Source organism: Sus scrofa, chromosome 1, assembly GCF_054392235.1.
Source record: "Sus scrofa isolate SSC_HxYL_T2T_F1_AM1 chromosome 1, Sscrofa_HxYL_maternal_Yorkshire_Landrace_v2.0, whole genome shotgun sequence".
Lineage (NCBI taxonomy): Eukaryota > Metazoa > Chordata > Mammalia > Artiodactyla > Suidae > Sus > Sus scrofa.
Window position 1 is genome coordinate 15754074 of NC_139383.1, and position 71701 is coordinate 15825774.

At 45.5% G+C, this 71701-nt stretch overlaps 1 protein-coding gene and 1 long non-coding RNA gene across 6 annotated transcripts; one reads left to right on the forward strand and one right to left on the reverse strand.

Annotated features, from left to right (window-relative positions):
* Positions 1-14755: 14755 nt before the first annotated feature.
* Positions 14756-36264, reverse strand: IYD (iodotyrosine deiodinase). 4 transcript variants are annotated; one of them, XM_085010905.1, is made up of 6 exons: positions 34659-34773; positions 33086-33490; positions 24710-24901; positions 23088-23247; positions 19007-19163; positions 14756-16090 (listed from the first exon to the last, which is right to left on the reverse strand). In XM_085010905.1, the coding sequence occupies exons 2-6, from the start codon at positions 33108-33110 to the stop codon at positions 15908-15910; spliced, it is 717 nt and encodes a 238-aa protein (XP_084867031.1). In that variant the 5' UTR covers positions 33111-33490; positions 34659-34773; the 3' UTR covers positions 14756-15907.
* On the forward strand, positions 33375-37721 carry LOC106508815 (uncharacterized). Of its 2 annotated transcripts, none has more exons than XR_002342452.2 (4): positions 33375-33514; positions 35993-36349; positions 36608-36741; positions 37011-37721. It is a non-coding gene; the product is annotated as an uncharacterized LOC106508815 (long non-coding RNA). The 2 variants fall into 2 exon arrangements; XR_014839458.1 differs by lacking the exon at positions 33375-33514 and adding an exon at positions 35000-35392.
* Positions 37722-71701: the final 33980 nt, after the last annotated feature.

A 71701-nucleotide genomic window follows, 5' to 3' on the forward strand; every position in this document is an offset into this window, starting at 1 on the left:
TCTCCCGCTCCCCAAGAAGCCAATGATTGGACCTACTGTGTTTTAAGGCTGCAGATCATTGGAAAGGGCTGCATCTTGATTTTCAGAGATGATTATGGAATGATTTTGACTCCACTTTAGAGTGGCTACTGATGTGACCTGCTGTCCTTCATAATAGAGACCAATGAGAAGCTGATCCATTTCATAGGGACATGTTTTGGGTTATTCTTTAGGAGTAGAAATAGTTTGCAATGAATCTCCAATATTTCTGTCCTCACTGTGACTGTCACATCTAATGTAAAAATGATGCTTTATAACTTCAAGCTATAAATGATCTTTATCAATTCCTGCACTGAACAGTAGGAGTAGCCATGGCTGGTGTTACCACCCAAAGAGGAAGCACCCACAAGACATCTTCTGACTTTGCTATAGGAGGCTCCCACCTACTCCGAGTAGCTGATGGCATCTGCCTTTGAGATGACTGGTTTTTTGCAATCCAAGGATCCTGGCTGGCCTGTGTTGGCTCAATAGTCTCATCTGTATTTGCTTCTTAATTGTCAGCTATGATCAAGAATCCTCATACAAGGCTTCGCTTTATAAATTAATAAGTCCAAATCAGAAACAGTGAACCCACACATAATTTACTGTGCAGAAGAATGTCAGAATCTGTCCTTTCTAACCTTGGCTTTGAGAAAGATGGGTCTTCTGGTGATTGACTGGCCTATATTTGAGTTTGCTTTTTATGATCCATCACAGAAATATGGCTTATAAAAGCGAAAGTGGCACTTTAAATCCTCTCTATTTGTATGTAAGGCTTGGAGTTGTTTTAATACTTCTCTATAATTTATCATTTTGAAGTGAGCCATTTATCTCAATGGCTGTGATCTATAGCTTCTTCTATGACTGATATGCCACATGTCATAATAAAATTGACAAAGACTGCAGTTTTCTGTGACAAAGAACAAACACCAAGGTATTCCTTAGAAAAGCCTTTTCATACTCAGACTATTTTCAAGAGATCTTATGTTTAGATAACAATGTAATGTGATCATTTGCACCCAAGAATGGTGGGAAAGGGAAAACATCTCAGAAGGTGACTTCTTTATTGTCTTCCTTGCTCACATTTTTTCCTGTTTGTTTGTTTGTTTGTTTTTAATGAAGTTGCAATAATGGCAGATGCCTTAAGTCTTTACTGAAAGTAGACATATTAAAAAAAATAAGTAAGAGAGATTCAAGCATTTAACAAATACTCACACTGCCTCCAATATGGATGTGGCCATGAAAAGCAGTGTTTGGATATGAAGTCTTAAAGAATTAAAGCTACCTTCTATTATCTTTGATTTTCCTGTTCTGTATTAGTTTTAATTAGTGGGCATCTGCCTCTTTTAAGCTTTATTTTCTCTCCAGCTTCTCCCCCACAAGTTTCTCTTTATAGGTCACTGCCAGAGGTCATGCTGGCACTAGTTTGGTTTCTGCCTCTAAGCTAGGAAACTCTGAGTTTTACTTTCAACATTAAAAAAAAATTCATGCATGGATGAAAACTGGCATAAGTTAAATCACTTCACTCCCTTAGACATTAATTAAGGGAATTTCAGAAGTGTTAGTTTAATTACATTTAAATGCCTAATTGAAAAAAAGTACACTAGCTTCTAGGTACACAAAAAGTTTGTCATAAAAGTTTCATAAGGCTCCATTTCAATGTTATAAACTAAATCATGGATACTCATATGTTTGATATGTTCCTTTTATCTTTCAAAATGTTAACATGTTGAATCCAAGGCCATAGAGTCATCTGGGATCATGAGCCAAATTTTTATTCTTTCAGAAATTAATACTGTAACTTTAAAAGGTAAAGAAGGAAAACCATATAGAAATCAGTGGGGCAGCTGATTTGAGAAACCAGTCCCAGAGGCACAGGCCTTGGATGAACAGGCCCAACCTGCCAAAGCAAACAGCCAGGGGGATGCACTTACGGCTGCTCTGTTGCTGCTCGCTGTCCCTCTGCCCACACTGGGGGGCCAAGCCCAGCCCCTCACTCCGCAGGTGCAGCACATGAACCCTGCTTTGTGCCAGGGCGGCCGCTGGGCTTGGCAGGCTTTGAAATGCCATTGTGAGTGCAAAGAGGGGCTTATTTTGTCTTTCCTCCTTCCTGCTGCTGGTTTAATTGGGTCCTCACCAGATGACATCGGGCAGGATGCCAAGGCAGCACTCGACTCCCCTCGTGGAAATAGAGTGTGTTTGATTAAAGGCTGAAAATTGATGATCTCAGATCTCCAAGTCCAAATATTTCCACGGGGGAAAGATGACTGGAGCAGTTTTCCATTTTCTGGAGCTGGGTCAGAAGATGGCTGAGGCCCACAGGGATGCTTAGGAATCTTCTCGGGATAAGAGCCCTTGTGCTGTTCGCCAGGCTCAGTTCCAAGGTCCTTAAGTGTGTTAACTCCCGAATCCCTAGAGAATCCTCTGCAGAAAGGATGCTAGGATTCCTCCCTCTCTTCCACCAATGAGAACAGTCGGTAGTCAACCTGGAGCCCGGGGTGAGGAAGTGAGCCGGGAACCTGGATCCAGGCTGCCAGCCTCCAGGGCCCCCACCTCTGCCTATCAGGCCCCACCACTTCCGAGTAAGACAGGGAAGTCCATCTGCAGTTTCCGTGGGAACTGTGAGGTCAGGAAATAAAAGTATCGGTTCCTCATTGCTCTCAGCGCTACCAAGGCATTATAGTTTTTACTTAAAAATTTTAAATGTGCTTCCCCCCACCCCTAGATAGACTAGTAAGGGCCAGAAAAAAAAAATCTCCCTGTTCTAAAACTTTTAAAAATTTTTCTTAAAGCAAAAATAAGAAGAAAGGAAGGAAGGGAGAAAGCCAACAAGGCGGTCTCAGCCAACGAGAAGCATTGGGCAGAGCTGGGGCGGGGGGTGTTGGAGGAAGGGCGAAGTCAGAGCACTTCTCTCTGTGCATCTCAGGCTTTGTCCTGGCTGTGGCTGCAAAGCCCTGTGACACCCCCAGGCCCTTCCTGGCAGGACATCCATGTCCCCAGCTTCCTCCAGGTGTCTCTACCCCAGCCTTGGGGAAGGCTCATCAACCACGGTCTCCACGTCTCTTTTGGTTTGTCAGGGCTTTTACCAACTTTACAACCAATTTTTTTAAAATGCCTTTATGGAAATAAGTGGTCTCTGCTTTCCTGGCCGGACCTCTCCAGTATTAACTCCCTGTAATACCTTTCTTGGAAGGTGGCAGCATGGGTGGCATCCATGCTTTCCAAGAGCACAGAATGGGCTTAGAAGTAGCTTTTCAAATCCTTTTTCAGTCTAAAAAGTTATATAAACATCATGTTTATGCAGGTCCGTGCTCCTGGTTTGTGACCAGAAATTAAATGATAAACGCAGAGTGCAAAGAGTGAAGAGGTTTCCTGCACTCAGCTTTATCCCATCTGGCCACTCCACCCTTCAAATATAAACCCCTACACTTGCCCATAATTATGTGGGTTTTGTTGTAACTGGTTTATCATGCCAGCAAATCTGAGAGACCCAGGCTCTTCTTCCTCCCACCACAACCCGAAAAAAAAAGTCCTGTGCATCCTACCGGCCAATAATTACCAAGCACCTACCATGGGCCAGGCCATGTATGAGGTGCTCAGAGGACACGGAGCTGAACCAGGCTTGTTTCCTGCTCTCTGAGAGCTGAGAGTCTAATGGAGTGCTTGACCCAGGAGGAAAACGGTCAGTGCCGTAGGAAGGGACACTAGAGTTTCTGTTGTAGCTCAGCAAGTTAAGAACTCCACATAGTTTCCCTGAGGTTGTGGGTTCAATCCCTGGCCTTGCTCTGTAGGTTACGGATCCAGCGTAGCCATGAGATGTGGTGTAGGTCAAAGATGCAGCTCGGATCTGGCATTGCTGTGGCTGGGGTGTAGGCCGGCAGGTGCAACTCCGATTCGACCCCTAGCCTGGGAACTTCCATATGCCACAGATGTGGCCCTAAAAAGAAAAAAGAAATAATAAAATAAAGGACGGGACACCACAGATGCTCCTAGGAGAGGGATGAGCCCAGTCACGGTCTTTCCCTGTGGAGTCTGATTGGAGAATCTGGGGAGACTTTTTCAGCAAAGTGAGAGAAGGATGGGCCTTAAAGATGGGAGGATAAAGCAGGGAGAAGTGTGTGGAAAGGCTGTCAGGATCTGAGCGGGGAGGGCAGCCCTGGGGGACTGAGGGGACAGAAAATGGCCCAATTAGATTAAGGGGTCCCCCGGGGGGGGGGCAGGCAATCTGAGTGATGGTCGGACACTGATGCTGGATTCTTGGCTAGTTCTCTTTCATATACTCCCTGTACACATGGTCAGTCCACTGCGCTCCACCCGCCTCTCTCTCCCCTCCAGGTATCCAAAGCTGGTGGAGCTGGTGGTCCTTGGCGACTAGGAGACACTGGTACTGTCCCTGTGACTCACATCCCAGCCCCTCTCTGCCCCCAGCACGTTCTTCCCACTCCCTCTCTCCAACTGTCCTTCTTCAACCCCACCTTGGCTTTTCCATCCCTTCGGTGGCCCTGCTGCCGGCTGGCTTCCTAAGTGATGTATACATTCTGGGCTGGATCCAAGGCAGTGTGGGAGGAAAACGCAATGCAAATCGACTGGAAAGAGAGGCCAGAATAAACGCCAACTTTGAGACCTCAAAGTAACAGTTTCCAAAGCTGAGCCAGTGTCCAAGCTGTCTTCCAGGGCTCCGCGGCTCAGCCCTCGCTGTCTCCAGGGCTGCTGCCGGAGGACATGGGGACAGCAGAGGGAAGGTCTCCTGGCACTTCTTCTTAGCTTTTTAAAGATCAGTGTGACCCAGGGCTTGCACAGTGGCCTCCCCTTAACCCCCTACCCTGCTCCCTGTCCCCTCTGCTGCGATGCCCCAGTCACCACAGCCCCATCACTCCCAGCAGCTTTGTTCCTGTGCTCTCAGGTCAGATGCTCGCCTTCTGAAGAATCTTCAGGAACCATGCCTCCCATCTCCGCTGGGCATGTGTGTCTGGCCCGCACTAGCTCAGGCACCACGGGAGAGCCTGCTGGCTGTCAGTGTGAACTCACCCCAGACTTTCTTTCTGGAGGCCAAACATTGGACCCATAACTCAAAGGATCGTATTTACAATAACTGCTTCCTCTTAGGATTCAGGGAGTCAGCAGCCTGTGCTCAAATCCCAGCTTTGTCACTAAAACAATTTGTAACCCCAGACATGACATTGCACCCCTTTGGGCCACCATATCCTCAGCCATTGAACAAATATTCACATAAGAGCTGCTGTTCTGGGCACCGAGGGTACAGAGGTGAACGTGGAGGGTACGACATCTTAGAATTTAAGTCTGGTCATGAGAAATGCTCAATAAATCAGTTTTAAAAATCTGGTGAGTGGGGGAACTTTAGAACTATTTAGTTGAAATATCTAGTTGAAATAGGAATGCCCTTTGACCCTGCAGTTCTCTCTGCCCAGATATACATGTACCCTAGAGAAATTCTTAAGACATTTACACAAGGAGCAAGAATGAACATGAAAAAATTTGAATGCCAGCTCGCAAGAGAATGAAGACTGTGGGATCTAGTCCTACAGTGGATGGCGCAGAGCAGTGGCAGTGGATGAACCAGAGTTGACATATCAACTCCAACTGTCTCACAGACATACCGTTGGCTTATAGGAGGATGCCACAGAAAAAAACAACCTGCAATGCTAGCGATATGACGTTAACATATGCAAAATAATATCACATATCATTAAAGGACCAAAGTATTTTTCTAATGGCTGGCCCACGGCATATGGAAGTTCCCTGGCCAGGGATTGACTCCAAGCCCCAGCGGCGACCTACCACAGCTGTGGGGATGTCACGTCCTTTCATGCACTGTGCTGGGCTGTTGATCGAACCTGTGCCTCCAGAGCAACCTGAGCCACAGCAGTCAGATGCTTAACCCACTGTGCCACAGTGAGAACTCCAAAAGCATTTTTTTTAATGCATGGGAATGAATAACACCCAACTCATAACACAGGGAGGTTAGTGCTTTCCTCTATGGAAGGAGAGAAGAGGCTGGAATTGGGGAGCGGGGCAGGGATGATGGCCTGTACCTTAACCCCTGTCATGGTTACCTAGCTTTGGAGGATAATAGTCTTTAGAGCTTGTGTGTATGTTTTAAGTGTCACCTTAATTTAAAAAACTTATTAGATAATGACAGGAGCTACAAAGAGAATAAAGAGTGACGGGCATGGGGGATGCTTGGACTGGAGGGTCAAAGAAAGTTGCTCAGAGATGCAACAGCTGAGCTGCAAAGGCGAAGGGCCCAGCAAAGCCGGCCATGAGGATCCCAGGGGAGGAGCTTTTTAGGGAGCGAGAATATTCACTGCAAAGTGTTGGAACCGGGAAGGGCCTGAGCGTGCACCCTACTTGCATGCAAATAAGGTCACCTGCCAGGGTTGTGGTGGATGCTGGCAGAAAACCAGAGGCATCTGGGTCAGACCAAAAGATTTTACTATTCTGGGCAGCAGGCACTTTGACCTTTGTGTGCACCCAGGCTCTCCCTGCTCCCTGCCCCCTGCCGTGCAAGAGGCAGAGGTAGAGTCAGTAAGACTTGCTGATGGGTTCAGATACTTTCTGGATGATAGGAAGTTAGGATGGTTTCTCGATTTGGGGCTCCACCCAAAGGAGAATGAATTGAGGATCCTAGCAAGGGCTGAGAAGGCCTCAGAATAATTACTTTGAGCATGGAAGTATCTAAGATGTTCAACAGATGTCTAATAAGAGATGCCTAATAGACATCTTTTTCCCCCCATTTTTCTTTTTCTTTTCTTTTTTTTTTTTTTTTTAGGGCTGTACCTGCAGCATATAGAAGTTCCCAGGCTAGGGGTCAAATCGGAGCTGCAGATGCCGGCCTGCAGCACAGCCACAGCCAGCAATGCCAGATCTGAGCCGAATCTGTGACCTTGTGTCAATGCTAGATCTTGAACCCACTGAGCAAAAGGCCAGGGATCAAACCTGCATCCTCACAGATACTAGTTGGGTTCTTAACTCGCTGAGCCACAATGGGAGCTCCACTAATAGACATTTTAATAGATGCTTAATAGGCATCAAAGAGCAGGTGCATAGGAAGCTGTCGAATGTAAGTGTCTGGAGTTTAGGGAAGAGGTCAAAGCTGGAGCTTTAGACCCAGGAGGCACCAACAGAGGGCAGGTCCTTAAAGGTCCTGGGATGCGAGGAGCTCATAAGAAAAGGCTGCCTATGTTTACCAGACTCACCCGGTCAGCAGAGCCACCTGGAATACTTGTTAAAAATGTAGGCTTCCAAGTCCCACTTGGATCTTGCATTTAAAATTTTTTATCATATAGATATATACCTTTGTATAAATTCAATCTTTTCCCAGTATTTACTGTGTGTCTATTATGTCTCAAGTACTATGCTGGGTTGGGATGAGAAAAGTGATATCAGCATCCTATGATCTTGAAGAAAAGCCAGGAGAACCACTGAGATTTCGGTTCTGATCTCGTTGAACCCTGGACCTGCCTCTAAACTTGTCGTTATGAGGGAAAAATAATTCCTATTTATTTAAGCCACTATGGTTGGGTTTTTTGTTGTTCTTCCAAAAGCATTCTAACCTGATATATGTTTTATAATTATAAGTCTAGCACATTTAAATAAAATAAAATGAATCACTGTGGGGAAAGAGAGCTTTGATTAATGCTTGATTAACTCCAATAAGTGAAACTTCTCTAAACCATCAATCTCACGGACAAGCATCATTTATTAAAATCTCTTGTACATTTTAAACTCCTTGTATGGACTTAGAGTTGACTTTCTGTTTTAGCTTTTCATAAAATTGACCTGGCAAGTTTACAACCAATTAAGCCCAAATGTTCTCCTAGACTCAAACATGTCTTCTAAGCCTAATAAATTAAATTTATAAATATGTGAGTCTATTTTAATACTATTAAAGAGTCAGATTTTCTTACATCTTTCAATGTAAAATAACAAGCCTAAATCAATTTCACATTTTCAATTGGAATCAGAGGTTTAAAAAAATTAAAATTATTTCAATGGGAAACATATGCCAGATTATCCTTAAACTTAACATGAGTGTATCAATATGAAGGATTTGATTTAGTTCATCATCTCCAGAGTTACTTCTGAACGTTCTTGGATGTGGGAAGTTGCTTACTCAACAAAGGAACAGATTTTCTACCTCAGGGGAGTCCACGACCAAAATAGGGTGGAATCGCAGATAAGCCAAGGGTGCTTAAGCATCAAAATCAGGCGGGAAGTGAGCACCCTGGCCCCTTCTGTGGTTACAATGACAACAGGGGCCCCTTCCGAGGGGTTTGATTTCAGACGCTTCATTCCAGTTACCTGTAAGTTATTATTCTTTATTTTTCATGCTTGGAGTAGCGAGAAGTTAGCAACTCCACCTCCACCCAAGTTGGCTCACTTCCTCCATTACCTCACTGGCTTCTCTGTTCACTTGGCCTCTGTGGACATTGCTAACATATTTCCACGTTGCTCTAAGGACATTCAAATGCTATTGAATTAAATCCTGAATATTTGGCTTCACACCATGACTCTAAAGTCATGAGAATAATAGAAACCATTCCTCTTCCTTGTGACTTTTTAGGAATTCCCCAAATGGGATGATAGCATCTCACGTTTCCTCAGAACTACTGTAGTTAACCGGCAGGATCTCGGCTCCAGGTACTGGTTTCCCTGGAACCTGGACACTTTGGATGTTATAGCTGAGGCCACCCAAAGGGGGCGCTGCTCTGGTTCCAATCTGAGAGGCATCAGCCTATTCAGTCCAGCGCAGGGGGTCTCCTGAACATTTCCACCTCTTGTCCTCTTTATTCGCTTCTCTCTAAAGGGTAGAGACGTTCCTCCTTTTTTCAATGCCTGACTTTTTTTGTGTGAGAGCACGAGGCCATCACAGCAGAGCTGGAACAGCATTTGTTTTAGACTTTTCATTATTTATAGATAGGAGTGGGCTGAAACATTACGACTGTTCCCATTTCATCCAATTCTAAAGGAGCACTCTGGCAAAATAACAGCTAGAGTCCTCAGAACTCCCAAGCAAAATATTTATTGAAAACTAGGTTTTTCTTAGGTTATAAATATACCTTAAAAAATTTACATTTTTTTTCAGTATCATATCAGTTCAAACACTCGTTGAAAACTCCAATATTTAGAAGTAATTCATGGGTGGATCATTGTTCTAAGCTGAATAATCCCCTGTAATTTGTCCTTTAGGCTCAAAATGGAGTGCACTTTGTTGGGGTTAAAAACGTATGATAACTTTTCCTCCCCCACCCCAACTCCCCGCCACCTTCACCAACCAGAGAAGTCCCTCTTCCTTTCATAGCGACAAGCAAGTAAGACATGGAAATAGGAAGTGTGCCTCAGTACTTCTGGGATAGAAGTTTCCATTTTGTGGGCAGAGGAAGAAATGTTTGGGAAGAAGGGAATTTTAGTTCCCGTCTCTATATATTCATTTTCCTGGCCCAAATAGAGGATTTTAATGCTGTATCAAATATCGGCCAATCTTAATGTTTACTTTTCAGAAGAGAATCTATGCCTTTCACTATCCTAAGTCTAATTGCATCCATTTCTTCAGCCTTCCTTCTTCTCTCCACTTTTTTTTTTTTTTTTTTTGGTTGTTATATACAGCTTTATATCCTAAGTTCAAAGTTAGTTGTTTGGAGGAGGAGGGAGAGGCTTCTGAAGCTTTCCTACCTGTTATTTCCTCTCCTTCAGGCACAGGATGACATTTCCTGACCTTCTGAGGCCATGTGATTAGTTCTAGCCAGTGGTGGTTGTCGCGAGGGAGTCACCCCTGGACCAAGGTGTGTTATCGTTGGGTGAGCATCTCCAACTTTCTCTTCCCCCAAGGAAGGAGGCAGCCACAGGATAGCCGAGTCACCCTATGGAGAACAGTGGTTTGGGAGGGTTTGGGGTCCTGCAGGGTGCTTTGTCTGCCTGCCCAAGAAATAAACTTTGAAGGCCTTGACATGTTGGAGTTGCTGATTGTCACAGAACCACGGTTCTCAAAGTGTGGTACCCAAGCAGCAGCATCCATATCACCTGGGAACCTGTTAGAAATGCAGAGGCTTGGCAAAACATGAAAACAACCTAAATGTCCATCGACAGAGGAGTGGATAAAGAAAATGTGGTACATAGACACAATGGAACATTACTCAGCCATTAAAAGGAAAGAAAGAACGGCATTGTAGCAACATGGATGGACCTAGAAATTATCCTGCTAAGTGAAGTCAGTGAGACCATGAGACACCAACATCAAACGCTATCACAGACATGTGGAATCTAAAAAAAGGGTACAATGAACTTCTTTGCAGAACAGATACCGACTCATGGACTTTGCAAAACTTAAGGTTTCCAAATGAGACAGGTTGAGGGGTGGGGGGATGCACTGAGGATTTGGGATGGAAATGCTGTAAAATTTGGTTGTGATGACTGTTGTACACCTGTAAATGTAAAAAAAATTCTTTAAGTATTAAAAAAAATAAAGTAGTTGGTGAAAAAAAAAAGAAAGAAATGCCGAGGCTTAGACACCTCCCAGGCCCATTAAATCAGATGCCCTGGAGGTGGGAACCCGCAATCAGAGCCCCAACAAGCCCTCCTTACGCAGGCTGACATTTGCAGGCCACTGCTCTGGCCATCCTGCGTGACACAGCTCTCAATCCAAGTTCCCGCTTGGCAAAGCAGGTGTCTTCAAGCAGGTCCCAGCAGTGAGACAGAAATCATTTTCAAGGTCTTATCTTTATGTATGTGTGCATGTATTTATTCATTGTCTTTTTAGGGCCCACCCTTGGTATATGGACGTTCCCAGGCTAGGGGACGAACTGGAGCTACAGCTGAGGGCCTACACCACAGCCACAGCAACGCCTGATCCCTAATCCACTGAGCAAGGCCAGGAATCAAACCCGCATCCTTAGGGATACTAGTCAGTTTCATTACCACTGAGCCATGACGGGAACTCCTCATCTTCAAGTTTTTAAATGAATTATTCTTCCTCACAGTGATGAAATCATTCAATGGCTTCTCCTGTTTTGGGGTCTCAAAATGGCGAGAGGATCTCGAAAAGCTGTCAGACAATTATTTCTACTTTGTGTTTGTTTGTTACGGCCACACCTGCGGCATATGGAAGTTCCCTGGCCACAACTGCTACCTACACCAAAGCTGGTGGCCATGCTGGATCCTTAACCCACTGGGCGAGGCCAGGGATCGAACCTGCACCCTCAAAGATACTAATCGGGTTGGTTTTTTACCATGGAGCCACAAGGGGAACCCATTCTTTCTACTTTGAATGAAGCCATTGCAGGACTTTTATGAACACATACAGGAAGTTAAGAGCTTGAAGCTGCAGCCAGAAGAAAGCTGCTGGCTGCGGAGCTGCCCAGATGATATGCAGCAGCAGAATTGAGTGCGGGGCGTGATGGGGCAGCAGGATGGCCAGATGTTCCTGGTTTCCCTGGAAGCTCTCCCATCCGAGGACCAGGCTGCCTGAAATGTTTTTCTTCATTGTCTGTCTCAGGCCACCCCCCTTCCCTTAGGGCAATCTGCTTTACATATAGTGGTGTGTGTCTCTTAATCCCAAACTCCTAATTAGCTATCGCTCCCTCACTATTTTTCCCCTTTGATAACCACACATTTGTTTTCTATGTCTGTGAGTCTGTTTCTGTTTCGTAAATAAGTTCATTTGTACTATTTTTTATATTCCACATATAAACCATATCACATAATATTTGTCTTCTCTGTCTAACTTACTTCACTTAGGATGATAATCTAGGCCATCCATATTGCTACAAATGGCATTATTCCATTCTTTTTTATGGCTGAGTAGTTTCTACGCTGTGTATCTATCACGTCTTCATTATCCATTCTTCTGTTGATAAACACTTAGGTGGCTTCCATGTCCTGGCTATTGTAAATATTTCTCCAATGAACATTAGGGCTCATGAGTCTCTTCAAATTAGAGTTTTCATCTTTTCCAGATAGATACCCAGCAGTGGGATTGCTGGATCATATGGTAAGTATTTTTAGCTTTTTTGTTTGTTTGTTTGTTTTTAAGGCTGCACCTACAGCACGTGGAAGTTTCCAGGCTAGGGGTCAAATTGGAGCTGTAGCTGCCGGCCTAAACCACAGCTCACGGCAACACCGGATCCTTAAGTCACCGAGTGATGCCAGGGATCGAGCCTGCGTCCTCGTGGGTACTAGTCAGATTCGTTTCCACTGAGCCACGACAGGAACCCCTATTTTTAGATTTTTAAGGAGCCTCCATACTGTTTCCACAGTAGCTGCACCAACTTACATTCCCATCAGTAGCAGAGAGAGTTCCTTTTTCTCCACACCCTCACCAGCATTTCTTATTTGTAGACTTTTTGATGATGGCCACTGTGATTGGTGTGAGGTGACACCTCATTCTAGTTTTTATTTGCTTTTCTCTAATAATGAGCCATGTTGAGCGTATTTTCATGTGCCTGTTGACCATCTGAGTGTCTTCTTTGGAGAAATGTCTGTTTAGACTTTATGCCCATTTTTGATTAGGTCGTTTATCTTTTGTTATTGAGTTGTAGGAGCTGTTTTCTATTTGGGGGATTCCTTCTTTGCCAGTCACATTGTTGGCAAATATTTTCTGCTAGTCCGAAGGTTGTCTTTCTGCTTGCTTTATGGTTCCCTTTTCTAAAATGCAGGTTTTGATTCTGTACATCTGAGGGGGCTTGAGGGTTGGATTCCAACCAGTATCAGGTGATGCTGATACCATTGCTGGTCCAGGACCGCAACATGAGTAGCAAGAATAGGACAATCCTGGGAGTTCCCGTGTGGCTTAGCAGGTTACAACCCAACTAGTATCCACGAGGTTGCAGGTTCGATCCCTGGCCTCGCGCAGTGGGTTAAGGATCCAGCATTGCTGTGAGATTTAGTATATGTTGCAGACATGGCTTAGATCCCGCATTGCTATAGCTGTGGTGTAGGCTGGCAGCTGTAGCTTTGATTTGATCCCTAGCCAGGGAACTTCCATATGCAGCAGGTATGGCCCTAAAAAGCCAAAAGAAAAAAAAAAAAAAAAAAAAAAAAAAAAAAAAAAAAAGAACGCTCTGGGCTCAAACAGTTTCAAAATATAGAAATCTAAGAGACGATCTTATATAACTTCGATATCTTTGCATTGTGATGCCTACGTGTTTACTGTTCTGCGATTGAAACTCAGAGTGTCTTTTTTCCTGTTAAAAACAACTTGAAGGACAATGATTCAGTTGGCAGGCCAGCCCATGTAAGTCTAATAAAGCCACAGTGTAGTTAAAACAATGCTCATTCACGATAGAGTGTTCAGGACAAATACTTATCACAATACTAGTGATTTTCCTCTTTTTTTTTTTTTTTTTTTTTTTTTTTTGTCTTTTTCTTGGGCCACATCCAAGGCATATGGAGGTTCCCAGGCTAGGGGTCCATTCGGAGCTGAAGCTGCCAGCCTACACCACAGCCACAGCAACGTGGGATCTGAGCCACATCTGCAACCTACACCACAGCTCACGGCAACACTGGATCCTTAACCTACTGAGCGAGGCCAGAGATCGAACCTGCAACCTCATGGTTCCTAGTCGGATTCGTTTCCGCTTTGACACAATGGGAAATTCACAAGTGATTTTTTTTTTTTTGAAAGAAAAAGTTTGTATTTGTATTTAGTAAAAATACATGGACTTAGGGGAAAAAAGCAGATTTAGAAGGAAGGTCTTGGAGATTCTAACAGACTTCTGGGTACTTCAAAGGACTACAGAGGTCAACAGCACAGGTTCTTGTGACAGCTAATTATATTTTAAAGGGGAAAAAACTCTTCCTTTCCTCTGATACTCATCTGTCAGCAGCTCTGACTCTTATCAGTGGTGCTATCAACGGTCTTATCCATGCACCGTGTGACTCACAAACAAAGGGAAAGAGGCAGGAGAGATTTTTCTGGAGGGACCGGAGTTTAAAAAAAAAAAAGAGAGAGAGAGAAGAAAAAGGATGGTGGAAGGGGATGGAGAAGCGAGTAGGGTTGTTTGATGAGCCATTATCTGCGCTCTGTGTGTGGCTGTGTGAGCAGCCCCACCTGCTCCCAAGGGAAGAGAGGGGGTGATGGATAAAAGGCCAGCGGGGCATCCTCCAGCCCATACCATGGGACCTCATCCGTTCCAAACAGTGTGACTGCCATCTGGAGAAAAAGGATAAATGGGTTTCGTGGGGGAGAGTAGAAAAGAGAGAGGACACCGTTACGCTCCCCAGGCGATGCAAAACAGTTCTTTTAAGAAAAAGAAAACAAGCCCAGATTTGTGTGTCGGCCGATGGTGGTGGTTTAAATATTCCCATCACGGGCAATTTCAAGCTAGAAATGTTTTAACAACTGGCTCGCAAAATTCCTGAATATTTAACCAGCAGCTTCCACAAGCCCGGGGCCAGCCAGCTCCAGCACACTCTGGACAGAGCAGCTAACCCTTTATACGTGCAGATGGTTGCCAGTCCGATCCACCTACACAAGCACACGCTGTTCCGTTCTGTGCTTGTGATGTTTGAACTATTTTGAAGGTTACTTATTAAAAACTGGCAGAATAACCATGAAGCTCCAGAAAGAGTGTATCTCAAAAGCACATCCTTGCCTAGAAGCCACCAGGAAGCAGAGAGCAGAAGGCTATCCGATCAGCCTTAAATTTAAATTCAACAATCATCACATAGGTGAATTCTTGGGACTGCATTAAATCTTCTGATGACTCTTTCCTCTATGAGGTTTTTTTTTTAATTTATTTTTTTTATTTCCCCAATACATTATTTTTTCCCTACTGTACAGCACGGTGACCCAGTTACACATACATGTATACATTCCTTTTTCTCACATGATCATGCTCCATCATAAGTGACTGGACATAGTTCCCAGTGCTGCACAGCAGGATCTCATTGCTAATCCATTCCAAAGGCAATAGCCTGCATCCATTAACCCCAAGCTCCCCATCCACCCCACTCCCTCCCCGTCCCCCTTGGCAACCATAAGTCTGTTCTCCAAGTCCATGATTTTCTTTTCTGTGGAAAGGTTCTTCTGTGCCGTATATTAGATTCCAGATATAAGTGACATCGTATGGTATTTGTCTTTCTTTTTCTGACTTACTTCACTCACTATGAGACTCTCTAGTTCCATCCACTCTATGAGTTTTTAAAGAATAAAAGAAAAAAATCACCAGTGATTTTTCTGGAACAATTTAAAAACTTAAGGAGTTCCTGCTATGGCACAGCTGGTTAAGGATCTGGCTTTGCCACAGTTGTGGCATAGGTCATAGCTGCGGCTCTCCATCCCTGGCCCGGAACTTCCATGTGCTACAGGCGGAGCCAAAAAATCCCCACAAACTTAAAAACCAGGGCTTGGAAGTTCATGTTGTGGCTCAGTGGGTTAAGAACCTGACTAGTATCCAGGAGGATGCAAATTCAATTCCTCAGTGGGTTAAGGATTCTGGAGTTGTCGAAAGATACAGCGTAGGTCAGAGATATAGCTCAGATCTCGCTTTGCTGTGGCTATGGCTTAGGCCAGCAACTGCAGCCCCAATGGAACCCCTAGCCTGGGAACTTACAGATGCCTCAGGTGTGGCCCTAAAAAAGAAAAAAAAAGAAAAAAAACTAAGGGCATGTGCTTAGCAAAATTTTAATGCATTTCCAAAGTGGATAAGAAATGGAAGAGAACCTGCTGGTTCACCTCTCCTGTGTGTCCAGCTATTCCCACTGTGGGAATCAGGGCTTCTCAGCGGCAAAGTTCTTGAGTTCTCCCCCCACCTCCGCCCAGTAGAGCACTGGGGAGACCAAACACCCAGGGAAAGAGCAGCCTGTATACCCAGGGGAGCAGGATCCGGGGGAGGGGGCACCTCCTTCCAGCATCTCCCTGCCCACATCCTGCCTACACGGTCACCATGATCTGGTCCAGGGGTTTCCGGGGGAGGTCGGGTACCGTGGCCTCTTTGCTGGGGTACCCCACCGGGAGAAGCATCAGCAGCTTTTCATTGGCAGGGCGGTTCAGAAGCACCCTCAGTCGGGGGCCACAGTTGAGGGGAGTGGTGGTAACAGTCACCAGCCCTGCGTTCTGCAGAGGAGAAAGGAAAAGAAAACATTTTAAAGTCAGCAGGCAAAGTCCCAGCTCTGCTCCCAGCCTGGTCACATCATTGCCCCTATGAGATCTGCTTGTCCCTGCATTTCCCTGAAGTTGGGTGGCAAAGAAGCTACTACCAGCTCAGGCAATGTGTCTCTTGAATTGTACTGCTCTCCTTGAACTGCCCAGACCCCACCTTTTTTTGCTCTTTTTAGGGCTGCACTCAGAGTACGTGGAAGTTCCTAGGCCGGGGGTCAAATTGGAGCCATAACCGCTGACCTATGCCAGAGCCACAGCTGCAACCTACACCACAGCGCACAGAAACATTGGATCCTTACCCCACTGAGAGAGGCCAGGGATCGAACTCGCATCCTCATGGATACTAGTTGGGTTCATTACCACTGAGCCACAATGGGAACTCCCACACTCACCTTCTTTTAACCAAACAGTGGGAAACTTCTCAAAAAAGAAAATACCAGTCTTATTTTCACTGACACTTCAGAAATAGGAATGGTTGGCATTCCTGTCATGGCTCAGCAGAAGCAAATCAGACTATTATCCACGAGGACACAGGTTCGATCCCTGACTCTCGTTCAGTGGCTTAAGGATCTGGCCTTGCCGTGAGCTGTGGTATAGACCGCAGACTCGGCTCAGATCTGGCATTGCTGTGGCTGTGGTGGAGGCCAGCAGCTACAGCTCTGACTTGACCCCTAGCCTGGGAACCTCCACATGCCGCAGGTGGGGCTCTAAAAAGACAAAAGACAAGACAAGAAACAGGAATGATTTTTTCATGGAAGTTGGGGGAATCCGACTACGCAGAGGAACGGAAAATCAAAAGGAAGTTCCTGTGATTCTGTACCCCCAGCGGGAGTGGAGTACATCCCCAGCTGAAAACACCTGTGTCCAGGGCTGGGGGACCCAGTGGCCAAGGGATACGTGGGAGGTAGAGGAAATATTCCATCAATATCCCTTTGAATAAAAAACATCTAACAAAATCACATGTAGCTTCAAGACACTTTCCCAGGGGACTCTTCCTATCCCCTCTGCTTTTCCAATCAGATGGTCACCGCTAAGCTTAGGCCAGGAGGAGGTTCTGGAACCGCTCTTGAGAGTCCTGCACACATCCAGTCTGTGAGCAATCTGTCCAGGGCCGGGGAGGGACCTTCAGGATGATTCTTTCCTCCCTTGCAAATGGAAATTTACACTTAGAATTATGCCTTAATGGAGCTCCCATGGAACCATGAGGTTGCAGGTTCGATCCCTGGCCTCGCTCAGTGGGTTAAGGATCCAATGTTGCCGTGAGCTGTGGTGTAGGTAGCAGATGTGGCTCAGATCTGATGCTGCTGTGGCTGAGTCATAGGCCATCAGCTGCAGCTCCAACTTGACCCTTAGCCTGGGAACCTCCATATGCCGTAAGTTCAGCTCTAAAAGGCAAAAATAAATAAATAAATAAAAATAAAAAATATAAATAAATAAAAAAGAATTATGCCTTCCTGGCCACTAGAGGGCAGCAAACTCAACAGTAAAGTAGAAAATGTTGCGGATTCCAAGGCACAGAAACCATAGGTGAAGGGAGCCCTCTCCAAGCCGCAACTGCTTCTTTGGGGAGTCAGATGCAGAGCAGTGCCCTGTGATATGACACTGCACAGCGACTCCTTTATTCCTCTGTTACAGAGTTAGGAGGAAAATTGATGCCAGCTCCTTTGGAGCAATGTTTCAAGTAATCCAGAAACACGTTTTTCTTTTATGTCACAATGACTATTTTGCAAGGGGGGTTTCAGCCAAGACATTTTTCTTTGAGATAGTGAAGGAGCACATCGGGTTTTTTTGGAACTGATTGTCCCTTGAAAGTAAGATCCTTCACTCTTATAATCCTGTTGCTGTATTTATTTCACGTCTCTCTCTGGTACCGTCTCTCTCCACCCCGTCCCAGGTCCCCACTAGAATGTACAGTTCACGAGGCGACTATTCCTGGTGACTCCTGGAATCTGCCTCAAAGAAGGAGCCCAGAGAATATTCGTTGAGTGAATGACTTGAATCATGGGAAAGGTGGACCTCAGTCCTGCTCTGTTTCATGCTTGGCGTGGCTGTCGCTGCTATGTCGACGGAATTTTTTTAAGCAATTAGACATCTTTCTAACGCAATACCATGGAAGCTCAACTTCTCAGGATAGGAGTTTTTCTGTTTTTTTTGGAGGGGTAGTTGGGGGGGGTTGGGGGGGTCAATTTAGGGCTGCATCCACAGCATATGGAAGTTCCCAGGCTAGGGGTCGAATCAGAGCTGCAGCTGCCAGCCTACAATACAAAAACCACAGGATCCGAGCCACCTCTGTGACCTACACCACAACCCACAGCAATGCTGGGTTCACAACCCACTGATCAAGGCCAGGGATCGAACTCGCATCCTCATGGATACTAGCTGGGTTCGTTACCACTGAGCCACAACAGGAACTCTATGTATAGGAGCCTTTTTAAAAGGCCTTTTCAAAAATGAAAGTATAATTGATTTACAGGATAGGAGCTTTATGATAATCATCCCACTGGCTCAGGCAACAGCAAACACAGCTGAGAAGCCAGTCACTGGAACTTTCAGGTCCGAAGCTCTCCGTATGTGTTTACCAAAGCCGTTAAGACTTCATGTTGTTACAGACAAAGACAAAGACAATGACCCCTTTTTTGACCCTTATATGATGTTACGTGTCAATTTCCAGGAAGGCTTCCAGCTTGTTTGAACCAACATCCTCATCGATCCAGGTTTGCAGGGTCAGTTTTTAGGTCAGAGTTACCTTACTTAGGAATTCAACTTTGGATAATGTTCTGCTGCCCCTGAATTAGAAACTCAGCTGAAATTTGTCCGTTTGGTCCCGAAGTCTCACTTCGCTTTCTTGGGCTAAGTTGGGTATTGACATACCTGCAGGGCAGCTAAGAGGATGCCGCAAGCGATGGAAACGCTGATCTCATTGTAGTAGTGGATCTTCTTCTTGCCATTTGCAGCAAAACCATGTACTTGTTTGAAGATGAGAATCAAAACAGGGGCCGTGTCCAAGTACTCTTTAATCCAGTTGGTCCTAAAAGAAGGAAAAAATAAGAGATTCAGAAGAATATTACCTTTTAATGTTTTTTATTCCCTTTTCATCTTAACTTATTTCCATTAAAGATAAAAACATTTACTTGTCTCTTACACTTAAATTGAAGCAGAGCAGGGTTTTGTTCAGGTTGTGTTCATCTTTTTCTACCCAAAGTCAATAAAGAGGATGAATAAGGGCCTAATATGGCAAGACAGATGATATGCTAAAAGATACAAAAATGCATCCTGTAACCCAGAGGGCAGGGAGACACATTTAGCAAAATGAAACCTGCTAATTGTTATTAAAGAAATCTAAGCCCGTTGTGGCTCAGCAGTAGTAGTGAACCTGACTAGTATCCAGGAGGATGTAGGTTCAATCCCTGGCCTCACTCAGTGGGTTAAGGATCCAGTGTTGCCGTGAGTTGTGGGGTAGGTGGCAGAGGCGGCTCGGATCCTGCATTGCTGTGGCTGTGGTGTAGGCCCACAGCTATAGCTCTGATTCGAACCCCTAGCCTGGGAACTTCCATATGCCACAGGCGAGGCCCTAAAAGGAAAAGAAAAAAATCTAAGCCACGTGCATTAGGAGCCCCCAAATGAAATGCTAGTTTTGAATAAGAAATTGTTAGAATGTTTCCAAGCCTTTTCTGGAGGCTGGGTGCTGAAGCCCAGGCAGATAAGGGGTGCTGTAGAAGGCATCCCGTGAAGAGATGGGTAAAGGGCAGGGTCAGAAGGAGAGCGTGTGGCCAGCCAGGGGATTCAGAAGCCTGGCGGGCTGGAGGGTGTAGTGTGCGGTGGGGCAGGAGAGGGCTGGTAGTTGTCATACAGATTTCGCAGGGTCTTGGACTTGGTTCAGTGGGAAGCGGCAGGTTATCAGAAGCTTCTGAGCAGAAGCATCATGTGATCAGATCTGTTTTAGAAAGAGGCGGATTAATGTGGGCCAAGGACTGGCTCAGAGAGAACCAGACAGGAGACAACAGCAATGGCCCATTAGGACACACGGAGCCGCAGCGGCTGGGGCTGACGGGTGTGGCACAGGAGTGGGCGAGAGAGAAGCAACAGGTGATGGTGAAGTTGAAGGGAAATTCTAGGTGGGCAGATGGCAATGCTCTTGGCTTAGGTGTGGAGAAGAGGAAGGAAACTGGGGGGAGTGGGAGATGACTCATCATTAAGCAAGAGATGGTCATCATTCATTCCTGTTAGCCTAGTTATGCTTCCTTGTTTTAAAACGCACTAAGCCCACTTGTGTATGGTTTCTCTTTTGACACTTTTTTTTTTTTTTTTTGTCCTTTTAGGGCTGCACTTGCGGCATATGAATGTTCCCAGGCTAGGGGTCAAATCAGAGCTGTAGCCACCAGCCTACCCCGAAGCCGTGGCAACATTAGCTCTGAGCCATGTCTGTGACCAACACCACGGCTCATGGCAGTGCCAGATCCTTGCATCCCCATGATGCTGGTCAGATTTGTTTCCACTGAGCCACCCCGGGAACTCCAAGAATGCTTATTTTAAATGCATGGAAAGTGTATCTTAGGTTCTTTGAGTGTGTAGACAAGAGAGCAACAATTCTGTCTTAGTCGGGGAAGGATGAGGCTGGCAGCACTTTATAGGCACTGCATAGCCAAGCACAACATCTGTCTAAGGAGAGAAATTTGACTTCACCCATCTGCTTTTTCTTAGGAATATACAATAAGATTTATATATTCATTATTAATATCCTGCACTTATTCCAGAGCACAGCAATAAGTTACAATATCAATAGACATCAACTTCCATAGGGTTTAAATATTTCAGCGAAAAACTGTCCTCTGGGGCCAAATAAAGGAAACAGGAGCCAGACTGAAGATGCCCTCTTTCTCATCACCCAGCTCTAACTACTGGAAGAGAAGTTCCTCTTTGCTCCACCAGGTGGCGATCTCATTGCTCTTTCCTATGCCTGTATCTCAGTGGAGTGTTGGACGGCTGGTGCCGGAACAGATGCTAAAGGCCCACAGCTGACCACCAGAGACATGAGTACCTTGCCATTGGAGGGGTCAAGGACTCCAGCTGGCTTCTTTTCAGGGCCTTTTGAGAGATCTGGCCCAATATACATATCCCATCCCACCTCACACTCAGCCTGAGAAGAGATTAGAGGGGAAGGAAATGCCTTTGTGGGGAATGCACTGTTTCCAAAGAGTGCACCCTCTGTGACCTGCGTGCAAAATGGCAATGCTGAGTCGGAAAAACAGAAAGCGACTGTTTTAATTACAAAAACAGCTGAGAAATTACGGAATCCATCCTAGATATTGTGAAGGGTGATTGGTCCTTGATGGGGAAAGAGGGCTCCACAAGGCATAGTTATAGCTACTAGAAGAAAAATGAAAAGCCGCACATGTCTACACTAATACACTAGGCTCCACGGTAAAACCAGTTACACCGAATCCTGATCCACTTCTTCCCTGGAGACAAGGAAGCCCACAAATGACTAACGCCTAATGGATATGATGCTTGTACTAACCTGGTACTTTCACTAAACAGGTATTAAAAATTAAAGGCTCCTGTAGAGCCCTGGGAACTCTAACTAGTCACTTAGGATGGCACATGATAATGTGAGAAAAAAGAATGTATACATGCATGTGTAACTGGGTCGCTTTGCTGTATAGTAGAAAATTGACAGAACACTGTAAACCAGCTATATGGAAAAAATAAAAATCATTATAAAAAATAAAGCCCATCCAGCCTTCAAAAAAATTTTTTAAAAATAAAATTAAAGCCTCTGAGTAAGATCATTTGGAAAATGTGGTCACTGTAGTAAAATATAGTGTACTTCACTCAAGATCCTGAGAAGTATTTCAGAATCTTGAGTTGCAGCCCTCAAAGTTTTATTTTCTAATCATCATCTGGGTCAGAAGCTACTTACCTGCCAGACTCACACAGCCCCCACCACGCTCCACCACTGTCCTATGTGCTTACAAAGTCACCCAACTTTCCTAATGAAGTAGATGCTAGACTTACCCCATTTCACAGATGAGGACACTGAGGCACAGTGAGGTGAATAAGTGGTAGACCCCGTACTTGAACCCAAGCACTCTAGCTTCTAAGTCCCTACTCTTAGCCCCTAGTTTATTCAGTCCAGACACCACAGTTTTAACATTATTATTTTGGATGACAAAATAGAAGCGTAGTGTGATGGTTGATCTTTTATGTGATTGTCCACGTGATTGAGCCACAAGGAACCCAGATTTTGGCTAGATGTTATTCTGGATGTGCCTGTGAGAAGATTAACATGTGAGTTGGCAGACTGGGCAGAGCAGACTGCCCTCCCCAAGGCAGGCAGACCTCATCCAATTCACTGAAGCCCTGAACAGAGCAAAAAAAAAAAAAAAAAAAAAAAAAAGGTGGAAGAAGGAGAATGTTCTCTCACTGCCTGACTGTCTGAGCTGGGACATCACTGTCCCCCTGCATTTGGGCTCCAAGTCTGGACTAGAACATATGCCATTGGCTCCTCTGGTTCCCAGGCCTCTGACTCAGGCCGGACCTATTCCATCGGCTCCCGCTCGCCACCCGCGGAGCTTGGGACTTCCCAGCCTCCGGAATCCCTGGAGCCAATTACTGACAATAAATCTCTCTCTTTCTCACTGAGTTTCTATTTCTCACTGTCTTTCTCTCCATTGATTCTGTTCCCCAGACCTAACACCGTTAGAGTGAGCAAACGCCCAAACATCCAAAGGTCTCGCCGTGGGAAAACCAGAGCGAAGATGCGAACCCAGATCTGAGTCCAGGCTGCATGCCTAACATCTGCCCCATCCGTCTGCTCAAGGCAACATTCCCTAATTTCTCCCACAGAAGAATGAAACTTTTTAACACCTAAAACAAAACCAGGAAACTGATTCTTAGTTATTTCATTTTAGGGAGCCAAACCAAACCTGCCTAATTCTCCCCACTTTTGTACCTGAGTTTCTTCAGGTCTGTGACCCATCGAGGTCCCATCCTTTTCAGGTAGTTTATTTCCTCTTCCTCCTCAATGATTTCCCGAATCCTATGCTTCATGTCCGGGTCTTTCACAACCACAAAAGTCCAGGGCTCCGTGTGGGCCCCACTTGGGGCTGTTCCTGCCACCCATTGAATTAAAATCAGAAGTGCAAAGTGTAGGAAAATGTGGGACTTTTGATAAAGAATAAATATAAATCAGAAATAAATATTTGCTCAAAATGAAGTCAGAGCCTCTGGCACACAGAGTGCCTGGCGGTGGCCTCTGGGATGTGACCGCCAGCCCCGTTTTGTTTGGCATCGCAGTACATGTCTCCAACCCAACTAACCGAGGTCAAGGTCAGCAGCTCCAGGGCTGTGGGAATTTATCATTGTTTCTCTAATTATGAGGGAGAAAATATCCTTAAGTGACTACACCTGACCAATAACAGAACTCAGAGGGGAAGTGCTGATGGCCAAAATTCTCCAAACTGCTGTTTGTTTTGATATTCTTGAAAAAGAATAAAGTCATGAAGGTTATTGGAAATGATAAAATTTGCTTTTCTTTTAATTTTTTAGGGCTGCACACCTGTGGCATATGGAGGTTCCCAGGCTAGAGATCCAATCGGAGCTGCAGCTGCTGGCCCACACCACAGTCACAGCAACACGGGATCCGAGCCACGTCTGCGACCTACACCACAGCTCACAGCAATGCTGGATTCCCACCCCACTGAGCAAGGCCAGGGATTGAACCCACATCCTCATGGATACTAGTCAGATTCGTTTCTGCTGTGCCACTTTGCACCACGAAGGAGCACCCCACCCCCGTGTTTAGATACAGATATATACACAGAAAAAATTTAGTAGCTGCTCTTAGATAAAGGACTCACCAATCTAGTGCATTTGTGTTCTTCACTGAAATGAAATATTTTATTTCATTTCCATTTGGGCAATGGATTTATAATGGTCATGCAACAATTTCTGCAAATGAACTTAAATGCGATTTCTAGGAATAAGAATCCAATCAGAAGAGACTCTCAGATCAGGGGCTTTGTCTTAAAACTCCTCTGCCTTTTTCAATAATTCTTATCTATTCTTCTGGGGAGATATTAATTTACATTGAAAGGGGGGTTGCCTTGCTTTGATTTACTTTGCAAATTCACATGTGTAAATTTTGCTAGTTCAGGAGATATTACTGAAGCATCATGGTATATAGTATAAGAAATCTGATTCCAAAAAGGAAAATGTGCAAATGTGAGTGTGTGTGTGTGTGTGTGTGTGTGTGTGTGTTTCAAGGGGAAGTAAAAGTAAGAGGCTGTTCCTCTTCCAATGAGTAATCATGTGTTCAGAAATTTTCCTTTTTCATAAAAATTTATAATACTGAGTACGTTCAGAAGTTTGGAACTGTTGTCACCCCTGCTCCCAAGAAGTTTGTAAGAGTTAACCGTTTGCAGGCAGTGGAAATCATTACGTCCCCGGCAGTCCGGCACACCTGGGTAAGACTTTATAGGGAAGCCTCTCATTGCAGGACTTATTGACTGTGTTTGAACTTGTGCATTGCTCCACTACTGTCACTCCTCAAAGACCGAGCACGCACTTACAGACCTGCTGCCTTGATGACGTTATCGATGACTTCCATTGGGACTCGCTCATTACTTATGAATCTAACCGACCGTCTCTTATTGAGAAGCTCATAAAACTCCTGGGATCGCCTAACCATTTCCTTCTCAGGATAGCGGGTATGAGAGAACGGGACGTGTTCCACCTCTTCCTCTGACTCTTGCCATTCATCAGCATCTGCAAAGAAGAACAAGAAAGGCAGCAAATTCGATGCCCTCTTGGTCACCAAGGGGAGAGCAAGATGTCCCCACAAAACATGCCTCTTTAGCCCAAGGACTATTTCGAGTTGATTATTTTTAGGAAACAGCAGACACAGGAGAAGCTCTGAAAACCAGAGTAGAAGTCGCTCTTTGTCAGAGACCTTGACATTTCTAGAGGAAACCCCCATTTGGCAGTGTTCCCCTCTCTGTGCCTGGAAGAGAAGCAGACTCTAAACATAAGAAACTCGTGCCCATAGAGAAAGTGTGGACTGAAATCTCCATACCCACCTTCCCTAATTTACTCCGCTTTTCCGGACAACCTCCCAGAACTGGATCGCCCCAGCCCCCAACCCCTTTCGTCTTTCTTTGAAAATGGTATTTAAGGTGGTGCCTTGGCCATTTGGGGGAGTTTTCCTGGGTCTCTCTCATGTGCAGAAGAGGTATACATATTACTAAATTTGTTTGTTTTTCTCTTGTCAATCTGCTTTTATGGCGGGGGGGGGGAGCCTCAGCCAATACCCCCTAGAAGGGTAGAAGGAAAATGATTTTTCCTCCACTGTAGCCACTGGGAGCCACTGGGAGTCACCGGGAGCCACTGGGAGAAGGAAATGAAGTTCTCAAAACTATCCATAAGGTTATGAGCTCAAAAACATCAGCAAAAATTGAGAATAGGCTGTAGAATCCTGGACTCAGTTCTTGACTATCCTTCAAGCTCCAGACTTACCCACTCAAAGATGAGACAAGCAAATTTTTGTTAATGGTGAACTAGTTTATGTGAAAATTTTTTTCTATTGGCTGAAACCACCAAGCTTCTGAGTTTTTTTTTCTTTTCTTTTTTTTTTTTCAGAGCCATACCCTTGGCATATGGAAGTTCCCAAGCTCAGAGTCAAATCAGAGCTGCAGCTTCCAGCTTATGCCACAGCCACAGCAACAATGGATCTGAGCCTTACCTGCAACATATACCACATTGGGCGGCAACACCTGATCCCCACCCCGCTGATCAAGGTCAGGGATGGAACCCGCATCCTCATGGATACTAGTCGGATTAGATTCTGCTGTACCACAATGGGATCTCCCTGAAATAATTTTTAAAAATTCTTCTAAAATCAGGAGTTCCCGCCGTGGCTCAGTGGTTAACGAATCCGACTAGAAACCATGAGGTTGTGGGTTCAATCCCTGCCCTTGCTAAGTGGGTTAAGGATCTGGTGTTGCCATGAGCTGTGGTGTAGGTCGCAGACGCTGCTCAGATCCCGCGTTGCTGTGGTTCTGGCGTAGGCTGGCACCTACAGCTCGGATTAGACCCCAGCCTGGGAACCTCCATATGCCGTGGGAGTGGCCCAAGAAAATGGCAAAAAGACCAAAAAAAAAAGAACTTGGTGGGTGGGTTTAATGCAGGTTAGAATATAGCTAAAGACAGAATGAACTGAAGATAACTCTCAAGAAGATATCCAGCATGGAGAAAGATCAAAAGATGGAAAACCTGAAAGAAAGAGCAAGAATAAATAAAGCAGAGTGAGACTGTCCAATACACATCTGATGACGGTCACAACAGGAGAGAGTGAAGAGGGTATGGCAGAGGCCATATCTGAAGGTAGACTGTCTGAGATTTTCCAGAATTGATGAACGACACAGAATCCAGAGGCTCAATACATCCCAAGTGGTATAAGAAATAGAAACCCACATATTTTATAGTCAAATATAAAAATATTAAAATCAGCCAGAAGCAAAAAAGGTTACCTTAGAAAGAGGACCAGGTGGCCTCATGAGGAGTTCTGTCAAAGATTCACGAAAGAAATACTGCTAAAGCTGCTCAAAACTCCCTAAAATAGAAATAAACACTCCCCCAACTCATTTTATAAGACTCACCCAGCCTTACTATCAAGCCTGACCAGAACATTAACAGAAGGAAAGATAACAGGTTCAACTTCCTCATGAACATAAATGCAAAAAATTCTAACCAAAATATTAGTAAAAAGAATTCAACAGTATATTAAAATAGGGAGCTCCCACTTTCGCTCAAGCCAGTTAAGAACCTGACTAGTATCCATGAGGATCTGGGTTTGATCCCTGGGCTCACTCAGTGGATTAAGAATCTGGCCTTGCTGTGAGCTGTGCTGTGGGTCGCAGAAGTGGCTCAGACCTGGAGTTGCTGTGGCTGTGGCTGGCAGCTGCAGCTCTGATTTGACCCCTAGCCTGGGAACTTGCATAGGCTTCAGGTGCAGCCCTAAATAATTAAAAAAAAAAATAGATGTTGGCCAAGCTGACGTTATCCCAGGAATGCAGGTGAACTTAAAGTTAGAAAAACAATCAATGTTGCTTATTGCACTCACAAGCTAAAAACACAAACCATATATATAATCGTTGCAATGCAAAAAAAGTGTTGGGTGAAATTTAACATCCATCTCTTAGTGGTAAATTGGGAGAAGAAAGGAACTTTCTTAATCTGATAAAGTCTAACCATGGGGGAAAAAAATCCAAAACAACCCAGAGCCCAATACATAGGCGGTGGTGAAATATTGAAATTGAAAATCAATGAATACTACCTGTTCCCAGCACAGTTCTAATTATGAGGACTAATTTTTAAAGCTTTTAAGAAAGAATATAGGAGAATATCTTTTTTTTCTTTTGAATCTTTTTTGGGCTACACCCATGGCATTTGGAAGTTCCCAGGCTAGGGGTCGAATCCGAGCTATAGCTGCCAGCCCACACCACAGCCATAAGAACACCAGGTCCCAGCCACATCTGTGATCCACACCAAAGCTCACAGCAACGCCAGATCCTTAACCCACTGAGCAAGGCCAGGGATCGAACACCAGTCCTCATGAATACTAGTCAGGTTTGTTTCCACTGAGCTACAGTGGGAACTCCAGGAGAATATCTTTATGACTTTGTGATTAAAGAAGGATTTCTTAAACAAGACACAAAAATATTAACCAAAAGAAAAAAAATCTGTTCTGTTTACCTACATTAAATTTAACTTTGCACCTGCCTGCTTCTATCACTTCTGGTTTTCTCCTTTTCCTTCCTGTTCAGAGATCTGTGGAAGCCCATTATCTGCAGCTCAAGATCATTCAGAAAAATAATAAAGATATCATGGGCATTCAATAGCTGAGAATGAAAATGGTAAAATCAAGGAAGAACATGAGCTCACAGATATGGTAGAAGATAAAAAGGAAGTTAGGTCTGATAAACTCCAAGTCTCACCAGGGCACACCCAATTGTCTTATTTTAGAAGGAGCTTTTTCCAGCAAATAACACTGAACTTCCTAGTAGGCTTTTCAAACAAAGGTTCAGGAAATCTTTATTGAATCCCCAGATGCCACTTCATTCCAAAATTCTCAGAAGTGCTGGTCATGTATGCAAAATTGCACAGCTCTACCCCTGAATACGTCTCTTCACTCCTTTCAAAACCCTGAATAGACAATATTTTTGGCCTGAACTTCAAAGAGTTAAATGTGAACTACAAATCTTTCAATAGAAAGAAATTCTAAGATGCAGTCTTCAAACTGTTACAATTATTTTATTTTCATAGGAATGCTTTGGATAGAGACTCTGTATTTGTAGTCCTTGCTTATTTTGAGTTAGTCCTGGACTTCTGGCTGTTGTTGGACTTCATCAACTCCTAGAAACTAGGAGGCAAAAGACACCAAAAGAGGCCAGTACAGAAATTTAATCTCAATACATCAGGTCAGAATAAATTGATATGAGATGGATTTTTCAGGGAACTTTGAATTAGATAAATAAGGCTTCAGGGAACTTCAAATTAGATAAATAAGGCTTCACCAAGAAAGCTGCCCAGGAAATAGACACTGAACATATCAATGCAATCTAATGAGTTCTTTTATGCAATAATTCAGCCTTTCCTAAATCAGCTCTGATAGTTTTCAGCCTGATGGGGATTGGTGTAAAATTCATACCACCAGTATGCAAGTCCAGAGAACATTTTCCAATTACCAAGAAATAGCCACCAGGCTAAGCTGAACAAAAGGCTGATGACAAAAGTCAAAACCACAGGGCCACCCAGAGTCTGAAGGTTTATGTAAGAGTAAAGGTTAAGTAACCCAGCCCTGATGCTTTAGAGCCTAAGGTGTGAATGATTCAGGGAATCATAAGCCTTAACTCAGAATAAAGTCACCCTAGATTATGAGAGTGTTGCCCAACTGGTATATGCAAATGTGAACATTCCTTGGAAATAAGTAACAGTATCCTAGACCTAAAAATAATTATGAATAATTTTCCAAAGGAAATTGCAATGAAAGATAACAGTATATGCAAGAAAACAAGAAGTCATGAATAAGAACCATAGAAACCACAGGCTTCAGAAGCAGACATACAAAGACTTGAGGTATTGATTGGAATTAGCAGGCAGATCATGAAACCACTATGTTTACAGTGGTCAAAGGATTAAAGACAAACTTGACAATTTTGGCAGGAAAAAGTTACAGCAAATTTGATTTCTAGACAAACAGTCTAGAAATTAAAAATTAATATAACCTACATTAAATATATAACTAACAGAGTTAACATCAGAGTAGATACAGTGGAAGATAAAAACTAATCGGGAGGAAGATTTCTTCTTATATGCCCAAAATATGGCATGAAAAGACAAAAAATATAGAAAATAGGGAAGAGAAAGTAGAAGGCTTTGTAAAAGTTTAACCATTTAATTGGAGTCCTGGAAGACAAGAGAGAATTGGGCAGAAGCAATATTTGAATATACAATGGCTGAAATTTTTACAAAATTGTTAAAAGACACCAAGCCACAGATTTAAAATCTCAGCATCATCTAGTGTGTGAGTGTGTGTGTGTGTGAGTGTGTGTGTGTATGTGTGTATTTATATTTATATGTCCTGAAAGTATCTATTGGCTTCTCCAGGAAGCAGATTCAGACTGAAATTAGTGTGTAGGAAGTACTCTTGGGATCAAACCCCATGGAAGGGAGAGGAAGAAACAGGACTGAACAGAAGGAGTCAAGCTTCAACGCAAGCCTGAGTAATGAATTAACCAAAAAGGGCTTCTCTGGAATGAAAAAAAAAACCTATCAACATTGTCCCAGATTAGGCAAGAATGACTGGGCCTTTATACACGTAACCTGATCAGTCACTGGGTATGGGCCACTCTGGGAAAAGCATGACCTCAGGCAAGGCAGCTAGGCAGCAGGGGTAAACCCTGGAACATGCTGACAGTTGAAGGCTATTTGCTGACAGCAGTCCCAGTAGAAGGGACAGCAAGTCTTTCCTTGAAGGGGGACCTGGGTAGTACATGCCCAAACCCATCACACTATAACCCTGCAATTCCATAAATCCCAAAGAAAATCATGCACATGTGTACTGGAAACAAGTATTAAAATATTCATAGAGACATAGTTTATAATAGCCCTATGCTAGAAATAGACCAAATAGTCAACACCAGTAAATTATGATATAATCATGAAACTGAATACTATACAGCAGCGAAAAAGAACAAACTCCAGTTACATGCCTAACCCAGATGAATTTTACAAATACAATATTAAGCAAAAGAAGAAAGTCAAAAGAATATAAACAATGTAGTTCTACTGTTTAGGAATGCATACATAAGTGATACATCTTCAAGAAAAGCAAATAAATAACTCCTATGAAATTCAAAATAATAATTACTTTGGTAAGATATGGAAGAGATTGTGACTGGGAAGGAGCACACAGGGGTTTGTGGAGTGCTGGAAATGTCTTTTTCTTGTCCTAAGTGATAATGGTATGGACTTTTGCTTTAAAATTATTTGCTACGCCATTTGTTTACATTTTATACACTTTTCTAGTAAGCATATTACATTTCACAATTAAGGGTTTGTGTGTGTGTGTGTGTGCGTGTTTAATGAGAAGACCATAAAAAATTACTAAACAAAAACCAAGGATAGAGCAACCGACCACAATGTTCAAAACATCTGAAAAAAAAAATAGAAAAACCACAAGATACTTGAAACTTTCCTAAGTGAAATGAGAGGATGAGAGAACATCTGTGGAAAGTGGGGCTGAAGAGGAGTAGGCATCAATGGGCACAAGTCCTTTGCGGGGACCAGACAGGAAGCCTTGATGGAGCCAGACCGATAGCGGGGTGTTTTAACTCCTAACGCGATGTTTTTTTCCCCAATGCAATCATCCTCCCTTATCAGAGGTTTTACTTTCTGAGCTTCCAGTTGCCCATGGTAAAGTGTTCTGAATATATTAAATGGAAAAGTCAAGGACTAAACAATTCCTAAGTTTCAAATTGTGCACCATTCTGAGTGACACGTTGAAATCTCATGCCCATCCTGCTCCATCCCACCCTCCCCCCCACTACATGAATCATTCCTTTGTCCATGTCTCCCTTCCCCAACTAGTTGCTTGGCCTCTTAGTTATCAAATCAGACCTACTGACCAGGTACTGCAGCCTTTGTATTCAAGTCACCCTTATTTTACTTAACAGTGGCCCCAAAGCACGTGAATGGTGACACTGGCAATTCAGATATTTCCTTACTGTGTCTGATTTAAACTAAACTTTATGAGAGGTAGGTATGTACAGGAAAAATTTTAGGATATGGAGGGTCCAGTGTTCCCAGTAGTTTCAGGCATCCACCTGGGGTCTTGGAACATATCCCCTAAGGATGAGAGGGATGGCAGGAAATGTCCAGAAGGCAAGATGTCACATTGGGCGCCCTCAGATAAAGATGAGAGTGACAATAGGCACAGAATAGCAAGAAGAGCCAGGGCCTGGCCCTGAAAGTCTGGGACACTCCGGGTGGAACTCGGGTACAAGAGTGAGCTTCTCCCCCGGGGATGTGACGATAGGGAGGGGGCAGGCAAGTGGGAACAGGCTCTTGAAAAGGGGACATTGAAGAGCCTGAGACCCCCAACTGCAATAGTAGCAGGGACCACGGTTAGCTGGCAGCTGGTAGTAGGGAGCTTCTTCTTAGGCTTTGATATCCAGGCTATTGGGACCCACACCACACGCATTTAATGAGAAGGCCCAGTGACTAAGTCAAAAGGAAATAGGTGGGACGGGGGCGTGGCTACAAATACCTATCAGCGTTCTAGCAAAATCCACCCTGAACCCAAACCAGACGTCCTCAGTATCAACCCTGACCTTTATCACATGTGTCAATAAAGACTTTCTTCCCCAGTGAAACTTCCCCACCATTTGTTACAAAGTCAGCTTCTGTTGTCAATAAGCAGTAAATGAGCCAGTGCATGAAAGGCCTCCTGAACTTTAAATCTGTTCAGGCTTTGCATAAACTACAGGCAGCCAAGGGGCATGGACTGGCAGTTGCTGCAGCTGCTGAAGTCCAGGGTAGGCCTGTGGCAGAATGAGGGGCAGCTGCCTGAACCCTATCCGTGCAGCCTGTGTCTCTGAGCAGAGCAGACCAGTGGAACCCATGATGGCTGGCTTGGATTGTCCTAAAGGGCTCCCCAAGAAGAGCGTATGTTGGGGGTGCTGCTGTTTCTGGAGCCCAGGGCAGAGAGCCTACATTCTGCCTGGTGAAGGGGCGCAGGCCAAACCAAGCTGGGAGAGAAAGCACTGAGGGATCGCAGGGCAGTGAAACAGATACAAAAGGCTAGGCTTGGAGTTCCCGTCGTGGCTCAGCGGGTTAAGAAGCCAACTAGTATCCATGAGGATGCTGGTTGAATTCCTGCCCTCACTCAATGGGTTGAGGATCCAGCATTGCCATGAGCTAAGGTGTAGGTCACAGTGAGGCTTGGATCCTGTGTTGCTGTGGCTGTGGTGTAGACCGGCAGCTGCAGCTCTGATTTGACCGGTAGGCTGGGAATTTTCATATGCTTCAGATATGGCCCTGAAAAATATAAAACCCTAGGGCTTCTCTTTCTTCCTGAACTCCTGACTGTCCCCAGGGAACAGGGCCTTTGCTAGAGGAAAGAGAAGAGCTGTCCCACCTCCACCCCAGAGCAGCCAAGCCACTCCCGGGGGGTTCATCCAAGCTGTGAAGCCCTCATGTTCCAAAATAAATGCGTGCCGCTGTGGTCTGCTTTTTGCTCTAAGTCCCGTGCTGCCACTCGTGGGATTGGCCTTTGACACCAAGACTCACTTGCCCTTTATCATTGCTTTAATGCCAAGGAAGCCTAAATTGCTCCATGGTTACGTTTAATGGCAAAGTAATTCCAGGCCGTGTCTACCCTTTAATGCTGACCTTGGAGGCAGTTTTCTGGCTGCATCGCTGCATAAATTGCTTTTGTGTTTCCGCAATCCTACTTCAAAATCCTTGCCAGTGGGCCGAATATTTTCTAGCTCTGAAACTACAAGGCCAGTGGATGTCACGTCATGCTGTTTCCTCCTTGCAATTTTTGGAAAGCCTTGAGCAGCAATACTCATAAGGCTCGGGGTTGCACAGCTCTCGCAGGAGACAGATTCTGAAGGTGGTGATGGGAGCAATTTCAGCGCTCGACACCTGACCCAAGAAGCTCCTCTTCCTCAACTGCCTCAGCCATCCCTCTGCTTTCTGTGTGAACCTGTGGCTGCAGTATAGATTATTTCACCAGCAGCAGCCGGGGTGGACGGGAGCTGGAGACTCTGAGGGTGTCCAGATGGAAAGCCCCTGAATAAGGCAACACGATCCCAGGTAAAGTGGACTGAACTTGTTATCTGAACCGTGCCACCTCTTGTGGGGCCCCCGGGTCCTATCGAGACCTTCGCTCTTCCCTAACAGAACCCACGCAGAACCCCAAACATTGCCTGATTCCAAGGGCAATGTTCCCAAGCCCTTTCTTCTCCCTAATCTCTCATCTGAATTTGAATTTGTCTGTCCTTCATCCTAGAACCATGTCTTATGGCAGTCCTGGTAAGTCGGCCTTTTAAAAGCAGTATGCATGAGTGGGTGTCAAAAGCTTACGAAAGGCGAAGGTGCAATGGAATCGATTGCTTCCTGCAGCAAAGGAAAGCTATGCTGATCACATGCTCTGTGAACACAGTCGAACGCTGACCTTACACAGTATTTTTGTCAGCAGCATGCCCTCTCTGAGAAGAGGGGAAAAGAGCCCTGGTTTACAGCGCTTGCCTGTTTCCGTGGGCTGAGTACTCCCATCATGGCCTGACTTCAGCCTCTGACAACTGAACAACCAGCCTGGCCCTCCTTTCCCAGGCCTTCTTTTCTGTGTCCACTCTTCCCACGTCAATTCCTCTTTTTAAATTTTATATTATATTTTTTAAATGGCTGCAGCTGAGGCCTACACACAGCGGGCAGCAACACCGAGCCTTAAGCCACTGAGCAAGGCCAGGGATGAAACCCACATCCTCACAGAGACAATATCAGGTCCTTAACCCACTGAGCCACAACAGGAACTCCTAAATCCTCTCATCTGAGGTTGCTTCCACCAAGTTCAATCCTCAGCCTTCTTCTCTAGCAGTCCATGGCGGGGATTCATTAGTTTTCCAAGTTCTGAGCATCACCCTGTGCTGGAGACTATGCCCGGGGTCCCTCCCTTCGAAACCTCCCTGGCTTTCTGCCCCCATGGTCCCCTGTCCTCTCAAACCTCTGGTGGCCTGCACGACACTGGGTGTCCTTCCCTTAAACCAGATCCACTTCCCTCACCCGTGAGCGTGTCCTTCTGAGGCTCCCAGTCTCAAAACCAGACGCCCAGCTTCTCCCAACCTCTCATTTGTTTCCAGGCTCTGTCATCCTTCCTTTACTTTCCCGCCCATCTCCTCCCTCCTCTGCCTCCCACTGCCGCCACCACGCAGCCCATCAAGGCCAGACGGTTCATTACCAGCTTCTCAGTGGGTTTCCCCTCCGTCAAGGGACGTGCGTCTCAGGTAGGCTGACTGCCCTTCAGGGGCAGAGCCCTCAGCGTGGCAGAGAAGGAGGCAGCCCTGCTCAGAGCTGCCTCGGCCCCGGATCCTGGGCAGTACATTCAGCATGGCTGGCCCCACCCCCAATCCCGAGATTAGGACGAACCCGCGAGCACATGCACACGTGCCCACGCACACGCATGCACACTTCCAGGTGGCCTCTGTTGGTGGGAGGGTGGAAGCATCACAGCTCCAGCGGAGAGGCACTGGAGCCTCTTCCAAATTGAATCCTCCCCACCAACCACCTCCGGTAAACCTCAAACACGGGCTACTCAAGGCCCCCAAGAACCTGTCACTTTCTGTCTCCTCCCTCGCCTCCTCTTTCTCAGGCCAACCAGGCCCAGGCCTGCCCTCAATTCCCCCCTTGTTTTCACCCCCTTCTGAGTCCTCCCATCTTCTCAGCGTCTTTCCCGGGGTTCCCAGCCCTGCACTCGTGCTCACTCTGCTCCCCTTAGCCTCTTGCTATTCCTATTCTATGGATCCACCCAGCCTGGTTCAGCCTTTTTCTAACTGCCCCACTGCATCCCCAAGCCTTCTCAAAACACCTTATAATCACTTCCATCCAATCCCTCGCCTGTCTTATGGCCTTGTCTGCTGAACTGGACACTCAGCTTTGAGGACGGCGGCCACTCGTCTCTAACCCGCATGCCAGGTACAAGGAGAAGTAGGGAGCCCCTAGGTAGATGCCCTTTTTAAATGTCAAGTTCTTCATCCAAACCTGACTACCAGCAGTTCCCGCTGTGGCTCAGCAGGTTACAAACCTGACTAGCACCCATGAGGATGTAGGTTCAATCTCGGGTCATGCTCAGTGGGTTAAGGATCCAGCCTTGCCGTGAGTTGTGGTGTAGGTCATAGCCTTGGCTTGGATCCTGCACGGCTGAGGCTGTGGCGTAGGCTGGCAGCTGCAGCTCCAATCGGACCCCTAGCCTGGGAACCTCCATATGCCACAGGTGCTCCCCTAAAAAAGCAAACAACAACAACCACCACCTGACTACTAAACCCATGGCCACCCCAGCCTCTGATGTGCCCCTTCAGAAAGATTTTAGCAGCCAGGGCAGGACTGGAGCTAGAGAAAACATCAGCCCCTCACCAGCTCTTTCTCGAGCAGCCAGGAAGAAAGGAGGAGTTGGTGCCAGCAGGTGGCAGGAAGACCACCCAAGAGAAACGAACGGTCTCTGCCACACACTAATTCCTTTGTGCGATAGAGGCTGATGATGAAACTGACCTGCCTATGTTTCTTCCTCTCCATCAGCCCCGCCATCCATTTGTCCTCATCATAAAGATACAGACGGGGGAGGCGGAGCAGCTTGGCCGGGATCCTTACCTTCCTCCACCTGGAGGACATCAGTGCTGTCTTTCAAGTCTTCATCCACCCAGGGTCGAGCCTCAGCCCTGGCTCGAGGCTCCTCTTCCCTTCTCTTGGTGGCTCCATCAGCATTTTTAAAGATCCACACCGTCAAAATGCAGACAACGGCTACCAAGACTGGAGTCAGAAGAAACATGGTGGTGAGGCCGATCCCGACCGGTGCCCATCCTTCCCAGGCTGGTATTTAAACAAACAAGGGACGGAAGTGGGGAATGCCGGGAGTCGGAGTGAAGGCACGGAGAGGTGAGCCCGGGGCGGGAACGGGGATGAACGCTGACTCTCCCAGGACTTGGCAAAGGAGCAAAGATCACAGCCGTGTGCATCGGGGTGTGTGGTGGGGCTGGGAACGGGCGCCTGCCCTTGGTTAAACTGTGTGCTCAGTCAATCTATCCTTAGACAATAATTGCCAGGATCCGAGGCGACACGGGGAGGCACTAGATCTTGGCAGCCGTGGTGGAAGGGAGCCAGGCTTCCTCTTGAACAGTGTCCTCCACTTGCCAGGAGCGAGGAAGCAGCTGGAGTGGCCCATTCTCAGCCAAGCTCCCGCCCCATCTGAGTGGTTACCAAGCCTCCTGGGAGAGTCCCCTGTGCTTTCGGATATGGGACAAGAGCTCGCTCAGGTCTCCCACTCACAGGTGAGTAGGCATTATTTGAAGTTCGCTGCGAGCCACATGGGAAGTCCAAGCATTATTTGAAATTTTTTTCAACTCGCATGTGCTATTTTTTCTACCTTTTTATTGTGATAAAATATAATCCTGCAGAAGCTACCCTCCTGGCCCCCTTTAAGTGCCCAGTACATTCAGAATGTTATAACCCCTTACCACTCTTCCCAAAACTGCTTCATCATCTCAAACTGAGACTCTCTACTCATTAAGCAATAACCCCCCGCTTCCTCTTCCTACAGCCCCTGATAACCTCTCGTCCACTTCACGTTGCTATGATCTGACCACTCGAAGAACCTCATGTCACTGGAATGATACAGTATTTGTCTTTTGGGGGCTGCCTCTTCCACTTAGTGGAAGGATTTCAAGGTTCATCCATGTTTTGACACGTATCAGAACTGCATTCTTTTTCATGGCTTTGCATGTGCGATTTATTTTTGTAATTAAAAAATAGATACTAGGCGTTCCCATCAAGGTGCAGCCGAAACGAATCCAACTAGGAACCATGAGGTTGTGGGTTCGATCCCTGGCCTCCCTCGGTGGGTTAAGGATCCAACGTTGCCATGAGCTGTAGTGTAGGTCGCAGACGTGGGTTGGATCTGACATTGCTGTGACTGTGGTGTAGGCTGGCGGCTACAGCTCCGATTAGACCCCTAGCCTGGGAACCTCCGTATGCTGTGGGCGCGGCCCTAAAAAGAAAAAAAAGAGCATTACAATACAGCGTGTCGAGTGTTATGACAGAGGTGCACTCTGGGTCCCTCATTCAGTCTGAGACAGGACCTGACTCCACTGAGGACATAAAGCTTGTGCTGTCTCGACAAACCCAGGGTGATTGGGGACAGTGCTACTCAAAGAGCCTGTGCCAGGACTTAATCAATGCGCTGTACCCCTCCTTGAGAAACTCTTGCTGAAAAAAAAAAGAAAAGAAATAAAGACAGAAGGAAAGAAGGTCAGCTGACCTCTAGAGTGTGTATGGTAGCGATGCGGCTGATTTGCCTGATCTACGGTCTAGCGTGTGCTCCGTGTCTCATTTCGTGTTTGGTCATCAAGAGTGGCTGCATGAGCCAGTCTGCAGACCACACTGTGAGTTGCCATCGTCTCGAAAACACATTTTCCCAAGACACACATAGGACTTTTAACTTCCAGTGCTGCTGTTGAATTGATTGTCCCTGACATGTGCCCTTCCTGCTTTGGGAACGCCCTGCCAGTGTACGTGCAGGATACACATGTCCAATGACGTGAAAGAGAACTTTTCAGGACGGAGACTCCCTGGGGCCCTGAGTGAGAAAACACTGTTCTGATGGTTTGTACCAGCAACGTGCCCCCAAGCCTTTCTGCCCAGGGTTCATTTAGCAAGAGTCCTGTCAAGTATTCAGGACGTGCCTGTGTCTGCACCAAAGACTTATCTCAGTTCAAGTGTGAAGCTGGGAGGAAATTTTTTTCAGTGTTCGTAAACCTGGAGTTCCCTGGTGGCCTAGGGATCTCTGGTTCGATCCCTAGTGGGAATGGTCTGCATGCCATGGGGACAGCCTCCCAAAAATTAAATAAATAAATACATTTCTTAGACCCCATTGGCCTCAGCTGTACACAGTCTGCACTCCTTAATAACGTCAACACTATCAAAGGGCATTTATTACGCAGAGATCTAACACCCAGAGGGCTGTGGGAGGCAGAAGCGTTACTACATGCGAGTACTGTGTTGATTCTTTATCTACATTGTCCCATTTAATCCACAGGATGAGGTGCTTATAGGCAATTCCACTGCTCCAGCAATTCCACTCCTGGGTACATGCACAAAAGAATTGAAATCAGGGTCTCAAAGAGATATTTGCACAGCTATTATGTTCATAGCACGGTTATTCACCATAGCCCAGAGATGGGAGCAACTCAAGTGTCTATGTATATATGAATGAGTAAACAAAATAGGCTATATACATTCACTGGAATATTATTCAGCCTTAAAAAAGAGGGAAATCATGGAGTTCCTGCTGTGGCACAGGGGAAACAAATCCGGCTAGGAACCATGAGGTTGTGGGTTCGATCCCTGGCCTCGCTCAGTGGGTTAACAATCCAGCTTTGCCGTGAGCTGTGGTGTAGGTCGCAGATGCAGCTCGGATCCTGTGTTACTCTGGCTGTGGTGTAGGCCAACAGCTATAGCTCCACTTCAACTCCTAGCCTGGGAACTGCCATATGCCTCGGGTTGGCCCTTAAAAGAAAAAAAGAGGGAGGGGGCAGATTCAGACACATGGTGCAACATAGATGAATTCTGAGGACATTTGCTAATTGAAAAAAGCAAGTCACAAAAAGAAAAACAGTGTACAACCCACATATATGGGGCATCTAACGTAGTCAAATTCATAAAGACAGAAAGTAAAATGGTTGTTGACTGTGGCTGGGGGCAGGAAGAAAGGAGAGGTACGGTCTAATGGGTGCAGAGATTCAGGTGTTGCAAGAAAGAGTTCTGGAGACGGATGGTGGTGATGGTTGCCCAATACAAGGAAAAGATACTTAATACCATTGAACTGTACATTTTAAAAATAACCAAGATGGCAAATTTTATGTTGTAGGTTTTACCAAGTTGGTTTGTTTTTTTTTTTTAATCAAAAGCAAAACAGAACAAAACAACTGCCCTGAAAAGACAATGAGGAGTTTATACACCTTGGTTAAGTCACTGTGACGGAGTTTGAACAAGGTCCTCAAAGCGTGACCCTGGGTTACCACCATCAGTATCCCCGGGGGATTTGTTGGAAATGCAATTTTTTGGGCCCTCCTCCAGATGCACTGAATCAGAAACTCTGGGCGTGGGCCCGGCACACCCTGTCTCCAGAAGCCCTGCAGGTGGCTCTGCCACTTGCTCAAGTCTAAGAACCATGGGAGTCAAGGAAAGGTTATCTCCCCACATTCCCTACTTTACCCCACATTCTCCAAGCCCAAGCAAGCCCTCAACCTGTGCAGAAGAGCGAAGCACAGAAATCAACAAATGCTTAAGGAAACTTTCTCCTACGTGGGGTCTCCATAAAGCATAACGTCTTGGACGTAATAAGCTCCCACTCACTATCAATGCCAAGTTTTAAGAATGGAGGTGATGTTTTAAAAACTATGTTGAGGAAGATTAATCTGGCTACAACATCGGGTGCTGATGAAAGCTGTGACCAGGAAGGCCACTCAAAGAACCATGGCAGCAGCTCTGATGGGAGCTAACAGGGGGTTCCTCTGGGGAGAATACTGGGGGACTGGGGAGAGGAAATAGTGGCATAAAATTTGGAGGTGGTAGAAGAGACAAGGTCCAGACACGGGTTGGGGTGATTATAGGGTGGGCCTCAAAAATGACATCCCTCCTTCTCCAAGCAAATCACATGCTCCAGTCCGTGCTTTGATTCACTCTTTACTCTCCCTGGGGAAAGAGAGTGGGATTTCACAAGCTTCCTGTTATTTGACTCGAGGAGCATATAAGTGGAGAGACAGAAGGGAGACACTCTTGGCTTGAAGAGCTCTCAGGGAAAAAAACTAGCTGCAAAGAAAATATGGGTCCACATAGCTGGGGCTTGTTCCGGAACGTGATTCATCAAGCAGACGGTCTGCCCCTATCGAAACCTGACTTCCGAGGCTGGGAGATTTTCCAAGTGTTTCTTATCCTCACCCAAGCGGTATGCACACAGCACTGTCAGGTCACGGATTGGAGCCATGGAAGAAAAGTGGCAGGAAATTTCTGGACACTCTATGATATTATTTTTCAAAAGCAATGCCTTTTTATGAAAGAGCTTAGCCACAAACAAAATGTCCTTGCTGGACAAGAAGACAAAAAACATCCTGGTGATGTTAGAAATATTTTTTCTTTTTATTTCTTTATATATAGATATATAGATATTTTTTTACTGCACAGCATGTAACACATACATGTATACATTCTTTTTTCTCGCATTACGTGTTCCATCATAATTGGTTGCCAAGGCAGAAGGGGAGGGAGTGGGAGGGACTGGGAGCTTGGGTAAATAGAAACATTTTAAATGGAAAAATGTTGTGTTCCAGAGCACTGTTCTTTAGCATTTATCAATACCTTAGTTGCTTCCTATGGAGATTCATTATTGCTTTTCTGCCCATTTAAGGAAAAAAAACTATCATCTGAACTAGTGGTTGTGTCTCTATCATTTATCCCCTAAGAATAAATTAGGAGGCAGAATTTTGACAAAACAAGACGGCTCTTGAGAAAGGCATTGGTCACTTGGCAGTTAAGGGGATGCCTGGTGCGTTGGTTTCCTGGGGCAGCTGAAACAAAGTGCCACAAACGGAGTGGCTTAAAACAACAGACGTGTGTTGTCTCAGAGTTCTGGAGGCTAGAAGTCGGAAATCAAGGTGTCAGCAGGGCCTCCCTCCTGCTGAAGGCTTGAGGGAAGATCTGTTCCAGGTGTTTCTCTTCCCTCCAGGTAGAGGCCATTCTTGAGCTCCTTGGCTCCCAGAAAGCTCACTCCAGTCTCTGCCTGTCGAGTCCCATGGCATTCTCCCTCTGTGTCTTCAAGTCCTCTTCCCCCATGGGTCTGTCCCTGTGTTCCTCCTCTTCTCCAGGACACCAGTCGTTCTAGACGCGGGCCCACCCTGATGATTCATCTTAACTTGACTACACCTGCAAAGAGCCTACTTTCAAGTAAGGTCACGTTCCACGTTCTGAGAGGATGTGAACACATCTCTTTGGGGGACACAGTCCAACCCATAACACCTGGTAGAAAGGAAGTGAAGGTACTTCTGCCTATTTCCTGTGAGGGTAAGTTCATTGTGAAACATTCATCAAATCTCAGAGTCTCCAGGTTTTGAGTCTTTCTGATTGTAAAGTGGGCAGAGCAGGGGAACTTGTGTTCATTTCTCTCTCTCCCTGAAGGCAAAAGGGGTTCCCTCAACAACCCCGTCTGTAATTAGTTCCCTGTTGGGGTGAAGACTCATTGATGACTAACGTGTATAGCTGGGACTTGGAGATCTCTCAAAGTAAATGTTGAATGTTCTTTTTTTTTTTTTTTTTTTTTTTTTTTGGTATGTCTAGATCCAACCTTGGACTCTGGAAAGACTGGCGGTCCAAAGGTTACGTATTTTACTATTCCTTCCATGTAAAGTTTTGATTTGATTATAATGTTAATTACAGGAACAAGCAACAGCGGGTCAAGTCTTTCTCCCCTCCCCTCCCTCTGACTCCACCTCTACCCCTTTCCCAGTGGGAGAACCTGGGAGAGAGAGGAGAGGATTTCTCCTGGTAACAGTGGGTCCACCCAATAATCCAGACTAATCTCCCTAGGAAAGATCAACATTAAAGAATATTTCTGCAGGCAAAAGAAGGCATTCAATGCTTTTCTGCAGAGTAATGACTTAAATTTAATACCACATGCTAAGCCTCAGTATGGGCTGTTTCTCCACTCGTTAGTAGACTGAATTATGGTACCCTTGTTTTATGCATACTTAAACGAAGCCTAAAGTCAGTTGCAAAATATTCTTTTTAAAAAATTGTGGTAAAATATACATAACATAAAACGTAACCATTTCAACCACTTGTAAGTGTAAGTCCAGGGGCATGAAGGACATTCACGAGGTGGTGCAACTATCACCACCGTCCATCCGCAGAACTTTTTTCATCATCCCAGACTGCAATTCTGTACCCATTAAACATGAACTCCCTCTTCCTTCCTGCCCCAGCCCCCTGGAAACTACCTTTCTATTTTCTGTCTTAATGAATTTGCTGACTCTAGGTACCTCACACAAGTGGGACTATATATGTAAGTGTTTACGTCTGGCTTATTTCACTTAGCATAATATCTGCAAGGTTCATCTATGTGGTAGCTTGTATCAGAATTCCCTTCCTCTTTAAAGCCAAATAATATTCCACTGTAAGAATATACTACATTTTGTTTATTCATTTACCCCTTGATGGCCACATGGGTTGCTTCTACCTTGTGGCTGTTGTGAATAATGCAGCCATGAACATTGCTGGGCTGTGCTAGTCTTTTGGACTCTACTAACAAAATAGTTCCATGGGAGAAACTGAAAACATTGACTCTAAAGTGGCCCAGAAAGCCTGGGGGCTGATTTGCAAGGAAATATTACACAACATAAGTAGCTAATTTTTCTGAAACTTTTTTTTCCCTAGTTAGCATTACAATTACTCTTACATTCTTGTATTTTAATTGTTAAATGTTTCTCTAAAAACAAATAAATAGTAGCACTAATTCTTTAGGGGAAAAAATGAATATATTGTACATTAGCAAATGTAAAAAAGCAAAATACGTTTCAACATAATTAGAACTAAGATCATATCTAAACCAATGATAAAGGGATATTTTAAGTTACATCGCACTTTATATAATTCAATATGGATACGTTTTAAAACTTGATAAAATGGGTAATTTCTGAGGGAAAAAAACAAGCAAGATTCTAAAACTGACCAAAAGTATCGGTGATTATGATAAAAAAAAAAAAAAGTAAAGGCATTGTCAAAGACTGTTATGTTTTAAAAAAAAAAATGTATCCTAGCTCAGATACATTTTCAAACACTCAAAAGAACAAATATCACCCAGGCTAGATATAATGCTTCGAAGATGTAAACATGAAAAGCTACCCAATTTATTGACAAAAGCAGTATAATCCTACTAACAAAGCTCAAGAAAGATAGCAGACAAAAACAAAAACAAAAACCAATCTTATAAATCCACTTACAAATTTTATTATTTTATTTTATTTTATTTTTGTCTTTTTAGGGCCGCACCCATGGCATATGGAGGTTCCCAGGCTAGGGGTCAAATCAGAGCTACAGCTGCTGGCCTACGCCACAGCCACAGCAACGCAGGATCCAAGCCATGTCTCCGACCTACACCACAACTCATGGAAATGTTGGATCCTTAACCCATGGCCCACTGAGCGAGGCCAGGAAGCAAACCCGCATCCTCATGGATGCTAGTTGGGTTTGTTACTGCTGAGCCTTGATGGGAATTCCACTTATAAATTTTAAAGAAAAAATTAACAATTTAAATTAACAGATATATTTTAAATATGTCTTCGCTAAATATAGTCAAATAAGATTTATCTGAGGGATGCACAGTAATTAAATATGAGGAAGCCTAAATATATTATATAACAAAAATTGGTCAAATTTTAAAATTACGTAACAAAGAACTCCAAAAACTTTCTGATATTATTTAATACCCAACCTGATTTTTAGGAACTTTAGGAGTTCTAAAATGAGTTCCCTTGTGGTGCAGCAGGTTAAGGATCCACAGCTATCACTGCAGCTGCTCAGGTCACTGCTGTAGCATGGGTTCAATCCCTGGTCTGGGAACTTCCACATGACATAGGTGCTCTCCCCTCCCCCTAAAAATGTCCTAAAATATTTCTTTAACATGGTTTAAAAAATCCACTTTAAACTGAATCAATAATATCCTTAAAAATAAACACTAGAGGCAATGTCATTGAAGTCAGAAATCAACAGACCAAAAAAGGAAGGAAGAAGGGGGGTGAAGAGAGCTTACTCTTTAGCATTCTTGTTCTGGAAGTTCTGGTCAAGATATTAAGAATGAAACATGTTAATAGATCCTCTAGATCATCAAAATATGGGTGCTATATTTTCCAACTGAATTTTACCAATAATAAAACTAAGATTTTTGTTCTAACTCTCGAGTCTGTGTCTGAACTCCTAGCAGAGAAAGAGAGATGATTAATTACTACACTCAAATTCCAACACTAGGCTTTTTTTTTTTGTCCAGTTTTAGTGAGATGTAATTGACATACAGCACTGTAGGAGTTTAAAGTGTGCAGCATAATGGCCTGACTTACACACATTATGAAATGATTATCACAATAGGTTCTGTGAACATCCATCATCTCACACAGACACAAAATTAAAGAAAGAGAAAACAAATTGTGTGTGTGTGATGAGAAACCGGCTTTGGGGTAGGAGGGTGTTCGTAAGGCAACAATTCAAAAAGTTCACCATTTTTCTCCATACTTGAGACTATTCTAAAAAATAATATATTTAATTTTTTATTAAGTGTGTAGCTGCATAGTCTTAGTGAAATTATTCAGTCCCTCTGTGCCTCTGCTTCCTCATCTGCAAAATGGGGGTGACCGGGCGTGCACATGGGGCTGCCCTGAGGACGGTGGGAGACCCGGAATCTGGATTTAGTGGAGCCATTATCATCTTCATCAGAGAACAGTGCTGGCTGCTGCTGGAATGTTGGGGGAGTAGCAACAGAGGGTCAGCTCAAACGTCTGGACTCCCTTCCTGGCTCAAAGTGCACACAGTACTGCACAGCTCTGAGTACCTGGCCCTGCACAAGCGGGTAGACAACAAGCAGAACTTTGACCTTCCTCAGCCACGTTGCTACTCTGCCCAGGTCAGGTGACCTGAAAAGGGACGGCAGGGGTGGGGTGGGGTGGGGTGGGGTGTTGGGACGCCCCTAAGAAATTAAAGGTCTCCAGACTGTCATTTCTTTAATGTCCACCTTGCAAGGGACCCTGCAGAAAGTGAGGATATAAACAGAGACGGCTGTGAAAGGCAGCGCGCCCGACTCCAAGCCCAGGAAGGAGGGGAGATTCCTGTGGTCCTCGGTTTCCCTTATCTGCAAACCGGGGCAGGACACACTTAGAGCCACAAGGCTCTCAAAGGGACAGTGTTTTCCCACGGTCTCTTTCTCCTAAGTCCCTGAGCGGTTCTGACCTCGGGCTGGGATGCCAACTTCTGTCCGCTAGGGGGCGCCAGGGCCCGCGTTCCTAGGGAGGAAGGACCGCTCCCCCATCCCAGGGCTGGCTCATCAGGCCCCAAAGGGTCCCAGAACCCTCTACTCAAGAGCAGACCCTCTCCGGGGTTCCTGCGAGAGCTGTATCCACCCAAGTCTTCTGCTCGTTCCCCTTTTCCTTCACCTGCGCCTCCAAAATGCCACTGTGCTTCCTCTCCAAGGAGGCAAAGTGAGTCAAGGGAAGGAGGACCCAGATGGGCAAGGGGCAGAGAAGGGAGGGGCAGCAACTGGCCTTCCGCGCCAACTCACTCGTGACCCTTCCGCCACTTGGGCTTGGGGCTGGAGCGACACGGGGCACCTGACTCACTGACAGCAAGCCATGTGCGCGGGTGGGAGCTGGGGCAAGGGGCCTGGGTCACAGCGGGTTGATCTCGTGCAGGTAGCGGGCCAGGACCGAGTCCCACGTGTCCTTGAGGACCTTATGGAGGGTTTGTGGTGTCTGTGGCTCACACGCAGTGGCTAAAGAGGAGGCAGGAGCCGGGCCCTTCCCGCCACGGTCAACGCGGTCCACACAGCCGGCATACAGCTCCGTGTACCCGTCCAGGGTGAACTTTCCCGCTGCCTCAGCATCGTGCTTCCGGGGCCTGGGCAGAGGTGGGGCAGTCAGAGCCACAGCTCATGGGGCAGGGGGAGATCCTCCCTCCTGGGACCAAGACCAGCTCTGGAGACCCTGTTCCTGATACGGGTAAAGTCAGGGCTGCAGGGACCACCAGCCAGGTCCCTGCAGGCTGCTGCCTTCTTTTGCCTTTCTCCAGTGGGCGTTTTTATTATTCTTGTTATACACAAGACATGGAGACTTGGAGAGAGGTTAAGCAGCATGTGTGAACCTGCTCGGATTTGTCTCCAAGCCGGGCCACCGTGTTCGCACCTGCCGGGCACCTGTGAGGTGAACAGCACCTTGCTGAAGGTGCTCAGGCCATAACTTCCTGTCCCACAGGGTGGCTGCAATGGCTGCATGATTTACAGCAATAATAATAATGGTGCAAAGCAGGCTTCCAATCAGAAAAAAATTATTCTGACACGTGTTAAAAACAACAGGTAAAACTTTATTCAAAAGACCACTGCCATGGGCTAAGTGGGGATTCAAGGCAAGGAGCAGGCTGGGGTCAGTGGGTGGAAAATGACTAAGAGGAAGCATTGAGGGGGGCGGGGCATCCTGGCTAGACAAAAATCGGACTTCTTACAAAAGCCGGCCAGAGTGACAAAATGCCCCGGGGGGTGAATTTGATCAGATAGCAAGGAGGGAGGATACCGAGGGCAGAGCCCACGGTCTGGACCAAGTTGAGAAGTGGGCTCAGAGGAGCCTGACTCAAGTTTAACCAAGGAGGGAGTCTTGGCCAGTAAGGGAGTCCTTTGTGTCACGTCCTTATCAGCGGGTGACATTGTCCTCATAGGGGACACTCACGGAGTGGCCTACACTTGTTGAATGGATGAGTGAGTTTCCAGAGGGTCAAGTAGAAACTTCAGAAGGTAACTGGGCGGGTGCCATCTTGCTCTTGATCAAGATGCTACCCCGTAGGTGACGAACCCCGGCAGCAAGGGGCTGAGGCCCCTCTGAGGGCAGGGCCTGCAGGGAGCTGGAGCGGGTTACCGCGGAGCCGGTCTTCCATCTTCCACTTCTGGACCACGCTGTGGGCGCACCTCTCACCAGAGCAGCGGGACCAGGAAGCACTTTTTACAGCTAAGAGTCGGACGTTAAAACAAGAGCAGAAAACGTGATAAAATGCATTAGAGAGAAATGAACAACAGCGCTATATCCAAACAGCATGTACAAAATCAGAACACAGTTTAACAAGATATGACTAAGATAGCATCTTCAGCGCTTCCTATAGGGTAGGCTGCCTGCCTCCAGAGCTCCAGGGTCTCCAGAGCTGGCCTTGGTCCCCAGACGGAGGGTCTCCCCCCTGCCCCATGAGCTGCGGGCTCTGACTGCCCCACCTCTGCCCCCAGAACCTGGAAGCAGGATGCTGAGGCAGCGGGAAAGTTCATCCTGGACTCGTACATGGGGCTGTATGCTGGCTGTGTGGACGTCCCCGGCCGGAGCAGGCATCTGTTGAGAAGGCATCATGGCCCAGTGTCTCCCTCTACCCAGTTCTGCTTCTCTCCTGCCCTCGTGCAGGGTAGACCCCAGGAGCTGTCCGATAAAGGGAGGCCTGTATGAAAATCTCCATCTCAGAGTCTCTGGCAGCTCCCTCCTGGGAGCTTACACCCTCGTGGGAGAGCCAGCAAGCAAAGCAGTCAAAAACTTCCGAAGGTCATTAGTTCGGGAGGAACAGAAAACAGAAAAAATTGATAAGCAATAATGAGACAGACTTGGGAGACCCCTGAGGAGCCGACTTTGGGACTAAGACAAAAAGCACTGAAGTCAAAGGTCGGGATTAGCAGGTGTTTGCTCAACAGGAGGAAGGCCACTGAGCTGGATGCGGGGACGGTGGCTGAGTGTGGGAGCAGAGCGTTAGAAAGCGCCCCTTCCGTAGGAGACCATACAGGCTTTATGGGAGTTTGGGGTTTATCCTAAGAGAATGGAAAAAACTGGAGGGATTTAAGGGCTCGAGAGACCTGATCTAACTTAGGTCATAAAAAGATGATTCTTGCTGCTGGGTGGAAAAGTAGATCAGAGAGAGGTAAGAAGCGAAGCGGAAAGACTACTCGAGGGAGTTCTGCCTTAATCCAGGCCACTGTTTCTCAAGGTGCAAGCTGCAGCCCATTCATGGGTCTTGAAATCAATTCACTGGTTGTAAATATTTTTCAATGAAATATCCTAGGCTAGACTTTTGACATAAAATGTAATTGAAAATTGAGTGTGTGGCATTCTCTAAGAGTAAATGTGGCTTCATGATGCTCGATAAAGTTTAAAATATTTTTTATATGTGTTTACAAGGTTAAAAGCAAAGTTACTGTAGAGCTTGGTCAAAGATTTTTTTTTTGTTTTGTTTTTTTGGGGAGGTGTTTTTTGTTTGTTGTTGTTTTTGCTTTTTAAGACCACACCCACAGCATACGGAGGTTCCCAGGCTAGAGGTTGAATCAGAGCTATAGCTGCAGGTCTACGCCACAGCCACAGCAACGTGGGATCCAAGCCTCATCTGTGACCTACACCACAGCTCATAGCAACACCAGCTCCCTGACCCACTGAGCGATGCCAGGGATCGAACCCTCATGAATACTAGTCAGATTCATTTCTGCTTCGCCACGACAGGGAGTCCTTGGTCAAAGTTTTATTTTTTTTATTTTTTTATTTTTTTGTCTTTTTGCTATTTCTTTGGGCCGCTCCCACGGCATACGGAGGTTCCCAGGCTAGGGGTCGAATCGGAGCTGTAGCCACCGGCCTACACCACAGCCACAGCAATGCAGGATCCAAGCCGCGTCTGCAAACTACACCACTGCTCATGGCAACGCCGGATCCTTAACCCACTGAGCAAGGGCAGGGACTGAACCCGCAACCTCATGGTTCCTAGTCGGATTCGTTAACCACTGCGCCACGACGGGAACTCCTGGTCAAAGTTTTAAAGCCACAGTTATCGCTGATTTATATTTGTGGGTTGGCTTGATTAGCTGAGACCGGAAGATGACTTAAGAAGGAGCTAAGAGTAGGACCAAGGACTAAAGCAGTGTGATGTCCCAGAGCGGTCGGTGGGGCCGGGGACACTTGTGAGAAGCAGTGGGAAAAACGGCCCATGGTGGAGTGTTACAAAGACCCGTGTAAAGGCCAGAGTGAGGACGGGTTGGTCTGGGAGGCAGAGAGCAGCTGAGGAAGTGGCTGCCTTTGGTAGTTTGGGCTTTGGGGCCCCCTCGACCTCAGCAGAGACAATAAGGCTCTGCTTTCGCTTGATAAAAAGTTGGGGGCCGGGGAGTAGCAGCCTCGACCAGTAGGCGGCAGACAAGCCCTTGGGGCGGGGCGGTGGGGGGGGGTGCTGGCAGGGTCAGGCCTCTGGTGCAAGATCCTCAAAATGCCTCAGCACTTCCTCTCCTGGGGGTCAAGTTCCAGGAATATTGAGGAATAATGATGTCAGAGCCTGAAAGGCACCAGAGCCGTGTTGAGGACAACATTCAAGATTGAACTGGAGAGGGAGCTCCCGTTGTGGCTTAGCAGTAATGGACTAATATCCAGGAGGACATGGGTTCGATCCCTGGGGCTAAGGGCATCATTTCACATATCTGTTCCGCAATCTCCTCTTCAATCCAAACTTCCTCTAGACACTTGAGTTGGGGAAAGCTTGGATTCTGCATCCTCTTTTCTGACCAGTTAAATTCCCCCTCCCACCCCCGCCACCCCTAGCAAAGGGATGCTGAAGGTTTAACCCCAGTGCCTCAGGATGTGACCTTATTTTGAAACAGGGTCATTGCAGATGTAATTCAGTAAATGAAGAGGAAGTCAGACTGGAGGAGGTTTGGCCCGAATCCATTAGGCCCGTGTCCTTATAAAAGACAGATAGAGACACACAGATGCAGGGCGAGACAGAGCTTTGAGCAGGGTGTCTATATGCCAGGGAGGGTCACACCGGAAACTAGAAGAGACAGGAAGGACTCTGCCCTACACATTTCAGAGGCTCTGCCCACACCTTGATTTCAGATGTGTTGCCTCCAGAAGTGTGAGACCAGACATGTCTGTTAGTTTCAGCAGCTGAGTTTGTGGTACTTTGTTACAGCAGCTCTAGGAAACCAAGCATCTCCTGAAATGCCAGACAACCAACATCTTTCAGAAAGGAATATACTGCTCCAGGGTCACAGTTTACATAAGGTGTTTGAAGGCCTAAGACCGCCATGGTTTGAGACACACTAACCTAGAATATTCCTTCAAAGACACCAGGAGTACTGTTGTGGCTCAGCTGTAACGAACCGGACTAGTATCCATGAGGATGCGAGTTCGATCCCTGGCCTACCTCAGTGGGTTAAGGATCCAGCCTTGCTGTGGCTGTGGTGTAGGCCAACAGCTGTAGCTCCGATTTGACCCCTAGCCGGGGAACGTCCATATGCCTCAGGTGCAGCCTTAAAAAGAAAAAAAAAGACAAGGAAAAAGATACCATTAGATATAAAGATAAAATTATGCCCTCATCCCAATCTTTATTTTCTTTCCCATCTGGATCCTTCCTTTGGTGTATCATGTATTTCATCCCACATTCAGGTGGCCAACCAGGAAGGAAGGGGTTAAGCCCTTGGATTGCATTTCAGAGAAAACCCCAGAAAGCTCAGAAATTTGGATTCACAGTATCAGCCCAAGCTTCCCCACCCTTCCAAGGTTCATGTGGCAGTAATGACTTCTTCCCTTGTCCCTGGTGGCCTGCCAGCAAGGCTGCCCACCCCATCTGCCTGTTGGCAGAAGAGGACTCACAGGAGAAGGCCCTCGGTGGCTACTATTTGTGTTTTCACCTCACACCCTGAATCTGGGTGGGAAGAAGGTCACGGGAGAGGGCTTGTCTCTTTTCTAGAAGGCGTGTCCATGTGAATGACACCAGATTGAGAACCAGAAGCTGTAACCCTCCATCCCAGTGGAATAAAATTAAATCAGAGGGTAAAGTGTTTCAGCAAGACAGATAGAATTGAATGGTCTTTTAACTAAGATGCTTCCGGCCCATCCTTCCATCTGTTTAATAGAGCATCAACATCAATTACCACTGCTCTGCAGTCAAACAAGGCATAGCAGAAGGATGCCAAGCGCGGGATGGCCCCAGGAGAGGAGGAGAGTATTGTTGAGCAGAAGTGCAGGACCAGAGGCTCTCAGGAGGGATGGCGGGGCTGCCTCGCCCAAACAAATCCATTTCCTCACTCGGATTTGAGATGGAGTTGGGATGATGTGAACTTATTTTCTTTGTGTCTCCTTTGGGGGTGTGGAGGTGTTACCATAGTTACCATGGAAATCAAGATGCTAGTCAGAAAGCTAAATCTCACTAGTGATAGGGAAAGGTGCATTTTAGGGTCAAAAGCCCTGGCAGGAAAACATCAAAAATACAAAACAAAACAAAACAAAACAAAATAGGAAAACCACCACTGGCAGGAAGGAATGTGAAGGGGACTTCAAGGAGGGGCATATAGCCCAAAGTAACCACAAATTGAGACTCCGTAATGCCCTCTTCTTGCTCACACTGAAGTGACAGTTTTCCTAAGGCAGAATTACAGGTAAAGTTAATAAGCGTGGTTCTGCAAGACATAACAGAGCTTCCTGCGGTATTGGAATTAGGCAGGCAGCCTGCCAGCAGCTCACAGCAAAGGCAGAGCTTAATTTGGGATTTAGGCAGCACAAATTGCTTAAGGAAGTGTGGAGCTCCTGAAGGATTTTTCTGATTCCCCAGTGATTTTTCAGCCTATCTGTACTCATGGGAAAGAAAGAAAATCTTGCTGGAAAATCTTATCCTGGGTTCCTCATTTCCACATCCGAGAATGACTCAGTGGGAGGGGAAAGGGGCCAGCCCACTTCCCCACCAGCCAGAGTCACAGAACCCCAGGGATCCCCCAGCTAATCGCAGCCTCTCACTTTCCTATTGACAAATGCCCCACATGGTTTCACCAGGCATTACCTGCAAATCTAAAACATTTACCAGATGTCCTGAGTCTTCTCTCCACCCCGCCTGGCATTATAGTCCTGCTCAACCGTTTGACAGAGTGTTTGACCTTGGACAAGTCACCCAAGGTCTCCAATCCTCTTTGTCTTAACTATATAATGAGCACTGCAAATCTTTTTCTTTCTCTGCCTCACAGGTAGTTGTGAACTCAAATGAAATACGTAAAGAAAGTGCTCCTAATTGTCAGACATAGTTACACAAGGAAGATATTATAGGACTTTCCCTCTGTGGGCGAGACGTCCCTCTGCCCAGCAAGAATGGCCCCAGGGCTCCTGAGTCCTGGCCAGGAAGGTCTTCACAAAATACACCAAACCTTCAGCCTCTGAAGAAGCATTTTAAGTACTTAATGTGCGGAGTTTGACATAGGTTAGGAATATCAGACTACTGGGACAGCAGACACACCAGGACAAGTTCCAGCAGATTTATTGTCAAACCCTCTGAAACAAAACAGGTGCTGCCTCCCCTTTCCCACATCCCTCAAGCTCTGATGGCTCCAGTGAGTCCTGACCATCATCAGCGCTTGGCAAAGGGTGAAAGAAAACAAATCAGGGTACGTAAGAAAGAACATCTCCTGCACCACGGTTCCCCCTGCTTATCCTTTTAGCCAGACTTACAGTTTAACCTGAAACAGAAGAGCAAGGACAGTTACTATAAGATATTAACTACCTTCCTGATAGTTCAGTTTCCTTTTTGTAGACTAGTTCCAATAGCAGTTTCCTTTTTTTTAAATTTAATGATTTTTATTTTTTTTCTAGTTTCCATTTCCAAAACATGCTGTGAAATAATAGGAAGCATTATTGTGTCATCTTTTAGTCCCATGCCCAAGTCTAAGATTAAATATACTTTAAAAAGCGATGGGGTGGTGGTGCAATGTCATCTACCAAAATGCCCACCATAATAGGCGCTCGATAATATTTACTGAAAGAATAAATGAATGGAGAATATTCACAACTTTAAAAATATTTAGTATTACCTATAGAAAAATAGATTTGAAATGAATTAAAGACTTAAATGTAAGCCTGGACACTATAAAACTTCTAGAGGAAAACAGAGAACAGTTTTTGACATAAATCATGGCAATATTTTTTTGGATCTCTCTCCTAAAGCAAAAGAAAGAAAAGCAAAAATAAGCAAATGGGACAAAATTAAACTCAAAAGTGTTTACACAGCAAAGGAAACCATTGACAAAATGAATAGACAACCTACTGAATCGGACAAAGTATTTGCAAATGACATGATCAGTAAGGGGTTAATATCCAACATACAGAAACAGCTTATACAACTCAACATCAACGAACAAACAACCCAATTAAAAAATGAGCAGAAGAGCTGAATATAGGAATTCCCGTCATGGAGCAGTGGAACCATGGATTAGGAACCACAAGGTTGTGGGTTTGCTCCCTGGCCTCTCTCAGTGGGCTAAGAGTCTGGCATTGCCGTGAGCTGTGGTGTAGGTGGGCAGCTGTGGTGACAATTAGACCCCTAGCCTGGGAACCTCCATATGCTGTGGGTGCAGCCCTAAAAAGCCAAACAAACAAACAAACAAACAAAAAAACAAACAAAAAAAACCAAAAAAACTGAACATACATTTTCTAAAGAGGAAACAGATGGCCAACAGGCACATGAAAAGATGCTCAACATTGATAATCATCAGGGAAATGCAAATCAAAACCACAATGAGATATCACCTCACACCTGTCAGAATAGCCACTATCATCAAAATAATACAAATAGCAAATGTTGGTGAGGATATGGAGAAAAGAGGACCCTTGTGCACTGTTGGTGGGAATGTATATTGGTGGAACCATTGTGGAACCCAGTGTGGAACTTTCTCAAGAAACTAACATCAGAACTACCATATGACCTCATAATTCTACTCCTGGGTATATATCCAAAAGAAACAAAAAACACTAACTCAAAAAGACACACTCATCCCAAGGCTTATTGCGGTATTACTTACAACTGCCAAGATACGGAAGCAACCTAAATGTCCAAATGTCAATCCACAGATGAATGGATTAAAAAGATGTGATATATACGCAATAGAATACCATTCAGATAAGAGAGAATGAAAATTTGCCATTTGTGGTAATACGGATGGACTTAGAAGGCATTATGCTAAAAAAAAAATAAGTCAAACAGAGAAAGACAAATACTGTATAATATCACTTATATATGGAATCTAAAAATTACAACAAATTAGTGAATATAACAAAAAAGAAGCACACGCACAGATATAGAGAACAAGCTAGTGGTTACCAGTGAGATGACTGGGGCGGAGGGGGGGGAAACAATATAGGGGTAGGGGATTAAGAGCTAGAAGCTACTAAGTACGAAAGAAGGGGCCAGGATACATTGTACAACAGAGAATATAGCCAATATTCCATACTAACTATAAATGACGTATAACTTTTAAAAATCATGAATCACTGTATCGCATACCTATAACTTACGTTTTGTCCACCAACTATACTTCCATTTTAAAAAATCAGCGAGAAAAAGCTACTTAGTAATGAAACCATTTTTCTTTTCAAATTTTCCTTGAAACTCCTGTAACTTGCACAGCTGATTCAGCTCCTTTCATTTCCCTGCAGAGATCCCAGGACCCCTCCCAGGAGTTCAAGAACAGGTAGAAAACCACAGCTATTGAACTTTATAGATTCATTATTACTTTTATTCTTATAGCTTGGTCTATATTTAGCTGTTAGTGGACCCGATTGTCAGAAAAACCAGAAAGCAAAGGACCCTATCATCTGCCCAGTTTTACCAGGATCTTCAATACGGTATTGATCTAAAGAAGAAACAATCCTATTTTTTTCCAAATACAGCCTGGATGCATGAGTACAGTTTCTTAAAATGGATGAAAATATTTCTTTTCTTTCTTTTTTTTTTTTTTTTTTTTTTGTCTTTTGTCTTTTGAGGGCTGCACTCACGGCATATGGAGGTTTCCAGGCTAGGGGTTGAATCGGAATTGCACCTGTCAGCCTACACCACAGCTCACGGCAAGGCTGGATCCGTAACCCACTGAGCAAGGCCAGGGATCGAACCCACAACTCATGGTTCCTAGTTGGATTCGTTTCCACTGCGCCACAACAGGAACTCCGAAAATATTTATGTATTTTGTATAAAATATTTATGTCTGGGTAGGAAGCTGAAATACATTCTCATGCTATTTACTATAAGGAGGAGTTATGCAATAAAAAACATTTTCTTTTTCTGGAAGGGAACTTCGGGAGCCTCTTATCCATGTCTCAGTCAAAGGCACAACAGTTCATACCCTGGATATTTAAAGAAATTCCAAATTCCACTACAGACTAGGATTTCTTCACAGAGATGTTAATTCAGTGGAAAAGAGCAAAATAATCTTTTTGGAGTCTTCCAGATGGCTTTTGCAAATGAAGTAATAAATAGAGAACAAATAAGCTCAGTAGAAGTGGAGATGCTGGCAGTCCGCCAGGCACACTTGCTAGCTAAGAGATTTCTTCCTACACACCAGCTTTAAAGCACCCCTGATTCTTCATCTCAGCCAATCTAAAAGTCACTACATATCATGGACTTTCCAGAGCACTTTCAAATCATTTAAACTGTGGATGTTATATCTGAGATAATGATCCACTGTAATTAAAAAAAAAAAAATCAGAAGTTCCTGTTGTGGCTCAGCAGGTTAAGACTCCAACTACTATCCATGAGGATGTGGGTTCGATCCACGGCCTCACTCAGTGGGTTAAGGATCCGGTGTTGCCGTGAGCTTCAGTGTAGGTCAAAGATGTGGCTCGGAGCTGGTGTTGCTGTGGCTGTGGTGTTGGCCAGCAGACGTAGCTCTGATTCAACCCCTGGCCCAGGAAGTTCCATATGCTTCAGGTGCAACCCTAAAAAGAAAAAAAAAAAAATCACCTGAGACCCTCCATTCAAGGATAGTAATTCCCTTCTCATCTCATCATAAGACATCATCAGTAACCATCTATTGGGCCATTCCAACAGTTTCTAATTCTAGAGCAAGGAAAATGTCCTTCTCAAGAATGTGGTTCCAGAGTCCCAGCAACTTCTTTAAAGGTCAATGTCACAAAATTCTGCTCTTGAGGCCACAGCAGTTTCTTGGTATTCCATCAGTGTTTGCTTTCTTATACTCTGCCTCAATGGAAAATTGAAAAATGTATAATTAAGTGAATAAAAATAAAACATGCAAAATACACCATAGATATAGGTGTTTTGTTTTAGAAATTAGAAAGATGGGGGAGTTTCCGTCATGGTGCAGTGGAAACAACCTCAATGAGTATCCATGAGGATGCGGGTTGGTCCCTGGCCTTAACTCAGTGAGTTAAGGATCCAGCGTTGCTGTGAGGTGTGGTGTAGGTCGCAGATTTGGCTTGGATTTGGTGTTGCTGTGGCTGTGGTGTAGGCTGGCAGCTATAGCTCCGATTGGACCCCTAACCTGGGAACTTCCATATGCCACAGGTGTGGCCCTAAAAAGAAAAAAAAAAAAAAAAGAAGAAGAAGAAAGAAAGAAAAAAACGAAAAAGAGGGAATATAAATGAAATTCTTCTATCACTTTCCAAGGATTTGAGATGAACTCTGACATAGAATGAGAAAATACCGTCATAACTGAAGTAGGAATTACATGCAAGCTAATAAAATCCTCCAAGAGCCCCGGCGTCTCCAGGAATATAAATGCATTCCTTTATCTGGGATAATTCAGGATCTCTCTCTTATTGAACTTTGTAAATGAAAAATTTAATTAATCATTTATTTGTTTGTCTCACATGCTTTACTAAAAGAATTTGAGACAACTTGCAGAACAAGTTAAGTAAAAGAAATAACAAGATTTTAAACATAGGGAGAAAAAAAGACCAGACTGTCCCTAAAGTAATATGTACTTGCAATTCTGAGAAGAGGGCAACTTGGTACCCCTTGATAAAAATACTGGATTGTGAGTTTTCCTATCTGCTAAAGCAAGTAGAAAAAACCTACAAAATATACAAATACATGTCCAGCTAGAGGGAGGGTTTTACAGATTCATCACATTTTTGAAAATAGGTAAAAGGTGTGTGTGACACAAATTTCAAAAGGACAAAGGGTCAAGTGAAGATTGTCCCCTCCCCAAAGACAACTGCAGGCAATCAGCTCTGCCTAGTGTTCCAGAGGTATTCTAGGATTCTGGGAGCACGTGAATATGAAGTCTCCCCCCCCCCCACCACCGCCTTCTTTCCTCTATTTTATTTTGGTAGCATTTGCAGCAACCGATTCCCAATTAATATGCAGATTTCACACACCCAACCCTGCCTTCCATGGATCTGGGTCTAGGGTCCAGGGGTTTCCCATCATGCATGCGGGGAGGGGGCAGGATAGATGCGGGACCACTGATCCAGGCTTTGGTCCGCCCAGGTCACCTCTGAGCCGTCCCTCACCTTAATCGCAGGGGACCACATGGTCTGCCGGGCTCAGTGGCTCTTTCTACTGCTCTTCGTCTCACTGTGAGGCTGTTCAAGCCCCACCTGCCAGGGTGTCCCACCGCATCCCCTCACTCCTACTTCTGGGTTCTGCAGGGATTTTGATCCCTCTACGCAGAAGCCTCAATACCCATCACCGCTTCCCTCATTGCTTGCTTCTGTCCTCGGCCCCAGGGAATTCTGTTCTAGTTTGGTGGAAGGAGACTTACTTTGTCATAGATTTCTCTAAGCATTTTGTCTGAGCTCAGAGTCTCTTGCATTCCCTGACATTTTTGTGGAAATCAAAGCCAGGAAGAAACTTGCCTGTTATTGTTTGCTTTCTTCCTTATCACAATCCTCTCCTGAAGGATGAGAAGAGATGGGCTAGTCATGTGAAACGAGGCAGAGGCACAAGGCATATTATCCATTCCCTCCCCAGCCTGGTCCTCAGAGCCTCATCCTCCAGCTCCTACCCACCTCCCCAGCCTGTACCACCTGCCCTTCCCTGCACTGCAGCCAGCTGATCTTCCCACAGTCCTTTGTATTCACTGGGTCTTTCAGACCACAGGGCCTTTGCACATGCTCTTTACTCTATTTGTAAGACTCTTAACCTCTTCTCTAATAACTAATCCCTTTCAGTGCAAGGATCACTTCCTCAGGAGCCTTTCTGTGCCTATTTTTCACCTTTTAAAGTAGTTCATGACACAGTGTAGCCCTCCTGGTAGCCATTGTCCTGGATGCTTAATAGTCACGTACCTACCTCCTCCTCTGGGCTGTAAGCTCCATAAGGCCTGAGCTGATCTGGCTTTGGTATTACTCTTGCCTAGCACAGAATCTAGCACTCAAATAAATGCTGAACTGAATGAATGAATAAACAAATCCAGGAAGGAACTCAGTAAATAAAATCAATAAATAAATACCGAATGAATGAATAAATGGATGGGTTATACTGCATACAGACTCTCTTTTTTCTGTGAACCCATGTGATTAGCTTTTATATCTATCATCTATCAAACATGTATATATATATATATATATGTCCTACTAAATGGTAACATAACTTTCTACATCACATTTCTTTTAAACTTCCCTTCTTAACTACTTTTAAGTGGTTGCACTGGGGGGCCCTCTTGCCAAATTTTGGCATTACCATTAGAGTCATTCATGGGTGCTACCATTAGCTAACCGCTTTTGAAACCGAAACACCTCTGACTCAAACCCAGCCAAAACCCAGATTGGAGCTTGAACCCACGTTTTTTTTTTTTTTTAGTTAGAATCCCTCACCTGGTGTCTGGACGTACTGAAGCTCAGGTTCTTTGTGTCTCAGCACAGAAGGAAGTCAGCGAGAGACAAAGTGATGGGCAAGGAATAGATGTATTAAGGTAGGTAGGACGCTTGTGAGAGGTGCAGGCGGGCAGGCCAGGAGGCTCTGCCCGAGGATCAGGGGGGCTGCAGGTTTATAATCCAGGGAAAGGCGGGGAGCAGACTTTCTGCCTCATTCTTCCAGTAGACATCAGGCTTGCATCATTAGCTCCTCCTTCGCGTCAGGTAAGAGCGTATTTGACCCTCTGAGGTCAGACCAGACTGTCACGGTGCTTATTCAAATCAGAAGGTGTAACATGTGCTAAAAATGCTGAATCATCTCAGGTTTTGTTTAATGCGGGTCTCCTACTTGCCTTAAACTCCCGCCCTTGGTCCTAAGGCTCAGTATCTTGCTGAACGTGAATGCAGGCCGCATTGTATCTTTCACTTAATGACCTGAGGCATAGCTCATGCTTTTCTGTCTGGTTTTATAGTTAAGCAAGCCTGCTCTGTTCCAGGACATTTCCAGGGAGGAATAGGAATAGGTACTATTTTACTAATTCTTAAGATGCAATTAAGAAAACATGTTCAGGAGTTCCCCTTGTGACTCAGCAGAAATGAATCCTACTGGCATCCATGAGGATGCAGGTTCGATCCCTGGCCTCACTCAGTGGGTTAAGGATCCCGCATTGCCATGAGCTGTGGTGTAGGTCACAGATGCGGCTCGGATCTGGCACGGCTGTGGCTGTGGTGTACACCACGGCTGTGGCTGTGGTGTCCAGCGGCTACAGCTCTGATTTGACCCCTAGCTTGGAAACCTCCATATACTGTGGGTGTGGCCCTAAAAAGACAAAAAAAGAAAGAAAGAAAGAAAGAACATATGTTTAAGTCTAGCGTCAAACCAGCAGTGTGAAAAGCATCCTGATAAGCCTGGGGTTGGCCCAGATGTTGCTGAAGAAGCCCCTTCACCAGGCAGCCTCCACCAGGAGCCTCTGCCAGGCCTCCTGTGATGTAATGGACAGTTCCAGGGCCACACGGGGCTTCCCGCTCTCGCTGCCAGGTCTCCAGAAGCTTGATCCAGGTGATGGCAAGTGCAGCAGAAAAGCCCAGGAGGTTTGGAAGAGGAATTGCCCACCACCTCTGGTCTCCCTGCTGCCAAGCATCAGGAGGGGGGGCCGAGCCCCAGAGCCTGTCTGCAGGGGGCTCAACTGCCAGCTTTGATGTTTGTTCAAAGGAGAGCATGGAGGAAACTGTTTCCTTGGCTCTCCCAGCTCTTTTTCCCCTTTTTCCTTCTCAGCTGGCTTGACTGGAATGTCATCTTTCCCTTAAATTCCTTGCCCTTGAACACACAGAACCAGTACCAGCCTTCGTGGTTTGCTGTGAAGGCCGGTCCATTTATCCACGGTCCCTGCGGGCCCTGGAAGTTTCCAGCTGGCCAGAACAGATGCATCTTTTATCTGTGTGTCTCTGACATGACTCCTGACCCACGGTCGTGCCCATTAATGGACGTTTAACAAAACAACAAATTAGCATCAAGTCTAGATTGCCTAAAAAACGAGCGAGTTAACAGAGCCTGCGCCCTTCTGATGGAGGTGAGGCTGGAGGAAGCAGTGTGAACCACCCCAGGAGACAGAAAGCAGGAAATGGGTGGAGAAATGGAAAAGCAAATTTCTTCGGCTTCTCAGTCCTGCCAGAGCAGCTTCCATGCAGGAGGGCGTCTCCATGGGAGATGAGACCAATGAGCCTAGCAGAAGGGCCTGTGTGTCAGTGGCCTGGGTCACTTCAGCTAATTCCCTGAATTCAGAGTGGGAAAAGGACAATGAAGATCCCATGGCCTTCGGTGGTAGCCACATTAAAAAAAAATTACATCTACATTTTATTCATTTATTTATTTAGGGCTGCACCTGCAGCATATGGAGGCTCCCAGGCTAGGGATCGAATCGGAGCTACAGCTGCGAGGCTACACCACAGCCACAGCAATGCTGGATGCTTTACCCACTGAGTAGGGTCAGGGATCAAACCCTCATCCTTATGATACTAGTCGGGTTTATTACTGCTGAGCCACAGTGGGAACTCCTACATCTATAGTTTAAATGATATGAATGCATCCCAAGGCCTTGTGTTGAAAGGAAAGATTTTGTAAAGGACCTGATAAATAGGAAGCACTGAATGTCACACTGTAGCAGGTGACACCAAATCTTCGGTGTGTTTGCTTAATCCAGGAGACCTCTGCAGCCATAGGTTCAGGACTGAATCTAAACATTGTCACCAGTCATGGAGCCCCCTGTGTGGAAGTGGATCAAAATGCTGAGGTGAAAACTCCCAGGCAACCTAAGCTGTAAGACAAGCACACACTTTGTGTTCAATGTCACATCTTCAACAGAGCATCCAACTGTTTGGAATATTTACTCTCAGTATATAGAGAGAAGAGCTGATACTCTTAAAGACACAAAATATAACACGTAAAAGGAAACAAACTATCTTAAACATTTACCAAAAAGTTTCCTGATGAGGAATAGGAAGTACAACTTTCCTTTCTATACCTCAGAAAGGATTGGATACAGACTGGAAGTTCCTGGGCCAGGGATCGAACCTGCACTACAGTTGCAACCTGTGCCACAGCTACAGCAACACCAGATCCTTAACCCACTGTGGGTTACAGGAACTTCTGTTACAAACCTTTTAAACAATTACAAAAGTTTATAATGTTGTGTTCTCAAAGTATTATTTGTTTTCAGGATAGAGTAATTCTTCCTTTTTTTTTTTTTTTTTAATTTTTTTGCTTCGTAAGGCCACACCTAGGGGTTGAAACGGAGCTGTGATTGCCACCCTTCACCACAGCCACAGCAACACTGGATCTGAGCTGTGTCTGTGACCTATACCACGGCTCACAACAACGCTGGATCCCCGACCCACTGAGCAAGGCCAGGGATCAAACCTACCTCCTCATGGATCCTAGTCAGATTCGTTTCTCCTGTGCCACAAGGGGAACTCCGGATAGAGCAATTATTCTTTTTAAAATATGAGATTTTTCTCTCCATCCATAACATGCACTCCTTTTCCATCAAATAAATTCAGCCCCTGAGTTGTCCTGGCTCATTCTGGGCATTAGATCCATCCCTGACCTTCATCTCCAACACGTTTCCTGAGCACCAGGTCCAGCCGTCGGTTCTAAGAGGATAACTGTTGACAAGGTGTCTGCCTTCCTGGCATTTATATCTCCAAAGACCAAAGAAACAAGTGAGCGAGCATATGGAGCCCTGCTGATGGTGACAAGCCCTGCAGGGGAAAGACCAGGGGGCTGTGGCAGAAAGGATGGGGTCAGAGAGGAAGGAGGAGAACAGGCAGCCGAGGGGGGACCACGGACAACACAACCAGGGGCAAGCAGCTGCAGGTGCCGGGCTCCGAGGGCTTGAGGGGCCCAGCCGGGGAACAGAGTGCTCGGTCCGCAAGGAAGCTGAGAAATGGCTTAGGCGGGAGCCTGAGTGTATTCCAGAAGGATGGGAAGCCGCCGAAAGATGTCCACAAAGAGAAACTTATTGAAAACAAAGATTTCAACTGTAAATGAGTAATTTACAGTTTTGAAGATTATTCTCTTGATTTTGGTGGTGGTTGCATAAATCTCCATACACACACACCACACACGATTATAAGTAAAACTAGTGAAATCAACTCTGTGGATAGTACCAATGTTGATTTCCTGTTCTGCTTTTTTTTTTTTTTTTTTTTTTTTTGGTCTTTTTTGGGCCACACCCATGGCAGATGGAAGTTCCCAGGCTAAGGGTCAAATCAGAGCTGCAGCTGCTGGCCTACACCACAGCCACAGCAACACCAGATCTGAGCCACGTGTGTGGCCTATACCACAGCTTGAGGCAACACAGATCCTTAACCCACTGAGTGAGGCCAGGGATCGAACCCGTGTCCTCATGTGTACTAGTCAGGTTCATTACCACAGAGCCATGATGGGAACTCCTATTTCCTGTTTTTGGTGCTGTGCAGTTAGTTGTGCAAGATGTTACCTTTGGGGAAAACTGGGTGGTGGGTACATGGAGTCTCCCTGTACATAGTTTGGGAAATTTCCTGGGAATCTATAATTATTTCAAAAATTTTTTTAAACTTTTTTTTTTTTTAAAAAGTCATTCTGACTCCAATATGGAGAATGGATGGGAGGATTTGCAGCAGAGGCAGGAAGAGAGGTTGGGGCTTTGAACAGATGAAGGTAGAAAGATGTAGAAGGATTTGAAATAGGGGTTTTTTTTTTGGGGGGGGGAGGAGAGTTGGCCACAACCACAGCATGCAGAAGTTCCTAGGCCAGGGATCGAACCCAAGCCACAGAAGTGATCTGAGCCAGAGCAGTGACAATGCCAGGTCCTTAACCACTATGAAAAGGGAACTCCCAAAATGTATTTTAAAAGTAGAACAAAACAGGAGCTCTCAACAGATCAGATGTTGCCTGGGCCAGGGATGGGCAAAGGATTTATGCCAACTTAGGTTTTGGCTTTAGCAACTGGCCCGATGGTGGTGATGTTCTATTGATTTATTTTTTGGGGGAGGGGGGAATCCCAACTAACCATCACTTTAAAATACCAAACCTAAATAAGCATCTTGGGGGGGAAAAAAAAGGTGTCATTAGAATCTTGGTGACAGGGAGTTCCCGTCGTGGCGCAGTGGTTAACGAATCCGACTAGGAACCATGAGGTTGCGGGTTCGATCCCTGCCCTTGCTCAGTGGGTTAAGGATCCAGCGTTTCCGTGAACTGTGGTGTAGGTTGCAGATGCGGCTCAGATCCCGTGTTGCTGTGGCTCTGGCATAGGCCGGTGACTACAGCTCCGATTTGACCCCTGGGCTGGGAACCTCCATATGCCCTGGGAGCAGCCCAAGAAATGGCAAAAAGACAAAAAAAAAAAAAAAAAAAAAAAAAAAAGACAAAAGAAAAAAAAAAAGAATCTTGGTGACAATGTTTAAGGGAGTAGATTTCAGACAGCCTGGGAGTTAAATGGACATTAGAACCTCTGGACTCTAATCAAGGTTTTGCTCTGAAATGTGTGACCCTGGTCTCAGTTTTCTCATCTGCAAAAAAAAAGAAAAAGACTAGAAATCCTCTGGCTTTAATTCTGGCTTGAAAATTCCATAAAACACGAGCTATTAATTCTGAAGCAGAGTGACCTTGCTGATCTCAGGCATGGCAAGGAGCGCAGAAGTGTGAGTTTCCTCTGGATATAAATTCTCAGAACATCAGTTGCCTTTAATTCTGTTCCTAAGCCAACGTTGCATTCCAGGAGGAGCTCCTCGTCCTGGGAAACCAGCATCTTTGCAGGATACGGCAACCAGTGAGTGGGTGGTAATAAATACGCTGGAATGCTCATTTATCTTGAGAAACTGCCCAAGCTGTACTCAGTCGTGCAGCAGGATTAGCTGAGGGACACAGGGAAGCCCCTGCTGACGGGGCTGAAACCATCTCTGGGCCTGACGGGTGTAGCAAGTCCACAGCCTGGCTCACTGCCTGGACACTGCACATTCGGCCCCCGGGCTGCCGTGTTAAATCACATCCACGTCCTTCCCTCTTGTCCTAAACTGTAGGCGGGCTCATCTCCCTGGAGGCTCTATTTTGACATTGAAATTTTTTTGTTAAGGGCTGTACCTGATACATACGGAGGTTCCCAGGAATCAGAGCTGCAACCACTGGCCTCTGCCACAGTTACAGCAATGCTAGATCTGAGCCGTGTCGGCAGCCTACACCACAGCTCACGGTAATACCCAATCCTTAACCCACTGAGCGAGGCCAGAGATTGAACCTGCCTCCTCATAGATCCTAGTGGGTTTGTAACCCACTGAGCCACAACAGGAACTCCCCAAAATCAAAGTTTGAAAGACCAAACCAGCATCCCTGTGGTCCAAACAGCAACATCTGGCCATGTCGCTCTCCACCTTGCTGCCCTCGGCTCTCATCACAGCCGCTCTCACTCACAACCCTTCCTGGTGTTTGTCTTTTCAGGCAAATCCACCTCGAACTGTATGACATACACCAGCTTCTTCCAAGCAAATTCCAGTGAGAACAATTCTGATGAATCATTGTCTCCCTCTTGGGTAACACTTTAATCCTGAGGCCCCTCGCAAGTTGACAAAACAGACCCCGTACCCTTAGGGCAGGCCTCCTCCTCCAATCCAGTTGTCCCCAAGGGGTGGGATGGGGGGCAGCGGGGGAGGCGAGGGTTCTTGTGGTGTCCAGGCCCACAGCCAAGGAACATGTGTGAAGGGGCTGTTTCTCTAGCAGGAGGCTGAGTACGGCCGGCCCTGAAGCCCTGGTCTCAGGCCAAGGGCGTGTCTGGTGAGCCACTTGGAGGAATGTGGGGAGGGAGGTGGCAGCCCCAAGACAAACCATCTATTTTATGGCCTCGCTTTGGGCCTGGACATTTACCCAGCCTGTGCCATCTTCCCATGAGCACTATCTGCATATTCTCTCTATGAATGTGAAGTGTCCGTAAGTATTAAATAAACAGAATTTTCTTTGTTCTGATTCCGGAGATCCCTATTTTTTAAAACAGCCCAAATCTGAAGGTCAGTGTGTGAAAGAACCGAGGGCCAGAGATTCCAACAGCCTGTCCCCATCCTCTCCCAGCAAAGGTGACAACAGGCCAGACCACAGTAAGTGCCACGAAGGGGACAACCTGAGCTCTCTCCAGAGGCATAAACACTTTCCAGCTTCTGCCCCTCTGCCAACATCAGACACAGTAGGGCTGATCTGACCTGAAACTATGTCAGGGTCTAAAAATGGTTGTTTCAAAAGATAATCTCATGGACACCATCTAGGCTGGGCCTCACACATGCCACTCCAAACAAGAAAGCCTGTCACTCTCCTCTTTGCTCTCTTTGTCATCACTCTCTCCCTCCTCCTCCTTCTCCCTCTCCATCTGCAGGTGCTCTGAACTATTAAGCAAAGTCCCCAACTGACAAGAGACTAGCAGCATTACCCACTGCATGAATGGATCAAGCCAGGGATTTAAAACTCCCCGTGGGGGTTCTCTTCCTGAGCCAGTAATTCCCCCATTTACCGTTAATTTGCTGAGGTCAAGTCTATCATCAGCACTAATGCCTGTCGGGGTGATTTTTTGAGATGTTAAATTTAACCAAAGCAACCTGGGTTGTATCAGTAAAGGAACAGCGGAGCTCATGCTGTGGTGCAGTGGGCTAAGAATCCGACTGCAGCAGCTCAGGTCCCTGCAGAGGTGCTGGTTCCATCCCTGGCCTGGCACAGCGGGTTCAAGGATCCGGTGTTGCCCCATCTGCAGCTGGGATTTAATCCTGGCCCTGGAACTTCCATATGACATGGGTGTGGCCATAACATAAATAAATAAAGGAAAAGACAGCTGGCTTTTCTCGAACAGTTTCTTTCAAAAAATTAACCAGGGAAAACCTTAAAAATTGTTTCATTGAAGTATAATTTACAATATCATATTAGTTTCAGGTGTATCAAACTGTGATTTGATATGTTGGTACATTATAAAATAATCTCCAGAGGCAAGTATCTTTTAAGACCTTCCAGGAATGAGCTCTCACAATCTCTGCTGTGGAACACAGCTGCTAAAGATGCAGAACAGCCCCGTGGCATGTGGGAAGAATCTACTGTTATATCTACACGCATTTCCTCAAGTGGCATTGTAATCCCACCCACAACTGCAGCCAGCTCTTACAGGGCACCTGCCCTATGCCAGGGCTTCACATACATAGCCCCTGATTCCTATCACCATCTTCGAAGGCTGATAAGAGACCATTTCATTGGGGAACAGGCCAAGTATATAAATGATAAATAAAAGCATAAATGAATATATCTAAAATTTCAAATACATGATAAGAAAACCAAGTAAATAAAGTTTTGATAAAGAAAGTCAACAAGGACTGCCTTGTTAGGCTTCCAGAAAGCACAGGAGAAAAAGAGGAAGCCCTTTCAGGCTGGGATGGGCAGCCCAGGCCAGGTTTCAGAGGCAGGATTTGTAGAGGAAGAGAGCCCCATGGGAGGGAAGGAGGGAGGCAATGTTAAGATGACTCAGGCTGGCGGGGTGGAGGGAGGGGCTGGGGAAGGAGCGCTTTCACTGGGTTGACCAGATCTCCCACATTTCTTTGTGCATCTCTTTGGGCTGCAGGAGCCTCCTGAATAGACTACAGTTGACTCGGAACGCCCAGAGCTGCCTTTTCCAGACCGAGCTTGCCTCCCTTCCTGGAAGACTTCTGCAGCAGCCCCATCTCATGATATCACTCCCTTCCTGACAGCCCACAGCACCTAAGGTCCTGGAGCCCAAATGATCATGTGGTGGCCTTTTTTTTTTTTTTTGCTGGCACATGGAGGTTCTCAACTAGGGGTCCAGTCGGAGCTGTAGCTGGCCTCCTACACCATAGCCACAGCAACGCCAGACCTGAGCTGCGTCTGCGACCTACACCACAGCTCATGGCAACACCAGATCCTTAACCCAATGAGTGAGGCCAGGAATAGAACCCAAGACCTCATGGATCCTATTGCAGTTCATTAACCACTGAGCCACGAAGGGAACTCCTCTTTTGGCGGCTTTTACAGTCACACGTCACTCTCCAATCCATCATAATGTACAGTCTTTAGTGTCTCCGACAAAATACCAAACTCTTGGAAGCCGGAAGCAGCATTTTACACATCCCATGTCCTGCTCCCTGACACTGCATTTTCCTAGGATTCAACCAGTGGTCTTCTGATACTCTCCATCCTTCCATATGTCTTCTGGTCTCATTTTAATCTACAACTGATTGGCAGATGACTCCTAAACTTTCATCTCCAGTCCTTCCCTCTCACTCAAATTCTTCTTCTGAATTTCTAATTGTCCACAAGATATTTCCATGGTCATGTCTTATCATCATCTCAAATGCAATGTATCCAAAATAAAATAATCTATATTCACTGCAGAGAGCTGCTACAACTTCCCTGCCTCTGTCAAATATATCACCATTCACTCAAACATACCATCCTTTTACAAAAACACAAATGATAAAGGAAGTGTTTCTTTAATTGAATTCCAGCACTGAGTCTGATTCTATGCGGTCAGGTCTCTGTGAAGTATGGCAGTGGTCCCAATAGCTCAGATGCCTGCAGCATCTCTCGTGTGGAGCCCTCCCTGGTCCAACAGCCTCCCATACACTTGACAGCCAGAAGTGAGCTCAAATGTTCATTCCATTTTTACTATTGTTAAGGAGCATTAGCAGCCCAAGTGATGCCCAGAAAAAAGTTACAATCCAAAGTCTATAGCTTTGCCCATAGGAGAGGCTTCTCATAGTCTCACCTAGAGCTTATTTATTCTGACTTTCCATTCAATCCCAACGAACCTGCTCATCTGGCGTACAGCTCCATGGTAGCTGCGTAAAAGTATATAGGAGAAGGGTCCCCACCAAATTGAGAAGCAGAAGGAAGGCTCTCTGGGTGAGGAGATGACTTTAAAGCCTTGGAAAAAGGTCCAAAGAATGGCAGTCTGAGCCCATTTTAGAAAAAGCCCTTTGGAAAGCCTTACCTCATCCTGAGAGCAATTTCATTTTACAGGAGAGCTCAAGTTATTAGGAGTAATAACAAAAGACATGTGCCCAACATTTTAGAAATTATTTTGTGAACTATTTTGTCTGCTTCCTCAAGCATCTTTTGAAGGAAATAAGTCAAGTATTATCCTACTTTTGTATTTAAGGAAATAGAGACAGAGATGGAATGGCTTATCCAAGGCACAGAGAATCTCTTTGTTCACTGTCTCTCTGTGCCTTTTTTTAAAGATGTAGTAATCCAAATCATAGCCACATTTTAAGACTCAGTATAATTGCCACATCCTCCCAGGAGCCTTATTTGATTGCTCTAGCCTTCATTAATTTCTCTCTTTTGTCATTTATGGTACTTTTTTTTTTCTCGGTACTTTCCAAGCTTGCACTTTGCTATGTATTCTTTCCAGCTGATTAATACCTCATAGTTGTCTCTCTAACAAGGGTTATGTCCTACTGACGTTTGTGGTCCCCTTTATAGCTCAGAACATAGGGCTGGACACCATATGTTAAGTAAGCAAAGGATGAAGCGCAGATTCTCAATAAGGATACAAGTATTGCTTGATTCAGTAACTGGGGATGTCAATCTGGCCAAGGTCAATCTGAGTTGCTGTTTCTAAGCTAGCAAAACTGCAGGGTGATCATTGTGAGCTTGGGTATCCTCAGCTAGGGAAACCCAGGAACTTCCCGGGCCTCTCTCCTCCCTTCCTTCCTTCCAGCTTTGGCTCACACTCCCCACCCTTTTCTTTAGACTAAAACCACTACTCACAGCCAACTGGCCTGGGACAAGCAGAATTCGCTTCTCAGAAAATGCATTGCCCACTCACCCAGAGAAGACCACTCTGCAGAAATCCTGTAAAATTAATTTTAAGGGTTCCTGATGTGGCAAAGTGGGTTAAGGATCTGGCATTGTCTCTGTGGTGGCTCAAGTCTCTGCTGAGACACAGGTTCAATCCCTGGCCCGGGGCAGTGGATTAAGGATCCAGTATTGCTGCAGCTGTGGTGTAGGTCACAGCTGCAGCTCAGATTCAATCCCCAACCCCAGAACTTCTGTATGTGGCAGAGGTGACCCCCCAAAAAAAATCAGTTATGAACTGAGGCTTTCCATCTCATAAACTCTATTTACTTTACTCTTTTCAATATTTAAAAAGGAACACATGTATTATGGAGCTATAATCAGTGTGTTCATGCTATTTTGAGTTCTGTTTTTTTTTAATTTGCGTTATTTCAAACACTGTATCCATATTAATTGACATTTTCACACAGCGTCTTATTAGCTATCTCATATCTCATTATGTTTGAGTAGCATAGTTTTCTAAGTCTACAAAATACCCTTTAATATATATTTTCAGCACACTGCATGGTGGGGGTGCCACCTGCACTGAGCCAGTGGGGTCCCGCCAGGGAGGAAAACTGACATTTCATTTCTCTTTCACAGTTGCTGCCACAAATCTTTTTACAGTAGCTGCCTCCAGCTAAATGCCAGATTGCACCTCAAGAATGTGGATGGGAAAGCTAATTTCCAGTTCTGTCTCTCACCCGTCTCTTTCTATTAGAAGCTCAGCGGAGGCAATTTCATCACTGTGAGCAGGAAGTCAGACTGCTGGTTGGAGTTTTATTTTTATACCCACTTCTTTCCTTTTGTGGCCAATGTGACATTCTTGACATCAAGAATCAGACTTAGGGGTCAGTGAGTTCCCATGATGCTGGAACTCACTAGGGCTCCCGCGTGGCAAGTGGATGGAGTCCCCATGCTCTCAACATGGCCGGGAGGAGACAATCCCTAAAACCCAGGGAGGTGCTGTTCCCACACTTCCTCCCTCTCAATGTCACTCACCTCCATCTACTCCCTCCATCCGCAGAATCCAAAGACCTTGGGAACAGCCAAGAGGCATCATCTGAAAGGGAACCTTGCAGAGACATCTGAAAAAATGGACCATAAGAAACCTCTACTGAACACACGTTGTCTAAATGTCCATTGACAGAGGGCTGGATAAAGAAGAGGTGATACATATATACAATAGAATATTACTCAGCCATGAAAAAGCATGAAATAATGCCATTTGCAGCAACATGAAATTATCATACTGATGGACGTTAGACAGTGAAAGACAAATATCACTTATATGATGACAAGTGATATATGATATCACTTATATGTGGAATCTAAAAAAGAATATAGGAGTTCCCATTGTCACTCAGTGGGTTTAGAACCCAACATAGTGTCCATGAGGATATGGGGTCAATCCCTGGCCTCGTTCAGTAGATTAAGGACACTTACATTGCTGCAACCTGTCTCGGTAGGTCTCAGATGTGGTTTGGATCCCATGTTGCTATGGCTGTGGCATAGCCTGACAGCTGCAGTTCCAATATGGCCCCTAGCCCAGAAACTTCCATATGCCACAGGTGCAGCCCTAAAAAGAAAATAAATAAATAAATAAATAAATAAATAAATAAATAAATAATACAAATGGACTTATTTGCAGAACAGAAACAGATTCACAGACTTTGAAAAACTTACGGTTACCAAAGGGGACAGGCGGCAGAGGGAGGAATGAAAAGGGGGTTTGGGATTGGCGTGTGCACACTGAAGTATATGGAATGATTGGCCAAGGACACCTGCCGTACAGCACAGGGAACAGGGAACTCTACCCAATATTCTGTGATCATCTAGGTGGGAAAGGACTCTGAAAGAGAATGGATGTGTGTACATGTATAACTGAATTGTTTTGTCGTACAGCAGAAATTATCACAGCCTTGTAAATCAACTATCCTTCAATAAAACTTAAATAACAAGAGAACAACAACACACGTCGTATGCCAGGCCCTGGGAAGGCAGGTGTAAATCACACCCAGTCCCCGTGTTCACTTTCTAAGGGGAGACAAGGTCTGCTGCTTGTCTGGGTGTCGCCCAGGTGTTCACCGGGTGTGACAGGTATTGTAGCATCTGCCACCCCCCTTCTGTCACTCTGATATCTGACAATTCACTGCCCCCCTGTCCCCAGCCAGCAGATGGGTGGAGCTGATGTCACCCCCAGATCCCTAGAGGTAGGAGAGCCTGATTAATTTATGCTAATTAGTGTATTGCTTCTTCCTGGTGTCATGATTGGTTCAAGTATAGACACTTGAGCCAAACAGCCGATGTGGCAGGAGGAGATTTGCAGGGGCTTCTGGGAAGGCAAAAGTCTTCCTTCTTTTGGAACCACAGGAACGAAAGCTCTCTTTTCCTGTGCAGGGTGGCAAGAGGCGCTGGCAGCCATCTCCAAGCCACCTGAGACCTGAGAATGGGGCCAGTGTCACAGAAGCAGAGCCAAGGAGAGTGGGGCCAAGTGACAGCACA

Bases quoted from the DNA above. Each gene is read 5' to 3' on its own strand.
- IYD (XM_085010905.1), bottom strand. From the start codon at position 33,110: ATGCAGCCAGAAAACTGCCTCCAAG. The intron at 24,902-33,085 runs GTCAGCATTAAA...TCTTCTTTGCAG, and splicing joins GCCAGAAAACTGCCTCCAAG to ATGCTGATGAATGGCAAGAG. The intron at 16,091-19,006 runs GTATGTCAATAC...TCTCCTCTGCAG, and splicing joins TCCTCTTAGCTGCCCTGCAG to AACGCAGGGCTGGTGACTGT.